This window comes from Pinus tabuliformis, chromosome 5_1 (genome assembly GCF_031772625.1).
Source record: "Pinus tabuliformis cultivar Carrire ecotype Pingquan chromosome 5_1, CPIR1, whole genome shotgun sequence".
NCBI classification, from domain to species: Eukaryota; Viridiplantae; Streptophyta; class Pinopsida; order Pinales; family Pinaceae; genus Pinus; species Pinus tabuliformis.
This window is the reverse complement of record NC_142305.1, coordinates 599,655,861-599,727,949: the sequence shown is the minus strand read 5'-3', so window position 1 is coordinate 599,727,949 and position 72,089 is coordinate 599,655,861. Positions and strand designations below refer to the sequence as shown.

General features: G+C 36.8%; 2 protein-coding genes across 2 annotated transcripts; both read left to right on the top strand.

The window, feature by feature from the left end:
• Positions 1-27,948: 27,948 nt before the first annotated feature.
• Positions 27,949-59,608, top strand: LOC149166306 (uncharacterized). The gene is made up of 6 exons (XM_089430129.1): positions 27,949-28,463; positions 28,626-28,773; positions 50,669-51,821; positions 52,937-53,053; positions 57,782-58,638; positions 59,546-59,608. Exons 1-6 carry the CDS (start codon positions 27,949-27,951, stop codon positions 59,606-59,608), a joined length of 2,853 nt encoding a protein of 950 aa, XP_089286255.1.
• LOC149166307 (auxin-responsive protein IAA14-like) lies at positions 29,573-30,865 on the top strand. The gene is made up of 5 exons (XM_089432560.1): positions 29,573-30,057; positions 30,146-30,339; positions 30,443-30,566; positions 30,674-30,735; positions 30,843-30,865. Exons 1-5 carry the CDS (start codon positions 29,765-29,767, stop codon positions 30,863-30,865), a joined length of 696 nt encoding a protein of 231 aa, XP_089288686.1. The 5' UTR covers positions 29,573-29,764.
• Positions 59,609-72,089: the final 12,481 nt, after the last annotated feature.

The following is a 72,089-nucleotide window of genomic DNA, read 5'->3' as shown; positions in this document are numbered from 1 at the left end:
TTCTTTGAACTTAGAAGTAACAATATCTTTAATGTTATTTATGTTTTGCAATGCATCATTCTCATTGATCTCCCAATAGTTTAATCAGGCCCTTGTGTCTTTATGCCACCCCCAATTGAGCCTTAGGTGGTTTTGGTTAGAATTTAAAGCTAGCTTAGGAAGTCTATGATCGTCTATGTTATTGAGTTTGTGCTTGTACAACAGAAACCTAATCATAGCTAGGTTCTCAATAGGGGAAATACCTTCTTCTATAAGGAGAATAGGATAGGGTGTATTAATTTTAGTTTTCAGGTTATAAGTTATAAAACGCTTCTGGATTTGCTCAATCTTTCTCCATGATTCTCTAGAGATGCTGCAACCCCAAACCTGACAGCCATATAAGATAACAGGAGTGACTAAAGTTTCAAAGAGGAACTTCTTTTTATCCCACATTACAAGGTTTGCTATTTTACAATTATTTTCAAGACCAAAATAAGCTTTCCACCCCCCATTAATCCTTTTCTCAATGATATGGTTCCAGTTGAGCTTGTGATGAATATCAGTTCCTAGGTACTTGTAAGAATACACTTCCTCCAAGTTATTATTTTCATACATAAAATTAGCATAAGTGTCCTTCTTGGATTTGATAATCATAACTTTTGTTTTGTCAGTGTTAACAGTCATACCCATGGTAGAGCAGAAATCCTTAAGAAGCCTGAGTTGCTTATCAAGATCAGGTGGGTACCTTTCCAAAAGAACAATATCATCAACATAGAGAAGAAGGATGACAACTATCCCAGCTAAGATCATGCCATCACATCCTGCTTCCTCTAAATAGCCTTCGAGCTTATCGATGTAAATGCCAAATAAGGTAGGGGAGAGGGGGCAACCTTGTTTAACTCCGATGTTACACTTAATATCTTTCAACCACCCCTCATTGCTCTTTAGCTTGGCAATTACATTCTCGTATAACCTTATAGCAGTAGCTCTAAAATGTTATATATATTTAATGTTATAAATATTTAATGTTAATAATAATAAAATTTATTAGTTACTATTAATATTAATATTAATAAATTAAAATAATATTAATATTCAAATTAAAATTAATATTTATATTAATATCAATAAATAATATTAAAACTTTATATTGAAATGTTATATATATTTAATGTTATTAATAATAAAATTTATTAGTTACGGTTAATATTAATAATAATAAAATATTGTAAATTAAAATTTATTAATATTATTGTTAATACTAAAGGTTGTTAATATTATTTATCAATAATAATCTTAATAATATTTATAGTAATAATGCCAATGTGATTATTAATATTAATATTATTAATTACATGTTATTAAATTTAATAATTAACATGAAAATTAATATAAATATTAATATGATTAAAAGTAATATTTTTTTTTGTACGCTGAAGAGCTTTTATTAATAAAAAGGCATATACAAGGACGTCAAAATTCATATGGTCTCACCCTGACCAGGTGTTTTGACTAATGCGATAAAAATACAACATACAAAAAGAAAAAACTCTAACTGAGAGGCCCAAAGCCTGAGTGGTCTAACATTCCAGAGAACTAGAAGAACAAGAGACACACCAGTGAACATAGTCAGTTGTCAGAGGTAATTGAAGGAGGGTGGTCTGGCCCAATACCTCAGGGAGGTAAAGGTGGTTAGATGTAGTTGACATGTTGCTCAAAGTGACCAAGCCAAGTTTCCAGTTTTTTAACCTTTTCCATCAGCAAATTTTGCCTGCGCTAGACCATTACCACCATTTTGTAAAGATGGCACTGAATGTATTGAAGCTACTCTAATTTGGCCATGACGGCCTCATTCTCCTCCATGCAAACTTGATTAAGGGTGTCCAGTTGAGAAGAGATAGATTGCATAATTTCGAGGATCGCCGAGGAGAAGCCTGGCCGCTTGGTAGGTGCCCAACTCGAAGTCCCCGAACGTCCTTGGTTTTTGCGGCCCCAAGGTGTCATAACATGTTGACATTCCTACCCATGGCCACCTATGCCTGTGCCATGACCAAGATGAGAAACCATCTAGTGACGGTTACCCACCATGGAAGTAATCGAAGAGCTTTGATTAACATAGATTACATGACCCCCATGACCAGAGCCTCTCAAAGGACCCATGCCTTGTCTGGAGCTCCCGCCTCAAACATATGCGGAACCACCCCAAGACCCAGTGAGGGTGGGAGAGCCTTCAGGCTTCATTAGGGAAAGGGAGTGTGAGTAGTGGGCGCTGGGATTCGTGATGGAGCTCAGAGGGAAGCCGCGGAGCCAGAAGAAAGAGCCACCCAGAATGCTACCACCTTCAACATAGAACCAAATAGGCCCTGCTGCAGACTTGAGGGAAGAGAATAACCAACACAAAAATTCCCACCATCGATACACTACTACATGTAGGGTGGTTTTAAGACAATATTTGTGTCAATTGTCTTAACTTAATACAAAAAGAATCTTGTGTATTGTCTTAAATATTGTCTTTAAGCGGGTGTCTCAAAATATAATGTCTCAAAAATTTGTCTCTATAAAGAGACTACAGAACACATATTATTATTGTCTCTATAAAGACAAGAATTATTGTCTATTAAGAGACAATTTCATTTGTCTTTCTAGAGACAATATAAAAAAATATTTAAAAATAAATAAATAAAATCATTTTGAATGTTCTTTCAAAGTAGTTTCACATTTAAAGTTCCCAAATAGTGATTTTAATTACCTTAAATCTTTGTTGTTTATGGATACCAACATAATAAAAAATAAATAAATCCATTATTTTTAATGCTAACAGCAAAGTAATTTTAAATCTAAATGAAAAAAACAATTCTGGAAAGCAACATTGAAAATAATAAGGCAACACACTTATATTTTCTGAAAATGCATTCTCATCATTTGAACATGCAGAATCCTCAGTTGGAACTTCATTTTAAGAAATTATGAGTCGAAAAAGAAATGTTCTAGATTTCTCCATCCTACAAGAGGGTTTACTCTCTAACATAGAAATTCAAAGCTTCAATCACATTAAATGGTGCAAATTAAATTCATATCCAGTTGTTAAACCATAATTTCAATACCCTTGTATAATTGGAATTGGCTTCCTGATAAAAAAGAATTGTAATAATGTATATGAATTTGAATTTACAATTGATTGGAAATTCTGTCTTCATGAAGGTTTTACAAAAGATGAAAAATTGACACAGTTCCTGCCAACATGATATAGGCCAATTCTTAATCTATTGGTGGCCTACATAATTATCTTCTCCACTATTGGCTTTCACAATTCGAGTTGGCTCCATCTCCTGTTGTAGCCCAAGAATTGCTAAAATTGGTATCCAAACTGGTGGTGATATAGTTCCCAAGGAAGCTTCATATCCAATGAATCTAATTCCGGTAATGAACTATTATGATCAACTTCATAACAAGCTGAAGTTGCAGAAATGTCTCTATCACTAGATTTTTTCTGGGCAGTTAATCATTTCTTGGAGGCACACCAAACCACCCATCCTTCTTCCTGTTAAGAGTAAAATAATAAATTCCTGTAAGGCAAGTTTTATACCATTGCTTAACCATTTCCAAGAGAGCTACTTACTGAAATAACATAAAATAAATGTAGTGCATACCTGAAATAGAAATGTGTGCACTCTTAGTATTTCTTCATTATCACTTGCCTTGTCGTGCCTTGCTTGATTCCCCGGAGCACCTGCAAATGCAATAGTAGAGTCATTTTATTTTTTTATAATAAAAACCCCTACCATATTTATAATAATTAATAATTGAAATAAAAATAAAATTCTGCAAACTTATTAAACTCTCAATATAAAAATGGCTCAAAAACAAAATCAATATACTCTTTAATATAAACATAAATTTTAATGATGATACCATCTCTATTTTTGGTTGGTAGCACTGTTTGTTCCCAATAAAAGCCCAAAATTATCATGAATACTAGTGAAAATACTAGATAAGTTTCAAACCCTTTTAAAATGAAAGTACATCACCTATTTTTCTCTACAATGGGATGGGAAGTATTTGAAAACTCTTATTAGAAGAGTGAACAGAATCTCTAACTAAAACTTGCAGAATCTCAATCAACATTAATACTCAACAATCATATGGGATTTTCCCTAAATGAGGAGATAGGGGAGAGAGAAGTGAAGTCTTCCACCTAGCCAGATGACGTGAGATCAAGTGGTGATTGAACTGGAAAACATCAAACAAAGAAGAGGCAAGTTGGTTCAAAACATAATAAATGTCCTCCTTCCCAGCGAACTACTCAACTGGATGGTACTCTGGCTATTGCAGTAAATCACAGAGAGAACTCTCCCACAAATGCCATTACTTATTACAATAATGAGTTGGGAAGCATGAGAAAATGAGTTCAATGAAGAGAGGTTGAGCAGAATGAATCTTCATTCAAAAGGGTTGGTGGTTTGCATTCCCTTGGAGTGTTGGTAGTGCTGAGTATCACCAATCTAGTCTACTAGCAATTGCCCCAAAAGGTGCAAAGATAGGCCGATAGATTTTTTAAATTGTTAAAATAATATGAGAATGCATTTGTAAATATGTATGCCATATATATTGACAAATTTAAATTTTAGTGGTGTATAACTGTTCAGTCTTATGTATTGTGGTCTTATGCATACAAGTGATGGCTTCAAGGTGGTTGCCCTGGGGTAACTAGTTTAGCATTCTACATGCCTCTTTTGAATGCAAATGCAATATAATATAAATATACACATAAATATAAAATAGATGCTCCTGTGACACTCTACTTATGAGTTTTTTTGGTAAATGACACTCCCACTCTGCTATGTGTTCTCGCAACTTATGTTGAAAGAAATTTAATAGAAGAGTGAATTAGAGATATATCATAAGATCTATACCTTCAAGTGACATAAATGATATGGGTATGCTGAAGGATAAATCCTTTAACCACAGTGAAGGAAAAACATGATGAAAAATTTCCCAATCAAGAATTTTAAGGAGCAGTTTGCAGCAATTAATAAATCTATCATATAGGAAGATGCATCTTCGAAGCTACAAATATCCAAAAATAGCATATGGTGGGAACAACAGTAGTAGTTACAAACCCAAACAAAGTAGAAATATTTTCAGGAAATTAAGGAGACATTAATACACAAGGGTGTATATGCAAGGACTCAGATTTTAGGCCTCGTAAATGAATGCTATGGAGAAAAATGAGTCTTTTTTCGGAAGTACCTATCCTTATCGGCCAACAGTTAAAATTTGAAATGGTTATTGAGGAATAATAGAGGCAACAGTTAATATTTGAAATGGCTATTGAAGAATAATAGATGAAGAGTTTCTCACACTCTATCACTACCTCTGAACAGAAAAATTATGTGGAAAGGCATTGTGAAAGCAACCAAGGTGAGGAAATCTTGATGGTAGTGATTCGTGCAACAACGAATAGATTGGTTATAAAGATGGGCAGTGAGCACCATGAACGTCTGTGTCGGTAACAGTTGGATAAAGAGAATGGCAGGGCGAATTAAAGCTATATATCATATGAATATCTGGCTTCGAGTGGCATGAAGAGTTGGTTATGCTGCCAACAAATATTGACAAATTTCCAACCCAAAATTCAAGGAGCAGTTTGTAGCAATTAATCATTCTATCACAGATGACGGATAAAGTAAAAAAAATAGACAAATTGTAGACTCAGAGTTCAAGGAGCAATTGGGAGCAATTAATCAGTCTATCACAGATGATGATACATCTTTTAACCTGTGAGTATCCCAAAGGAGTAACCAGTGAGAAGAACAGTAGCAAATGCAAAAACAGACGGAGCAGATGCGTTTTCAGCAAACTTGGGAGAAATTAATACATAAGAGTTATATGAAAGGACTCAGTTGTTGGCCCTCCCCAGTAAATGTTGTGTAGAAAAATCATTAGAGCGGACTTGCTTCATTTCTTGGTTGTTATATTGATCACGTTGCAATGATCTTACCCACAATAATACTCTATCTGCAGCTATGGAATCTGGAACCGTATTTTGATGTAAGGATGTAGATTTTTGGGTTGTTTAATGGAGCAACAAATAGTACATAGATTTTTTGGGTTGTTTTCTGATTGGTTTGTGACGTCATTTTCACTTCTGAAGCAATAGATCCATAATTCCAGCATTAACTTATAGATTATGGAAAAATGTAACATTGAAAAGAGTTGAGAATACATACACAGTTTCCTTCTCAGGTGGGGTTGCCAAAGGTGGTTCTGGGTACTTTTCCTCCAATATCTGGGTTATAACATCGGAGTCTGGAATCCACTTATAATCAATCTTGATGACAAGAACTTTTCCTTGAGGGTTCATCATATGCAAAAACCTGTGCACCAACATCTTCAACTTAGCTCCCCCTAATTTCCCACATAAACATAAGCAGAGTCTCACACTCGTAATCGGTTTTAACCATAGCCATAAAGAAATGGCCTACAATGAAAATGAAAAATAATATATGGGCCTCAAAACCAGAAAGTTACCAGTCAGGTTTGTTACTGGTATCAATGAACTTCATGTTGCATGGGACCTGTTTTTCCTCGAGAGTAAGCAAAACCATCTGGCTGAAGGGACCTCCTCAAATATGTGTTCAATACATCAAGCTTTACTTCATACATTAAAATGCCTAAAATGAACTGATAGATGACAAATTGTCTGACAAATAAATATGAAATAAAAGCCAGGAAATGCAACATTGAATCGTTCTGCTAAAAAAGGTGAAAATGATAGGAAAATTACTTACCAATCTACTGAAGCCTTGGAAATTTAACGAAGCCTTGGCATTCTGCAATTTTAACTTGACACACTCTCCTCCCATGACTCATAGTTTACTGCTTGTACATTAATTTTTCTGAAGATGTTAACATGATGTAACCTCTTACAACTGTAACACTATGCTTCTTTCCAGAGCTTGGATTCCAGTGGACAAGGATCTCTAGTGAGAAATGGTATGCAGCGATGGAAGAAGCAACCTAAGGTCACTGCTGCAAAACCTTTCAAGCTCCAAATGGAGGTAAAATGCAAACACAAAACTTAGCCAATTTGTTCAGTTTTTGTGGGTAATTCATTTCTCACACATGTAGTTTTATGTAGCGTTCCTTGATCACTTCTTGTTTAGGAACATTTACATTTATTTATAATGTAGGCATGTACTGTACCAGAGGAGATCATTAAGAATACAACGTTCATTTCCTTCTCTTTGATTTCAACTCTGTCTAGGGTTAGAACTTGCTTGACTTCCTTATAATTGTTTCTATGATTTCCTTGTAAATGGTTCCCTAGAACTAACTTTGCACTTTTGATCAATTTCCTTTTGTAAACAGTTGGACGTATCCTAATTCTTGTCTATGAATAACATCTATTTTCTTCCTTTTGTTAATTTTTTGACACAAGTTCCATAATTGATCCTAACCGTAATCTTAAAAATATGCTTCTCATAGTGTGAATCATATTATGTAAGGTAATATGAAGGGAACTATAGTAATTTGAGTACCCCAGTCAAATTAACAATCCCCTCAAATTGGGTTGATTGTTGCATGTTGGAGTGTCCTAGTTTAATAGGGGCGTGACAAAATATCTTAAACAAACATACTAATAACCAGATTAACATTCTAGAAATGTTTTAATTTAGTGGTATTTTTAGTAATGTTCATGTTTCATACTCTTGCTCTTATCCCGTAATGCATGCTATGCAGCCTTCCTCATAATGTTGTCATTGATTTCTCTCCGCTTGGAAATAAATGCATTTGCCTATCCATCTTTGGATTTATCCAAAATGGAAACAAATTTCCATGATGTAATGAGTTCTAACAACTTGCAGCAAAGATACCTCATGAAAGAGAGAGAGTTCATGAAGAAGCTCCTGGAGATGCTTGATGAGGAGGAAAAACTTCGAATTCCACTTGCACAAGGGTTGCCATGGACAACAGATGAGACAGAGGTTACTGTTGAATTAAAGTTATATGTTTATTGGAGCCCAAATTTTGTATATTTGTATCGATAAAAGATCTATGGGCATCATCTGAATATTTTGCATACATGTTGGAATGACAGTGTTTGATAAAGCCCCCTGTGAAAGAAAGCACTAAACCATTGGATGTGAAGCTTCACACTGAAATAACGACAGTTGACCATGTTGAATTTGACTGCATTGTAAGGCATACTTTTTTTCTCTCTATGATTTTGAATGCCCTTTAAATGTACACAGCCTTTAATCATCTTCTTCTGTGGTGAATCAAGTAGATTTCAGAAAGACTCAAAGCCATAGAGAAAGAAAGGCTAGAACAGGAGAGATTGCAGAAGGTATGTATTCCTGGGTCGTTTTGTTATCTTGTTTTTCTGAAACCTATAAATTAGCATAGTGAGGCATGCACTTGACAACTGAATTCAACAATTAGCTGAAGAAGAGGAGATCAAGAGGTTGAGAAAAGAGTTGGTTCCGCGTGCTCAACCAATGCCCTTCTTTGACCGACATTTCATTCCCAAAAGGTATGGTTTCTTATTGTAATAAGCAACATTTTTATGTTTCTGTAAACAAGATGTCTAAACAAGCTAAGACCTTCTTGTGATTACAAATTGAACAGATCATCAAAGCTTCCAACCATCCCCAAGGAGCCCAGGTTCCATATTCCTAATCACAAAAGGGCAAAGTCCATATCGTGGAATGATTTCAATGCTTATCAATAAGAAATTCCAGAATGATGGAAGATATCTGTGTACAACTACATTATTTAGTCTGGAGAAAAATAAATTTTCTTTGAGATTCAAGTTGATGGCTCATCAAAGATTGAGATTTTTTGAATCTTTGGTCACTCTGTGTTTTGGTTTGTCAAGACCAAGCAATATAGTGTTATTTTTGCAGTTACAGGTGAAGAGAAGATACAGAGCATTGTATTTAGTATATTAAGGAATGCTGCTTATTTTGTCTGCTCATACATACAAAATTGACAATGAAGTTTTTAGTTTATTTATATTTTTAGGCATTTGTTTCTTAACAATGTAAAGTTAATATATTTCATCTTTCTTCAAGCAGTATTTTCTTATAATTCTGGCCTGATAAAATGATCAAGCTTGTGGGTCAATTAAAAATGATTACATGGATCAAGATAACTTTTCAAGGGACTATTGTTATAAGAGTGTGAATGTTTAAGTATAAACAATCTAGCATTTATAATTCTATTGCAAACTTATATCCAACCAAACTAACTTAATGTTTTCCCTGCAAACTGACATCTTTGGAATATTATATATCTCTTACACCATAATTTTTTCAAGCATTGGGAAATATACAAACTTTCCATGGTTCTATATCCATATTCATGTTACATATGTAGCAGGACATGGATTTTAATCTGGGAGCATGTATTATATTTGAACCAACTATTGAGTTTGATTCCATTATACAGATATAACTGGTCCACTCGAGTACTCTACACACTATCAAGAGATTGAAACTTCATTGGAACATGACCGTTGAAAACCGAGGCTTTCCTCTAGACAAGACACTTGGACATACTCAAAAGAGATTGAAACTTCATTGGAACATGACCATTGAAAACTGAGGCTTCCTCTAGACAAGTGTAATGACCCCAGAAGAAATGTAAATATTTTATTTACCGCTGTAAGAAAACGAAACTGAACAATATTGTTATTTTCTATTTATTAAAGTAATATTATTAATTTTCTGGAAATTAGAAAGTGTTTAGGAAACAACAGATTTTGTAACTTCTCATGGGAGATGTGGAAAGAAGGTGGTTTCCTGTAGAACCCTAACTACCTCCCCTAACTGGGGAATGCTCCTAAGAAAGAGGGGATGGGAGGAAAAACTGTGCTGAAAGGTCAGACAGTAAAGGGAAAGAAATGATAAGTCTGGTGGTGACCAGATAGCATGTGCACAGTGTGTGACTGACTTGCAAAAGACAATGATCTTGCAAGCAAGCTCGGGGGGAGATGGGGTCCTGATGGACGAATCTCATGGTTGGGTGGAAAAAGGAAGCAGACAATGAAGGTGAAACTTAACCCAGGAGCCTATTTAACTTTCTTGGAAAGTACAGGTATGTAGAAATTCTCCTGGAACTAATCTGTTGGCCTGAAATTTAGTCATGTGTTATGAATCAAGCATGCGTTATGCAATACAATAATGTACTATAATAGAATAGGGAAAAGAGGAAATATTGACCCTATTTTGAAAGATTAGTTGCAAATAATATAGAAGGCTAGAATAAGAATTAGAGGTGTTTCCTATTGTTAGAAACAGAATTATTGTTTGATCTGCAATAACTAAAATTATACTGGAACTTATGTACTGTGGTGTTTTCTGTTGTTAGAAACAGAATTATTGTTTGATCTGTAATAACTAAAAATTATACTAGAACTTATGTACTGTTGAAGTGACAACTAGGAAGAAACAGAGAGAGCATTATTATTTCAAATAATCGACCCAAAATACGGTCTGGTAGGGAGCTGAGTAGACTGACCTGGAAATTCAAAATTAACTAGACAGTGCTTACCCTAGCCCAAATATGGGATTCCTGAGAATCTATGCGAATCAAAATGTCATAGCATGAAGAATCAAGCCATAGAGCTGGTGAACCAGAAAATAGATCAATACTCAGGAAAACTGGTAGTACTCCTAGTAGGATAACTAGCCAGGAAGCTCTGCTCATAAATAATAAACCCTAACCTCATCTTTAATGTGAAAACGCACAGAGTAGTGAAGCGAAAAATCTTCGAAAACAATAAAATCATTGTGATAAGAAAAAAACGATATAGTTACTTATCTATACACAAAATATTCAGTCAGAAGGCTTTCATTAAATATTTCTAAGGCAGTACATACCCACAGAGTCAAAGAAAACACTGAACATGCCAAATTCATGGTAGTCAAGAAGACCTGTGCGCATTTTCCGAAAATGAACTTTCATAGTATATATATCATGATAACAGGACGGCATCAAGAAACCCAAATTTATAATAACAGTAAATCTATGAATAGAACCTTATATGACCAGCTTCCAAATTACATTAAATAGGGAAACAAGATAGCATACACAGGAGGGTATCAAGGCCTCGACCCAAGGAAGGTATTCCAAGAAACAGTACAACATAATCTTACAAGAAAACTCGTCATGGTCGTGGCCGCATATCATGTTCTATGATAAGAAAATATAATGCATACTATTACTTCTGTAAAATTACAAGGCACCCAGCCATAATAGCAACAGAACAACAAAACAGTCTGGAGATCCAGTAGCCCCTACCGAAAACAGAGAGTGGCATAACCTAGAAGGTAGGTCCGCTCGAGGAGATATCAAGAGGCATAAGGGGATTATTTCCCTCTGAATAGCAACATACAACTGGGCAGATAACACCCACAACTACAATCAAAGCGGAGTTCAAGATCTCGTTGGATGCCAAACCCTTCGTATAACCCAAAACACAAATACTTCAAGACGAAGATTACCCAGAAAGCTTAACCGCACTAGTATCTGCTAGAATGAACCAAATCCACAAGGGTGGATAGTTGGGGAAGCTCAAGCCCGTACCCGCCATTTTTGTATTCAGAAGGTAGTAACAATTAATAAGAAGAATTATGTAGATGACATAAAGCAACAAATCAAAGGAATTTATGAGCTCAGTGTTGTTAATCGGAAGGATTTCAGAAGCTTACCTTTCCAAAAGACAACCCAGAAATTCTTGTCTAATCCTCAGTGACAAAGTATCCACCATATTCGAAGAACTGGATGGAGGAAGGAAGAGCAGAGCGCGAGCAAGCGCCAAAAACTTAGGAACCAAATGAACCACAATCCAGCAACCAAGAATGTGTATCATCGCCGAATAGGTCGTAGCCGTCGGATCCGAGATCTGAACTCTCCACCATTGATGGGGTAGGAATCCCGAGACATCCAGCTATGGAGGGACGGCTTGCTCGTGCCATGGAGCTATGGCAGAGCCGTAGAGATCATCAAGCCGGGATCGAACGATCCACAGATAAACACGCAAGGGATGAGTTAAATTCACCGTATTTGACAGGTCTCGGCATGAAGTGCTGAATACTGTGCATAAGACTATGCGTACCATAATGCACGGGCTATTTAAGGTCTTTTCAAGTAAATTCATAGATTCAATTACATATTATAATTTTTATTATTTTCAAGTAATTAAGGTATCAAAACCAATGAGTTATGTTCTTATCTATATGTATTGCAAAACTAAGTCAATACTACCTAATTTAACTAACATTTATTTTCAAATAATCAATGTATCAAAACCAATGAGTTATGATGATATCTATGTGAATTGTAAAAGTAAGTCAATAGTATCCAATTTAGCTAGCATTATAAATATTATTCAAAGACACAATGATAAGAATTAAAATAGTGTTGAATACATCTAGTTACTTGTCATGTCTTCACTGCTATGTTTTGGTACAATTATAGAGTATCACATTGTGATGTAAATGTAGTCTAAATTAAAATTTTTAAATTACACCATCTATTACTATATCCACTAAACATAATACAATGACCACAAGGTACCACTACTCATACTAACATGACAAATAATTGAGCTATCATACTAGTATGACAAATAATTGAGCTACCACTATAACAAAGAGATTTTCACTACCATGGACATAGATAAATTAGGGATTACCTTTTCACATGTTTAAAAAAATATATAGATATAGTTTCCCATTGTTACTTCTATCACACTACTTATGACAACACTTACTTTAAGACAATCTCCCCTTAACAAGAAGGACATGGTTATTGAAGCAACCTAATTTAATAATATAAAAGAGAAACACATTTATTATATTGGGACAAATATACTAACCTTGGATCTATCAAGGGAGGAATGGGGTCATATTACTATAAGTGAAAACCTCTTTTACAATGTGAACTTTTGAATAAATTTTTGCATCATATTTATCATCTCAGCACTTATAGATCTATGTGAGTTCTCTTAAACATTTTTATCTTAATTGTTTTAAAACTAACATCGGACATTAAGTCAAGCTGACTATTCACTTTCCAAGGCAGAGAATATGTCAACTTGGCAGTTACCTACATTATAACTTAATATTAAATATTATTCTTATTTTTTCTATTAATATGAATGCTTCTAATATTTAATATATTGTTAAGTAGATTACCCATCGACTAATTAGTGAAGTATCTAATATTGGATGAGAGAGTTGTAAGGCTGAAATTTTGGCTACCATGGGTTAAATTTGGTGTTTGTATCATGTCAATGAAAAATTAGATTTCACACCTCTCCAGGAATCAATCGAAATAATTTACACATACCAATCAAAGGAATTCAATAGATGGTTAAAGTAGTGGTTGGGAGGAGTTCATTGTCAGAAACATCCAAGGGTTTCCAAACTAGAGAAACAAGGGCATGTGTTTGATTTATGGGCTAACGTTTGAAAATTTTCTACGAGAAGAGGAGTTGGTGGGAGTCCTTATGGCAAGGGCTTGCACCTCTTCCTTTATTTCTTAAAGTAGGCTTGAAATAAGTGATTATAGATATATGATACATATAATATGCAAACCACTCACAACACAACAATATTGAACATTTGCATGAGACATAACTTGATTTATTTTCAATATATTTTTGCTTTAAAAAAGGCAATATATGCTACCATGATGCAATACAATGATTCACCAACATTGGGCACCAAACAAATGAATTGGACCACGGATGTTATGTATGATGACAATCATCCACGATAAACTATGATTATTAACCACTCTGACAACCCTCATTTATGGTCACTCATTGAACATGCTCATGAAATCTGAGATCACTAGACATGGTTAACATGCTTTGGTTAACACAATCTAGTATGGTGTGAGGGTGTTGCCTACAATGCCAGCTTTCTAACACCCTTTACAACAACATTGCTTCATAATTTTTCCTTTGTATATGAGAAAGAAGATAAATGTTACTTCTCCCTTATCCAATACAATTCTCTTAATTACAAATTTAACAATGTATCATGACATTGCCTTTCTCTCTTTGTGTGAACTTGCTCAATTAGCATCTAGATACCTTGTGAGATAAAACTCAATGTATGTATTGTATTTGGTATTGTGTCAATTATTCATTTTTTATGTCTTAATATTGTGTTAATGGCCTTCCAATGCATGGTCAATCTTGAATTAAAATTTTGACATGGAAAATCCCAATTTTGCAATTTTGGCAGTCAAATGCACAGTGCAGGGACAACATGTATTCATCTTGGAGGACAGTGGGGCAACCCAAAATTTTATTAATGCACAGTTGGTGGAGTGTAGGGGCATTCGTAGATTGATATATATCCTGAACAACGTGGGCAAGAGAGGATGCCCATGCTTCACCTCAGTTGTCTTCTTGATTGTTGGTTCGATATGTTGAGGATATGGTTGATGGTTTGATATTGAAGTCAAAATCCTCCCTTAACCCTTTAGCCAAAAAGATGTCTCCTCAAGTATCTCCAATAATATCCTATGAAGAGTCATAATATTTTACTTGGAATTATGGCCCACCATGATCATCTAATAATTAATTTAAATAGTAGTAGACACCAATTTAGGGATTGGGTGGATCATATGGTGGGACTATGCTAGTGGGAACCCTAAATAAATGACTTGAAACCCCCTTGATTTTCTACCTTGATGGCATTCATCTCCCAAATTTCTTGTTGGATACACAAGTCCTGAAAACATGACAAGGAGGATGAGAGGAAGTTGACAAGGACATTAGGTTGTTGTAGAACATCATAAAGTGCGTCCACATGGATGAACATGGAATGGGAATTAAGGTCACAAAGGTGCATCAAAATATTTTTGGAGTGTCCCAAAGGGAAATATACAATTCTTGTCTCCTCTAAAATAAAATATACATTTATTGTGGTGATAGTATCCACAAGATTCTTAGAACTAGTGGTATAGTGTTTGGCAATGAATGAATAAGCAAGAAAAGGGGGAAAGTATCTAACAAATATGGTTAGAGTACGCATCAAAATCCCCATCCTTGAATGAAATGGTGGTTTACACAGGGCTCATGAGAGAATATGGGATGGAGGGTAGATTGGCATGGCCAGAAAATGATAGAAGGGTTCTATCTACTAAAGGAATATGGGATGGAGGTTATGTCTAAGTTCAGGGAGGCTTTTAGCTTTTTTGACAAGGATGGCAGTGGATGTATCACAACAAATGAGCTCAGGACAATAATGCATCCTTTGGGTCGAAACCCCAATGTATATTGGAAGTGGTCCAAATGTTTTATATTCAATAATCCAGTCTTGAATACAATCAACCACAAAAGAGTAGTTATAATCTGCCTGTAAATGCAACATATTAAATACACCATTCCAAAATGATTTTTCTAAGGAGAATCAAAGAAATAGATGAGTTTGGCTATCCATCGCCTCCATACATAGTAAACAACAACCAGGCCCACTTTGTCCTTTACGACACATTGTCCCATGCCAAGATGAAGCCAGAAAGATACATTTAATGATATTCTTAAGCAGAGAAAAAATATGAAGCCAAGAGACAGAGATTCTCTGAAGGACTGCTCGAACTAGAGGCAAATTTCCTCCTAGGGAGAGCCACCTATGTGCCCATGATAAAAGTTTATAATGGATTTTTTCTATAAGTCAACTCCAATACTTAATTCCATAACAATTAGGTTGGAGCATAAATCTAAGATTTTCAAAATCTGCATCCAATGCAGTGGAGATAACACCAAAAATATGATAAATCTCTAGTACCAATGCTTCATCTGGGTAAGAAGAAAATATATGAGATTTATTATTATTCATAAGGAGTGCAGAGACCGATCAAAAGAGGTCAATCTACCAAATAGTAACACATCATCGAAAAATATCAAAGGAGTAACTGTGACTTGTCTACCTACACAATTACATTTAATCCATTTACCCCCACATATGCAAACAAAATTACCGCCCTTGTGAATTTTGTGAGTAATTCTTCCACAATCCAATATTTTATCCTCAACATCTTCTTCTCGCAAAATTTGACATAGATACTTTGAAGTAGGGATATTGTCTACTTCTGTAATTTGCCTCCAGCATCCTTGTAGAAATTATGGTGTAGAGTTGCAACTATTTATGAAGTTTTAATCAAAATCACAAGACATAAACCTACTTTATTGTTGTCTCGAAGTTAATTCACAATTTAGAAAAAAAGTTTCATACATGCAATAAGAAATAACACACATGCACACATAATTTTTCCCGAGGAAAGAAATATGCTAAAAAACCCAATCTCTGCTTGCATTAATATGATGAATAGAAATGTATTGCAATTTATTTTCTCAACTGAGCACAACCTGCAAGTGAATAACCAGTCTCTCGTCTCACTGAGAAGCTATAACCCAGACTTAGTAAATTTCTACCTCTGTTTGAGCCCATATTTCCTTGCGCAATTCCTTGAGAAATTAGGCCCCTATTATTTAGGAATTTTTACAAAATGGATTGTGAAATTCCCAAGGTTGATCATGTGACTACATGCAACACTTGTACACTCAAGGATAGTCTACAATTGATGTTACATTGCCTTGGAATCTCCACCATAGTTGGGTAACTCGAATTCTCCATGCACTAGCTATTTTGGGTTGATTGATCAATTAACTGGATGATCATTGAGTTTGACTAAAGTCCCACTGCACAATTGGCCTTCCACTAGTGTGGGCTCTGAAATGTTCCATGATAATTGCTTATTCTTGGCGCTTGGTTTTCAAGGAAAAGTCCAACATTCACTCTAGACTAACTATGATCATCAATAACCACTTGGTGAATGCTAGTAGTCAACTAGTAAACCAACCACACAAGAATTTGAAACCGAATAGGTCAAAATGAAGATTAAGTATGTTAACGCAAGAGTTCAATAAGAACTTGAATTTGGTTACTCGTGCCTACTAGGGAGATATTTCCATTAAAAGAAATCATAACACAAGAAACTACACAACAAAGTATAAGTGATCTGAATGATGATGTTTCCAAATATGTAAGTGAAGGACTCCGAAATTTATAGTGATCATGGGAATGATAGATCTCGAACACAACATTATGATGTTGTTGGGGAGGGACATACCATTGTGGAGGGATGGATTTAGTTTCTAAAAGGGTCTCAACTCAATCTACCCAGTTGGATGGATTGTTTATCTCAGATACATTGAGATTGGTTAAATTCATCTTATCAGGTTCATCGGGGTAGGAGAGGGAGGCGAAATAGAGATGGGAAGCTTAACAGTCATCCACAAGGAAAATATATGCCTGCATGTAAAGGTAAAGGGAATGCTAGGGGGGTAATTTGATTCAAAGAAAGGGTGAATTATGCTTCCTTGAATGGACATCATGAGACTGTGTTTAAGATTCACCATTCTGAAGCTGCAAGAAGACTAGAGTGTAAGCACAAGAGAGAAGCTAAACATATTGTGGGTTGTGAAGAGGGCCAAGAAGGCCCTTTTTGGTTCTTCCTATTTTAGATTGGAGACACAAGATTTAAGAGTGTTTAAAAGGTAGCAGTAAAGTTGAGATGGATTGTCAAGCATATGCTAGCAGGGGTGTTGTTGGACTGTCACAGTGGAAAAAATGATCTAATGGATAAAATGAATGTCTACTGAAAAAGAAAATTTCAATGTTGAGGAGCAACTTGGGAGGGTTAGCTGATGGTTCCCTAAGCTAGGTCAAGTGCTTGCAATGGATTAAAGATCAAATTCTACTGCAAAGTCTCATGAGGAATATGATTATGCAATAACTGCACTTGAAAAATTGGAAGTCAAAGTCTAGGACTCATTACAAAGAAGTGGTTCAAACAATCACCACTAAGTTTTGAATAGGATCTAAAATTGGATCTAAAATTTGACTTTTTCAAAATTGAATGAGGTTGGAACGACACTGAAACAACCTGGAACAATTAATGTTAATATTAAAAATTTAAGTAAAAGTTGACATTATCCTTATCTTTCCTTTTCAAAAAGGAAAGATAAGGACAATGTCAACTTTTACTTTAACTTTAAAAGTTAAATGTTGCCATTAATTACTAGGCTTAGGTTTTGTAGGGCCCTCGAGTTAAGAAACTTTTTTTCCCTTTAAGTATTTTCTATTAAAAAATTATTATTTCGTGGTCATTAGCTATGTTGCACTACATTCTTTAGAATTGGTCAGTTTATTAGAGAACTAGTGACTTTGGTGTTTTAAGGTCAGTTCAATACAAGACCAACCTTAGCCAATCTAAACCACCAAACTAGACTAGTACAACTCTAAAACCATTGGGAGCAACCAATTCCACTAGTTCTAGGCTAGTTCCAATAAGAGTTTGCCCTTCTCATCTTCCTCTGAAGTCGTTTTGTTGGATCCTTTCAGGAATGGTGATTTGGAAAGTGCCATAAACTGTTGAATTGTTGTGAGCACCTAAGATCATAAGTAGTTAAGCCTTGGCAAACATAAATTTTCAAGTACCTAGTATAGACATCCCAAAACATATTTAGTGAGGATGTGCATGCAAGCAACTATTACAGACCTCCCAAGATACTTAGTGAGGACGTGCATGACCAAAAAGCATAAAAAAAAAATTATCCACCCTCAAAAACCCTACCCAAAACGTTGGAGTGTGGTGCAAAACAAATTGCTGGTAGGCTATTAATGCTAACAAAAATCATTCTCTCTCCAATTTCACAAGAAGCTCCTACTCAAGCTACCTCCTCCACTATGGTTATAGCAAGTTCTTGCAACTGTGTGAGCTACAAGAAATTAAAACTGCCTTCAAATATCCACCAATCTTAGGGAACTTGACTTCTCTTCATGCCCCAACTATTTTGGGTTGATTGATGAGTTAACTAGATGATCACCGAGTTTGACTAAAGTCCCACTTCTTAAATGACCTTCCACTAGTTCCTCCAAAAGTTAGAACTAGTTTAACTGACAACAACCTGAGATAATTGACCTTTATTGCTACAAATTAGCAATCACATATGCAGAACTAAACTCTAACTCCTCCAACTCAAATTTATTGAGTAAACTAGGTGACAAAAGCCATGTCACACAAGTTAACGTCATCCAAGTTGTTTGTTGATGTGGAAATTCAAATTTTTTCAATTTAATCAAGGAAAAATCAAATTGAGAATTTCTTGCTGCATTTTTCAACACATAGTTCATTGGAATGTATTACTTTCACTATGAACTTGGCATAGTTCACATGTTAAGTTCATAAGGTTTTGGGTTGATGTGGTTCGATGTGTTGTGTATATAAATAATAGGTGTCCATCTATTGCTATTAGAAACAAGACTCTCTATGAAATGTGGTATGGCCACATTCCTTCGGTGAGGCATCTTAGGGTTTTTAGTTCCTCCTATTATGCCTTCATACCTAAGGAATAGATAAAAAAACTCAGTGAAAGGAGTCACAAATATATCTTCTTTGGGTACTCATACCTCCAAAGCATACCATCTCTATGATGAAGCGAATAAGATGTTTATAATATCTAGAGATGTGATCTTTCTTGAGACTTCCAAGATTGACAATGTTGTTGAGTGGCAGCTTAATCGTTTAGATATAGTCAAACATGCAAAGTATTTTGAAGAGTTTGATAGTGAGATTCCACATCTCCTTCTCTTAGCTCTATAATTTCTATGAAGATCCTTGAAGAAATCAAGGTGAAGGAAATTCCTTCACCTGCTTTGTCAGGAAAGAGCTAAGAGACTACTTGCAGCAGGTAGCCAAATCTGACAAGCGGTGAGGGTATATGCAAGATACAAAGCAAGGATTAATGAAAAGGAGTGTACTAACTACATACATATCATCAAACATCTTTCATCCCACTTAGGATGCCTTGCATCATGCCTTGTTAGTCATAAGATCATGTTGGTCACAACCTTTGTAGCTTAAATAAACAAGTGGTAATACTCTTCATCTTCTAAGCTATGTAATAAACAAGTGAAAGGGAGCAAGACACATAGAGGAAACACATGGAATGACTTTCAGTTCTTGCAACCATGAATGTCATTGAAGACAGAATGATACGACAATGATAAGCAAACTTTTAAGCTACATTAAGAGGTGTATTTCAAAAGATGTTCTTTGTTTTCCATACCTAGCCTCCAAAGGGTTATGCATCAGATGGAGTCTTCATGTGGTCCTGATATTCTATCATACCTTGGGTTTCTTGGTCTGCTTATTTTTCTCCTCGTCTCCTTGAGAGTCATCTATCATGTCATCTTTCTTCGTGGCCCATGAGAGACATAATTGTGTAGTTTCAACGGGCAGTGACTGTTGCGGGATGAGGCCCTGGGAGGACACATTTACATAGTTTTAGGATGCAAGGCACTACTATGGGATGAGGCCCTAGGAGGACACATCTATGCAATTTCAGGATGCAAGGGAGACTAGGTAGTCAAGGCACAAACCAGCACAGTTTTTGGAGACAGTGGGTTCTGGCTGAGGGAAGGACACTGGAGGAAACCATTGCGCATTTTTGAATGGTAAAGGAGGTTGGGATTTCTGCGCATTGCATGGTTCGAACAAGCAATGGAAAAGCTTGAGGGTTACATATGTGAAGTGTGTAGTTTAGGAAAGTTGGATGAGGCTAGGTTGCTAAGGAAACTCTGAAATTTAGCTAAGTGTGGGATCAGTGGAAATTATGTGAATAGTGATAAAACTTGAATACGATCACACACTTGAAAAATTATCGATACAACATAGACCATCCAAAACATATAACACATACTTCACTTAATGCAACAACCTTTGTGGCAGCTTACGGCAAGTGCGGCTCCGATTATATACTTTGGGAGGATAAAGGCGACACTTGTGTAAGAGTGTGTGAAATGAGTGTTAAACATGTCTATGTGGTGAGGACAACCCATTCTCATAAAGATTTCCCCTTGAAGAAAAACAAACCTCCCTTTGCATGTCAAGTGATTACCCCCATGCCCAAAGATGACACATTCTATGTAAAGATAAAAGCATGAACGACTCTTAAGATCGAAAAGGGGAGCTTGAGATCATCAACTTACCAATAAGTGACTAAGGAACGATCGATCACAATATCCATAGTAGGCTCTGAAATTTAAGTGTAGGCCAAAATTTTGGAGGGTGTTGCAGCCTCTACAACAGAGGCTTCACCTTCTTGCTAGCTTCTTTTTCAACTAGTATCTTGAATTCTACGAACTCAAAGAATGTCTCATATTTATTCCACATGAATAAGATCCAACACTTCCTTGAGAAGTCATCAATAAAAGTGACAAAATATTTCTGTCTGACAGTGTAGGTTGTCGAGAAAGGTCCATAAACATCATAGTGGATCCTTTCTAGGACTGCATGTTCTTTGTTGTCCTGATCATGGAATGTGGATTTTATGTACTTCTCCAATGTACATTCTTTGCATATATCCTACTGCTTAAGTGCTCCTCTAGAGAGGCGAGTGGTTATTTGTTCTATAATATTCGAGGTACCATGATACAAATGACCAAGTATTTTGTGCCAAAGTTCATCGACATTGCAACCTTCACTTTCTCCGCCTTAATGCTTAATGTAGCACAATCTTCCACATCTAGCTTATACAAGTGCTTCACACGAACCCCAATCTGCTTCACTGCCCCATGGCTATGTGTCTCAGGAATGCTTTTCCTTTGTTGAATATCAATTCACAACCCTTGGTGTAGTACTAATAATTCGTTACCCGAATAGAGACAAGCTTGACCAGAGTGGAAGTAAAAGACTCGAGAGGAGAGAGCCGGATATAAAATATCAGATGCCCAAGAAGAAATTGAAAGGCAATGCCTTCAATTTAATATCGACACCAGAGCTGTAGCAAAGAATTGGAGGGTGAATTGAGATCAGAGACGTCGGAAAGGAAGAGCCACGATGCGATAAGACCTGTAGCCCAATGTCACCCTAAAACTGAAAACACCACCCCAAGAGCTACAACACCACATGTGGCCACAGAACTAGGAAGAAAGGAACCTGAAGCCCGACACAAAGCACTCGAGAATCCGCCCCTAAGAGTCCAATGTGAGAAACCTCGGGAGCAGAAGGATATTGAAGTTAAATCCATCCATAACCAAAGAAGATGCGTCCTCTAGAGAGGAGCTGAGAGGGAAAGTTTATTAATTGGCAAGAGCAAGCAGGAGAATGTCTCTAGAAGCACGTTTGAGGTGCACAGGAAGGACCACCACCCTAAAATAGGATCCAGAGAAGATTCAAGCAGGGATGGATGCGCGTTACATAGAGAGACATTAGAAAACTAGAGAGTTTCACAATGGACATAATATAACCAGAGGAGGAGTGGCTCCATCACATCAAAAAGATTGCATACAGGTGAAGTTGAACGGTTCGTACACGCGAGGGCATTGATATTAACTTTGGCGTGGTGGAGGGGTTGATGTCCTACCCTGTCCAGCCTTAAACAATGCACAACTAGCATCTGTCACGTGATAGGTGGCTTCCACAGCCCGACACCCCATGAGGGAATGATTAAAAGTAATATTAACATTTGCCTTCATATTAATTAATATTGATATTAATAATGAATATTTAAATTAATAGTAATTTTAATCTTAATATTAAGATTAAAATTAAAATTAAATTAACTTAAAGTTATATTATATATACTAACCTATAATAAATTTTCCAATAAATAATAATAATTAATATTCAAATTAATATAATATTAAAATGTTATTAATATTTAATGTAGTTAATATTAATACTAAAACTTATTAATTTATATTAATATTAATCATATTAACAAAATAATACAAACAATCAGGAATTTCATGATTAAATGCGGGGATAATTGTATGTGCCATGTTTCACAGGTTCGGGAAAACAATCGGTTCATTTTTTATTATCTCATCCACTTTTTTTTTTCTTTTAATTTCATTTTCTTTGATCCTCATACGTGGAGATAAATAAGAGGTGCAATAAACTTTTAATTATCATTTGGTAAAAAAATAATTTAAGTAGGGTTTAACCACTTGATTTAGATATGCAAGGAAGTTATCACTTTTAAGTTCATTCATTGATGGAGTGGTGACGAGAATATACTGGCATCTTTTATTTTAAACCATCGGATCAAATGTATTGCTTAGAAAAAGGATTAAAGTAGTCAATTCCAATAGGGGGAACGCTTATCAACGTAACAAGGTTCTTCATACAATCTTTATCTACTACCTATAGATTGTGTGGTGTGATTTTAGCTGACCATAAAAGCTCTAGCACATTGCCTTCTTTACACCAGCCTTGTAAATGAGCATGCACATTGCCTTTTTCCATCTCAAATTGAAGAGCGTAGTAGACTCTGTTTAATGGTTGTTTCGAAGGCACCTTCAAAGAATGATTGCATGTTTAGACAAGTGGAAAACATGGGCATCTTAGCGTGACACATCGAGGAGTACATGCGTATAACTTGAAAAGTGGCTAAAATTCATTACACGTTAGCCCATTTTCCAATGTGATTTAGAATGATTAAGTAGGAAATTTCAATGTAATGATGTGGTGGCAAACAATTAATTTCCTATTAGTACTCGCCATCAATGGCATGGTACTATTGTAATTGATTTTTGAGTCATGGCATTAATCTGTCTCGAGACTAACCGTCTCAACCTAAAGTTTAGGTGCTTATTTCATACAGTAAGTTCGCCAAAGCTATCAAATAAATGCATAAGAATTTTGATCATCTTATTTTACCTCTTCCCTAGGCAAAGAGGCTATATTAGTCGTATAATTTCTATATTGTCCATATAATTTTTGGAAATCGAAACTTATTCTAGTATTAGTTTACTCGGATTAATTGTTTGGCTCATGTTTGGTTCGTTTCCACATAGGAATGGTTTATATATATATATATATATATATATATATCATATCGATTCCTAGTGAGGTAACCAACACACCACAACACATATCAACATCGATTCCTTGTCAGGTAACCGACACGCCACAACACATACCACCAGGCCACGAGGCCACATGGCCATGTGCATGTGAACATGTAGACGGTTCTTTAAGCGTGATAGAGGAAGAATCGAATTCAAGTTCTTTCTCTTCCAACCTAGTGCAAAATTTCTATTTCCTTTCATAAATTCCCTGAGCGATGAGTTGCTGCAGCTGCGCTATAGGTACGAGGAGTCGTTGCAGGTGTAGCTATGTTAGATATGCAAGGTTTGTTGACTCTATTAGATATGATATCACAACAGCCCCAACACTACCGCAATCTCATTACCTCATACCCATTCAAGATGTATCCAGTTTGCTTGTCAAGTACACATCAGCTATAAAGGTACAGTACACTATGAAAAACCAATCACAATTATTGTAAAGAAGCTCTACTTATTGTAACTACTCAAATAATTGGTTTTACATACTTCTATTCCTATTCTTATACATGCACACTCCTGTACCTATAGACAACATAATGATGGAAAACATAGATAGCCTATAAGTGTGTAACTTGGGATTCTAGGCTCCTTAAACTATGAGAACTGGCTTACTACGATTCTCACAAGGCAAAGAACTATGAGACTATCGAAGTTGTGTGACTGGACGAATGGGAACCATCACTTGCTCTATTCAAACCATGCTTGGTATGGAGAATTAATGCCCTTTTCAAACCATGCTTGGTATGCACAATTATCTTTCCAACAAGCTGATTGATAATTGTAGCAAATGCTTTTGTTAAGAGCACTGTAAAAGTCATTTCATATAACGATTTGAATATTGTCTTCCTTGGCAAACACATGTATTGTATGCAACCCTTCTAGACAGTATGATAGTGGTACACACACGCACATGGCTAGCATGTAAACACTACATGCATACCCGACAATTAACTCGTATATCGTTGTTCCGCATTTAAACACACGGGAAACATGCTATAGTTCAAACATGTAGTGTTGACACATATACTATATTATCACGGAGCTCCACCAAGGAACCCAAGCATGTGGCTTTGTATCATATGATTTGAACCCAAGCATGTGGTTTTGTATTATATGATTTGTCATAGTCCATTAGTTGTGTTTAGGAAAAAGAGAAAACCAAAATACAGAAGCCAAAAGCCTACTATTGGAATTATTTTGGGAACAAAGCTATTGCTGGGGCACTTTTTGAAGACTATTCCTTGCACGTAGTTGGGGGATGTGCGCAAAGCACCATACAAAGCTACATGAAAGGGCAGTGAATATTCAATATTGTTTTCCATCCCAAAAATCGTTCATGTGGAGAAAACGTTGAAGCTTTATGAGTACTATATCTATTTAGATATGCAATAAGGTCGTTCTACTTTGTATCGAAACGTATACGTTCTTGTAGCCATATTAATGTATATATTGTCTTGATATATTATTGTGGCTACAAGATTTAATACATGTACGTAGTAGTTTTCTGTCACATTTCTATGGCGGTGTATTAATGTACTTACATTTGGTTAATGGATTTATAGTTAATAATAACTTCTTACCTCCTTTGGGCACACTACTATGAGGCTCACACTCAAGTTAGGCCTATTTTCTTTGAGGAGCTATTGCTATGTAGTTAATAATTTACGATTTTCTTTATAGACAATGCTTTTGTCCTATCCAAAGTAAGTTTCACTCCATGGGTGGAAACATACATACCTCCCCTCCTATTCTTAATACTCAAAGATAATACCTATTTATGGGTGAGACCCTAAGAATCTAGGTGGAAGCATTTCTAAACCTAATCAGAGTGTGTTGGGGCCCTTTCTACCTTTTTATTGCGTGACGATTTCATTCGGTGGCGTGAGAGTGCCCTAAGAGTCATCATATGGATATATATGAGACTATGACAACTATTAGTATGAAGAGGTAGGCAGAGTTTTATCTCGTTTCTACCTTTAAGGATCCAGCGGAATCTAGGCATTCTTGTTCGAGAAGAAAACCCGTGAAAAGTTGTAGTCTTCTTGAATCGTATGACACTAGTCTCTAGTTTTCTTCAATCCTTGCTCCCTGCAATTTCCTTCTTTAACTTTATTTGGAAAATTTCTTACTAACCTTGAGTGGGCTTAATGCGAACGGGCTAAACAGCAAATCGAATCGCCACAGTGAACAATTGGGGTTGAGGCATGCGAGCCTTGCTTGCACTATATTCCTTTTGGACTAAACAACGAATCGAATCTCCACAATGAACAATTGGGTTTGAGGCATGCGAGCCTTGCTTGCACTATATTCCTTTTGGGCTAATAGCCTGCAACTCCATCTATTCTATTTGTGGCGCAAAAATTACGGGTTCCTGCTCGCTATCTTCTTATATGCTCATATGTAACGCAATCACTGTATAAAATTACGGGTTCCTGCTCGCTATCTTCTTATATGCTCATATGTAATGCAATCACTGTATTTGAACCATTTGTTTCAGTACTGAAAAGCCCCGCAATCACTGTATAAAATTATGGGTTCCTGCTCGCTATCTTCTTATATGCTCATATGTAACGCAATCACTGACCATTTGTTTCAGTACTTAAAAGCCCCGCAATAACTATATAAAATGACAGGTTCTTGCTCGCTATCTTCTTGTATACTCATATGTAATGCAATCACTGTATTTGAACCATTTGTTTCAGTACTGCAAAGCCCCGCAATCACTGTATTTGAACCATTTGTTACAATGCTGAAAAGCCCTTGGTACATAAAATATTTTTTAGGATTCTTTTCAACCTACTCATCATGTCTCGTGAATAGAACCACACACATTAAACCCTCCCAACCATCCACACTATACATCATTTGACAGTCCATCCAATACGGCTAGCAAAATATTAAGTTTAATTAAACCCTCTTTACCATCCAGGCAGTACATCATTTGACAGTCCATCCAATACGGCCATCAAAATGTTATGTTTAATAGGACCCCGCCGATCAATGAGTGCGAACGTATATTTATACTTCAAGAGTCATCCCTCTGATACTCATTTCGTCCATAATGGGCAAGATATTCTCGTACCGCTAGGCCTTCGTCTTCAAGTGTCCAAAGCTCGTAGACTTTAGACATCACTTCCGGAAGAAAAGCACTTTATCAAAATTAAATAATATTTTTATATGACTTTAAAGCACTATCTCAAAATTAACTAATATATTTATGTGACCTTAAATATAGACGCGATTGCAGTCTGCTAAAATATTTTTATATGACTTTAGTCGTACATTAAATAATATTTTATAAAAATTAAATAATATTTGATGTGACTTTAAAGCACTATCTCAAAATTAAATTAAATAATATTTTTATGTGACTTAAAAGATAGACGGGACTGCAGATTCTCTGATAAATCTGATAAATTAAAAACGCCTAATGATTTCTATATCTAACCATCGACGTTATTTAGTAACCCTTACATTACACGTCGCCTTAAACTATAATTACGCTAAAATAAATATTATATATATTTATGGGCAATTTGTCGGGATCTGCAAAATAAAGAACCCACCATTATCGGGCTGATTTCAATAGTGCACCAGGTGACTAGTCAAATTTAACCCCTGAGGGCAGCTTGACATGAAGAACCCACAATTATCGCGGTGATTTCAATAGTACACCATGTGACTAGTCAAATTTAACCCCTTAGGGCAGCTTGACAAGTTTACTACAAATCTGTGGAAATTCACCCTAACTAATAACTGGGGTTCGAACTCGAGTTAAGAGTATGGACCAATGTAATAAAGCTCAATCCCAGGTGTGTTCGCTCTGCCATCGCAAGAATTTTTTTTTATGTACTCCAGGCTATCCACACAATTTTTTTTAATGTCCTCTCTCTGCCATGCACACGATCCTTTTGCTTTTTTTTATCAATGTCTTCTCTGCAATCCACACGCACCAATCCCTTTTTTTGGTTTTCCTAGGTGTATCCATCCTGATAATATCCCAATCACCAAAACAGGCGGAATGCAATCCCTAAAACAAGAAGCGTTGCTGACTCGTAATACCATGCAAAAGAGTTTATTAAGTTTTGCCATGCGGATATTCATATTTTGCATAGTTTTCTTTGGTACATTCACGTCTGTGTCTTCTGAGACGGGTTGTTTGGATAAAGAAAAGAAATCTCTCTTGACCTTTAAAAGTGGTTTGCATGATCGTGCCGGGCGTTTGTCTTCCTGGAATGTTTCGTCAAGTTGTTGTGAATGGGAACATGTCTCTTGCGACACATGGACCGGTCATGTTGTTACGTTGGATTTGCGTAATTGCAGTTTGAGTGGTGCCTTCAGCCCTGCTGCACTGTGTGACCTGATGGCTTTGGAGAGTTTCGACATCAGTTTCAATAATTTTACTGGGCAACCTATTCCTGCAGAGATGGGTCTTTTGAAAAACTTGAAATACCTCAGCCTGTCCACAGTAGAATTTGCAGGTCCCATTCCATGGCAGCTTGGAAATCTGTCGAGCCTGACAGTACTCGATCTTTCCTCCTTGGAGCCTTCTGTGTTGACAAGTCCTGACCTTTCATGGCTTGCAAACCTCACAGCGTTGACAAATCTTTCTCTCAATGGAGTCGATCTCTCCGCAACGTCGTCCTCATGGGGACAATCAGTAAGTCATCTTTCTCACCTCAGAAAACTTTCGATGGTAAATTGCGGACTGACGGGTTCCATTCCCCCTTCCCTGCATAAACTTGCCTCCCTACAATTCCTCCATCTTGATCACAACAAATTTGACACTGAATTTCCTAGTTGGTTAGGGAATGTGTCTAATTTGGTCTCTCTGCAGTTGAACAGTGCAAATCTCAGTGGATATCTCCCGTTTGAGCCTCTTTCTGGGCTTCCTCACCTGCAAAGTATTTATTTGGGAGATAACAAAATATCTGCCGACATTTCTCAGGTTTTTAAGGGCCAATGGAAGAGCCTGACCATTTTCCGGATGAACAATAATAGTTTGTACGGCTCGTTACCATATTCTATAGGAAATCTATGGCAAGTGCTATTTCATGGACTATAGCATAGTAAATGCTCTCTTAACAGAGTCTAAGGACAGTCTTGGGAGACAGGTTCTGACATCGCCTCCATTCTCCGGCTAACAGATTCCGATTGCATAGTCATGGAGATATGCATGATGCCATCGTTGTTTGTATTGATGCCCATCGAAACGACATAGGGTATGAAATAGCACTTGCCTTCATCCCATACCATACATGTGATGTTGTCAGTCGTCCGTGTGACCCCTTCATCCCATACCATACATGCATCAAGGATTTGAATTTTAAATTTTGAAATTATACATGCATCAAAGATTTGAATTTTAAATTTTGAAATTGGGCGCGCTGGTTATTCCATTACTTGACCACCGCTCGTAATTCTCCCACAGACGGGAGTGAGACGTTCGCACCTACGGCACCCAGCTTCGAACCGCTTGTCCTTGGTCATGGGTTCCAGTCTCGAATCACATGGGAAGGAGATGCTGGGACTGTGAACGAACTGCAGACCATGTAGTGATTAGAGAAAGGGGAGCCTGCTATTGATCGGCTTTAAGATATGCCAACGACTCCCACTCATCTCTCCTCTCCTTTCTCGGACAAAAAGAACAATCCATCCATCCGTCTCTCTTACTGTCCAAATTTTGCACCATACATATATCTCAAATCAACTTCCTTTTCTCTTCCATTCTTCTTTCTGTGTTGATTCAATCGTCAAGACTCTCATCCCTTCACTTCACTTCATTCATTCATACAGAGGAAGGACTTTTCATTACAATAGAGCTGCGCAGATTAATCATGTCTTGCAGTGTTGGAGGCATGGAGAAATCTGGTACGCGCGCACAGCAGGAGAATAACCGCATTTTGGATTTTGCAGAGACTGAGCTCAAGCTTGGGCTCCCAGGGGTAGCTGCGGGGGAACGCCAGAGGATCTGTGGAAAAAGAAGCTTTTCGGAGGCCATGGAATCCAGAAATTTTAGCATTCCACATGAGGAGGCTCATAAATTCCATGAACCCAATTTAGGCACAGAAAAACAAATGGTCCGTCCTGCCAATGATCCTCCAAAAATGGGACCTCCTCCTCCTCCCAAGTGAGTATTCCTTTCCTAAAGGATATTAATGTTTGTACTGTTGAGGGCTTGTTTAGGGCGTCTATATTAACCAGAAAATATATGTCAGGGCACAGATTGTTGGCTGGCCACCTGTCAAAGATTTCAGGAAAGTCAGAACAATTGCTGCATCCAGCTCTTTGTATGTGAAAGTGAGCATGGATGGAGCTCCCTATCTCAGAAAGGTGGACCTCAAAATGTGCAGCACCTATCATGACCTCTCCTCTGCACTCGAGAACATGTTCGACTGCTTAATTACCATGGGTATGATCGAATTCCCATCTCATTCCATTCCCTTAATATTTTGTCTATTCGCCCTGCCGTAAATCACGGAATGAATGATATTGAAATGTTCAAATGTTTGTAGGCAAGTGTGGATCCAATGGGATGAAGGAGAGCAATTTGATGGATGTGGTGAATGGATCAGAATATGTGGCCACTTATGAAGATAAAGATGGAGATTGGATGCTTGTAGGCGATGTCCCATGGCAGTAAGTGCTTTGAAGCTGCCCTTAATTTTCTTATCATTTTTCCTTTATAAGACTTAATAGTTTCTCTGTAATAGCCAGAAATTGATGATGTGGAATATTGGTTGCAGGATGTTGGTTGATTCCTGCCAAAAAGTGCGGATCATGAAGGCTTCAGAAGCTATTGGTTTAGGTATTTCACCAACCCATCATGTCTTTCTTTATACTTTAGATATGTAATGATTGAGTCGTCAAATTGTTAGTCTTATAAACCTCCATGTTTTGATTGGTGTTTTGCAGCTCCTGGGGCCATGGGAAAATGAAAAAACCAGGAATTAACAGGAATTACAGACCACCCCAGTTATTGATTTTTGGGAGGCTAAATTGTTCTCAAACTAATTGTAACGTGGTGCAATATGCACGTGGTGAGCTGGCTGCTCTTAGGTTATTGATTGAGATTGAATATGATTGTTCATCCACGATGGCTCAAGATCCGCTGTATTAGAAAACTATTTTCAATTATCTTTTATAAATGGTCCGATTGTTTTAAATGCTTTCATATAATCCTTTGACATAGCGATAAAGAAAAAATTCTACATGCAGTTTCCGGGTTTTGATAATTCTCCTCAAATATTAATTTTTGAAAGGTCTTACCCCTCTCTGTATATATGATTTGTGTGATGAGAAAAATGTTTGACACCCAAAAGAATTTTAAATTATATAATGTAGATGACTGTGAAAAAAATTCGAATTGACGAGCCGGAAATTTTGTGACTCCACAAAATTGAAGTACTGTTTTCAAAGAAAATGTGTAAAGCTTTGTTAAGAAAATTCTAAGTAAATCTGGCATCTGTCAAAAGACTTAGGTAAATATTGACAAAGTATAATTTTATATGTTAATGAATAAAGACATAAATGTCAAATCATAAGAATTGGTTATGTCTTAATTAACAAGAGCTATGTGGCGCATGTCAGTGTATTTTAGCATAGGTGATTTTTTTGCATATACTTTTGTGCATAAAATAACGGTAAAATGCTTATTACGGAATTATTACTGAATTTTAAGAAGGTAGAATCTATTATATTAATATAAGTATTCAACCTAACATTTTCTTCATAATATGATGCTTTATATTAATATGATGAGTTATTATTACAATGATCTTTTCAGTCAAAAAAATCCATTTATGACTTAGGCTGGTTAAAAAACGAGTTAAGAACTGGTCAAAGTAAAATTCATAAAAGATTTGTTATTCAAGCACAAGTCAAAGTAAAAATAAGTAAATTGCCTAAATTGTTGTTTCCTTCCGACTTTATTAAATTCTTCTTGTTTTACTAGTGAATGTGGAGCTCCATCTCACATGTCCAAAAAGGATTTAGAACTAGGCAAATATGTAACAAAGACACAAAACATTACTAGAATATCAACAACACAAAGAAAGCTTTCCTAAGATTAAGAGTATCATTTGAGTCCGGGAAAATGCTATTTGATTTCATTTTTGGGAATGTGTGATCTTTCAAACTTAAAACAGGTGAATGAATGAATGAATGCATATCTGTCTTAAATTCAAACTAAAGAAATTCCTTCCCGCTGAACTTGTGAAATAGGTGATAAAATTTGTAAAAGAAGAAAATTATTGAAACTGTGATAGAGACCTAGAAAGAATTGGTTTATTGCCTTCATGGTCGAAATTAAGGAAATATAGGAGTTCTTGGTTCTAATGTGACCTGTAAAGTAGAAGATTTTGAGTCCTTTGTTTCTACCACATGATAGTACCAGGATTCTTTATTCTGAGGCAGTGGATCTCAAACCCGTGAGCATCTATAAACACAGAAAATCATCACTGATGTCACAACAGTTGTTGCACATAAACCTAACATCTCTGCCAAGATGTATATCAGTGATAATTTATTACTCACTATCGTTATGCAAGACAAAGACTCTATGGATATACGCGGTAGTATCCATGCATAGAGAAAATTTCCCTTATTACGGTTCTCACTAATATTAAACTAATTTTATTAACCGAACTCTATGGATATATGCTGTAATATCCATGTATAGAGAAAATTTCCCTTATTATAGTTTTCACTAATATTAAACTAATTTTATTAACCGAAATAGAAAACATTATGTATGCATTTATACCAAATTATACTAATAGTATCATCATAGTCCAAGAAAATACTATCTGATTTCATTTTTGGAAATGGATGGTCTTTCAAACTTAAAAAAAGTGAATGAATGAATATCGGTCTTATATTCAAAATGGAGGAATTCCTAAAAAAGTGAATGAGTGAATGAATATTTGTCTTATGGGATAGCAGAGGCTCTGCAACTTGATCTAGGGTTGGCGTTAGGGTTTGACGTTGGGTACCATGGCGGGAGGCGCAAGGGGGAGTGCAGCTCCCTCCTATAGTCAAGTAGTCACGGATAGAAGCAAGGACGTTAGAAAGCAGCGTTTCAAGAAACCTCTGGAGAAGACAACATAGGCAAGTAACACAGAAATATTGGGAAGAAACAGACCTCATGAACAAGAAGGGGATGAGCAGGAAGCTAGTAAGGAGAAGGAGAAACGGGGTAGCAGTCAAAAAACTACTTCTATAAGGACAAATAGGGTATGCAAACCCAAGTCAAACATCACTCCTCGGGTCATTTTAAGCAACCCAGTGCTACAAACGCATAGGAATCATATGGCAAAATATGCGGTTATATCCAAATTCATGGGGATATGGACGACGGGGAGGGTGCTGCACGTATGGATAAGGAGCCACTGGAAACCAAAGGGGGAAATAAACCTTCATCTGGGATCTAAGGGCTTCTTCACAGTAGTGTTCACAAGCCTAGAGGATAAAGATAGAGTGTTTGAAGGAGGACCATATTTCTACGCTACTTCCAGCCTCTACATGCGGCCATGGATGATGAACTTTGTCCTAGAAGGCGAAACATTCACATCGGTACCGGTATGGATTAGACTATACTCTCTTCCTCTAGATTATTGGCTACCGAAATCTCTGAAAACAATAGGCAATAAACTGGGGCATTTTCTAAAGATCTTAGATGTGACTCTGAAAGGAAAATACACCTCCTTCGCCCAGATATGTGTGGAAATGGAATTATCTGGAGGACTTCTGGACGCAATAATTTTAGAAGTATATGATGAAGAATGGGTGTAGGCGATGGACTATGAGCACATCCCATTTAGATGCTACAAATTCCATGAACATGGGCATCTATACAGAGACTGCCCAACAAACAATATGGAGATAAATGTGAAAACTAGAGCGGATAAAATTCCTGAGGGTTTCACCAAGGTTGGGGGCAAAAGGAAAGGTGGGAAGCGGCCACAAGAAAAGATCAATGAAGAAAGACAATTGAGCACAATAGCTTTAAGATCCTAGAAGAAGAAGATGGAAATAAAGAAACAAACCAGGAAACGAAGAACATTATCACTGAGAAAGAAAGGGATGCTTGCATGGAAGATATCATAGAAAACAACCAGCAAAAGGATGATCTACCAAGCATTATGGAGATAAGTAGGTACCATGAGATGACTCCAATTGAGGCGAGAACGGAGGACCATGAACTGCAGGATATTCTAGAAAGGAAAAATCTAGATCTAAAGAAATTTCTGGAACAAGGGATGACTAAAGGAGTGGACTCTCTGCCAAAAGAGGAATATGATAGGGTTCAACAGCTCTTCCTATGGAGATCACAACCAAAGGGCTCTGGAGTCAAAAGAAATCATGAAAGCCAGGAGCATAGAGGGGTCAAAATGATGGAGGAGACACAGATACAATCTCCAAAGAACCCTAGGCACGTTTGGGAGTTGATACCCCCAGGCAAAATGTTAGAGGATTGTCTCTGTCAGGCTGCTAAAGATAGGGATCGATGGATCAATGAGACTCAGGAGACAGGTGAGAGTACATGGATGCTTAAACTGTTTGCTTTTTTATTGGCAGCAGTTCGCAGATTGTATTGGCATCAGTATTCCAACAGATTTGAGCAGATGGTCGAGATCAGCAGAGGAAGACGAAGGACGCAGTGGCATGGAGATTGATTTTGGACTGATAGATCTCAGTTGAGATAGATATATGGTGTTTGGGTGAGGAAGTTACCCGATAGTTAATGAGAAGAAGTGGGTTGGAGAAACCCACAAGTGGATTTTTGGCGGAGGAAAGGCCATAAGCGGTAATTCCCCGTTGGCTCTGATTCCATACACACAGTGACACGTAATAGCAAGGGGAGAGAGGGAAACCACTTTTTGGGCAAATTTGGAGTGCACAAGTTAACCAATCGAAATACGTGTAAGCCATTAGATCTGGTGGAGCGAGATCAACAGTTGACAGACAAGGAGAAAGTTTCGAAGTCGGGAAGTGTTGTGACTGTTGGATCTTGAATAGATCAACGGTGAAGAAGTGTTGACGCATCTTTAGAAGGTTGGATTTCAAACTTTTTTAAACTATGGTTTGAGTTACCGTCGGGTCTGGATTAGTAGAAATGGGTTGGAGAAAACCACAAGTGGATTTCGGGTGGAGGAAAAGCCGTAAATGGTTTTTCCCAGTTGGCTCCAATTCCACTCACTCAATGACACATAACATTGAGGTGATAGAGGGAAACTGCTTTCCGAGAGGATTTGAAGTGTGCAAGTTGACCGGCCGAAATACGTGTAAGCCGTTAGATCTGGTGGAGCGAGATCGACGGTTGATAGACGAGGAGCATGTTTCGAAGTCGGGAAGTGTTGTGACCATTCGATCTTGAATAGATCAACGATGAAGAATTGTCGACGTATCTTTAAAGGGGCAGATTTCAAACATTTTTAAACTGTGGTTTGTGTTACCGTCGGGTCTAGATTAGTGGAAGTCTAGCGGAACTCTACAACTTTTGGAAGGGTCTGTTAGCTTAGCGGAAGCTCTAAAGTTGTCAGTGGATGACAAAGAGCCCTTGGGAGTTTAACACTCCTTCCTGTTTAAAAGGTTTTGGAAATCTATGAGAATTGGTTTGATCCTAGGTTTTGTTTTTCCTGTTGATGGCATTCCCACAACAGGTTGGTTCTTGTTTGGGTCTTTGCACTCACAAAGACGTGTAACATATGTAATGTAATTGTACGGTTAATAGAAGGCTTCATTCTTACTTGACCAAAAAAAAGAATGAATATCTGTCTTATATTCAAAATGGAGGAATTCCTAGGACATGCAAGCTTGTGTAGCGGAGGGTAATGCACTTAGATTTTCTTAAATTTTTGGGTTCCATTGTTCAAGACCTTGTTTTATTTAGAAGCAAAATGACGAGATAATCAGGCCATTCTGTGAGGGTCGACATGAGAAGCATACGGGTAGTTGTTTAATGTGGTGTTTGTTGTGTATCCGGTCTCAAAGAGGGCTTGTCATTTCAGCATTTCCAGCAGAACCAGGAAACAAAGTTGCACAGGGCTAATATATTTGGCAATTGTAAAGGACTTGTAAGCTTGTGCAATGGAGGTTGATGCATTTAATGTAAATAATTTGGCATTCGTTGTGCGTCCTGTCTCACATAGGGCCATTCATTTCAACACTTCCAACACAACCAGCTAATAGGGCTCTGCAGTGATCGTATCTTTGTCGGTTGTAAAGGATGTGCAAGCCTGTGTAACAGAGGGTAATGCATTTATTCTGAAAATTGTGGGTTCCATTGTTCAATTGTTTAAGACCTCGTTGTACTTGGAAGGAAAAGGGTGAGATAGCTTGGAGCCTATTTTGGCCCCTTTTCTCTGTGCCCTAATTGAAATTTCACTAGGATTTTAGGCTTGTAGGTTTGAATGTTTTGTAACACCTCCAAAATTCCAGAGGTTCCTGGTGGCCTGTGGTCTCTAGGTAGTTTCAAACGCACCAATGTTTTTTTAGTCGGGGTTTTGTGAGACGAGAGGGGTTTTTCTTGGTTCTAGGGTTTTAATTTTAGAGCAATGTTAAAACTGGTTTTTTGCGTGATCATTGAAGAAATAATAGTGTAAAAAGGAAAAAATCGAATATTAAATACAAATTAATAACATTATTTTAACTCTATTGTGAATATATTTTTTGAATCACATAAGACCAAAAAAGGATACATTGTAGTGCTTCTTAACCACTATGTAAGATGAGGATTATTGGAGCTTGAATATAGCCATTAGACTATTTAATGTAAAATTTGAATGCAAAAGTAAACTGATATACAAAAGGCACGGAAATGAGATAAAATGACATGTAAATGCAATGTAATGCTCATTTGTAAGGGAGGGAAAAAATGTTACGATTTATTTTTGGTTAAATATTATAATATTCCATCTTGGTCTTAGGGTTAGGTGTTTTTATGTAGATTTAAGTTGAAGGAGACTCACTCTTTCTCTGAGGTTTTTGGGGGTGCTGCATAGTTTTTAGAGTGTGAGCGAAGAGGTTGTGCAACCTCTCTATTGGTATTTTATGTACATTCTGGTTGTGTCTCAATAATCAATAATGACACTATCCAATATAATTAATCTTGAATATATATATATATATATATATATATATATATATATATATATATATATCCAATGGGGTTTCTAAACTATAATGGTTATAACAATGACATAAACTATTAGCAGTTATTTGGATGTGATATATACATCCTCTTTATATTTCATATTTGGATAGTGATGTCCTCAATTTTTGTTGGCCGCCAATTATATTCTAAATTTAATTCATCCTTAATCGTCTAAGAAAGGAAGTAAAATTTCTTAATATATTTCTTACACTAATCAATTAATAGCAAACCATTACATAACATTTTCTTGGGAACACACTTTTTGGTTTAAAAAACCCACACTCTAAAGCATGCCCAATGTATCATTTAACAACTAAATTGTTACAATACATTACAAAGTCATGATCTCAACAAGACTGTTCAAAAACAACATAAAGATTCCACAAAATTTGAAAACATAATATAAAATTAAAACTCATACACATTGTTTTCCACCAATCCTAGCACACAATAAATAAGCATAACAGAAACCTTGTAGGGTTTTCCAATCTACATGCAATAAACCACTAGCAATTAACTGGTCATTTGTTATTGCTTAAGATTCATTGCCTCCTATTGACATGCATTTATTCCCTACCGCTACTTGATATTTATTCTTTGTAATTGAGGATTTATCCCCTATCGGTAATCAATGCTTACTCCACTTAAGGATTGCAAGGTGTATAGCGCACCTACCCCAACGTTCTGACACTTATATCTTACAAGAATATAAGGGAAATTGTGAGCTAAACGCTAAGGACTATAAGGCCTATAGACTCACAACACCCCTTGAACTTGTGCTCACTGGTTTCATCAATGCATCTACAACATTATGCAAAGTGTCACATTTCTCTAGTGTCTATATATACACATACATGCTTTATCCTTGAATGAAAGGTCAAGTTCTTTTCTAGACAAATGACATTGTTGTTATCATTGAGCTACATAGTTATCTGATTTACCCTACTTTTGAACACCATTTCATAAGATAAATGGTGTCCTTACATGCATGCGTAGTTATCATATACTCTATCCATATAGTGGAAAAAGAGACCATTTCTTGTTTCTTGTTCATCGAACTTATTGTTGCACCAAATAATGAAAATGCATAAATGCTTATAGATCTACATCCCCTACCCAATAAGAATCCACATAACCATGTATATAAGCTAAGTGTGGTTTCCTTGAAACATCACTATGATTAAAAATGGAATATCTAAAAGTATCTTGCAAATACTTGAAGACCCTTTTCGTTGCGGCTTAATGTTAGTATCTAATAATAGTCATGAATGGAATCAAAGCTTCCACTACACAGACAATGTGTAGTCTATTACAAACCACAATGTATGACAAACTACCATTTTCACTAACACAAGGTATAGAATGCATATCCTCCGCATCTATAGGTGTTGAAGGACATTGCTCTACTGAAAGTTTAGTTCCTACAAAAATAGGAGCATTTAATGGTATGCATTATGCCATGTGAAAATGTTGTAGCACATAGTTTACATACTTATATTTATATTTATAAATTATATATCTATTCAACATTAAAATAGAAATATATATAAATCAACCATTGAAATGGCTCGATAAAAACTATATTCTTTATTGTGTATAATATTCCCCACAAAAATGATACGTAATCGAATTTCATATATAGCTATTAGTCTCTGCATTCTGGACCATGATGCATTTCCAACTCGAATTCATCATTGTTGCTACTGCTCATCATACGAAAGATAAAATACCCTCTCCATGGATACCTACGCAGCATACCTTTCTGCCACATCGACAGTTACTCCGTTCTACATGCCTAATGCACCTATTTTGCCTGATTTCATTGACTTGTGGATCATATATTTCCATCTCTGTCTGGTATTCTTTAGGAGGCTGTGAAACCGAATCAACCAAAATGAGAGACTTAATGGAGATTGCAACGTGCAAACTGGGTGGCGGCTGGGAACCTCCACTGATAATAGTATTGAAGGGTATCAAGGGAAACCAATCGTTGATTGATAATGTGGGAAAAGCCAACAAATCTTTCCATGCTATTTCAACCCATACCACCAATTTGGACGCTCTAAACATATTTCCCGGGGATATTATATTAAATAAATTGTTGTTGTAGTGGTACATGGGGCTAACAGACCATATCCATCGTCTCAGTTTGAGCATTCATCCATTGCTGCAACAGTCAAGAAGTTATTCAATCTACAGTTCGATTTCCTGAGCAAGAAAGATGCTTCGATTAAAAAAAAAAAAAAATGTATCTAATAAACTATATTTCACCTCGTAAAAATTAAAATAATTTTATTTCTTTCTTTTCTCTTCCGTGCTTTTATGCATTATGCCTTCAAAATTCATCCATCCTACACGAATTTTTGCACCGAACATGAATTTTACACGTTAAAGTGGGTTGCGGCCAGTTATGCCTGCCCTCTTTTCTTTCAAGATATGCGTTATTGAGAACAACATTAATTTAAAACCACTAACCCTAATTTTGGCTAAGATTTATACGTTAAACGTTATTTTCATAAATAGTGTCATTGAAGGAAGGGAATGGGAATGAAATAGCGAATTTTATTAATTAAATTTATATCAAAGGAATAGGAATAGGAATAGGAATTATGCCCAGTTTCCGTATACGCCCAGTTTCCGTATATGCACACATCTTCCGTATATGCCCAGTTTCTGTATATGTGCACATCTTCCGTATATGCCCAGTTTCCGTATATGCGCACATCTTCCGTATATGCCCAGTTTCCGTATATCCGCACATCTTCCGTATATGTCTAGTTTCCGTATATGCCCAGTTTCCGTATATGCCCAGATCTTCCGTATATGCCCAAATCTTCCGTATATGCCCAGTTTCCGTATATGCGGACATCTCCCGTATATGCCCAGTTTCCGTATATGCGGACATCTTCCGTATATGCCTAGTTTCCGTATATGCGGACATCTTCCGTATATGCCCAGTTTCCGTATATGCACACATCTTCCGTATATGCCCAGTTTCCGTATATGCCCACATCTTCCGTATATGCCAGTTTCCGTATGCCCACATCTTCCGTATATGCCCAGTTTCCGTATATGCGGACATCTTCCGTATATGCCCAGTTTCCGTATATGCGGACATCTTCCGTATATGCCCAGTGTCCGTATATGCGCACATCTTCCGTATATGCCCAGTTTCCGTATATGCACACATCTTCCGTATATGCCCAGTTTCCGTATATGCGCGCATCTTCCGTATATGCCACATCTTCCGTATATGCCCAGTTTCCGTATATGCGCACATCTTCCGTATATGCCCAGTTTCCGTATATGCGCACATCTTCCGTATATGCGCACATCTTCCGTATATGCCCAGTTTCCGTATATGCACACATCTTCCGTATATGCCCAGTTTCCGTATATGCGCACATCTTCCGTATATGCCCAGTTTCCGTATATGCCCACATCTTCTGGGCAGCCCAGTTTCCGTATATGCACACATCTTCCGTATATGCCCAGTTTCCGTATATACACACATCTTCCGTATATGCCCAGTTTCCGTATATGCGCACATCTTCCATATATGCCCAGTTTCCGTATATGCACACATCTTCCGTATATGCCCAGTTTCCGTATATGCGCACATCTTCCGTATATGCCCAGTTTCCGTATATGCACACACCTTCCGTATATGCCCAGTTTCCGTACATATGGGTTGATTCATATATTTCTTTACATATGAATTATAGTTTATAGTTTATGTTCATATTCCATAGATTTTACATGTGAGAATCAACCCATTTAATAAACATGTACTTGTTATTTAACCTCTTTAACCTTTATTGATTTTTTTTTGTTTTATGGGGTTAAGGGTGTGATTGGAGAAGAGGGAATATTAAGATTACCAAAATAAAACTATAATTGAAATAGTAAGGAAGTGCAAAGTTATGGAAACTGTGCATATACAGAAGATATGCGCATGTTTTCCGTATATGCCCAAATTCCGTATATGCGCAATTTCTGTATATGAAATTGGGCATATACGGAATATGTGCGCATATCTTCCGTATATGCACAGTTTCCATATACAGAAATTGCGCATATACGGAAACTGGGCATATACGGAAATTGGGCATATACGGAAGACATGTGCATATCTTCCATATATGCACAGATTCCATATACAGAAATTGCGCATATACGGAAACTGGGCATATACGGAAGATGTGCGCATATACTGAAGCTGTGCATATACGAAAGATATGCGCATATACGGAAATTGGGCATATACGGAAACTGGGCATATACGGAAGACATGCGCATGTCTTCCGTATATGCACAGTTTCAGTATATGCGCACATCTTCCGTATATGCCCAGTTTCCGTAAATGCGCAATTTCTGTATATGGAATCTGTGCATATACGGAAGATATGCGCAAGATGTGTGCATATACGGAAACTGGGCAGATACGGAAGATGTGCGCATATACGGAAACTAGGCATATACGGAAGATGTGCGCATATACGGAAACTGGGCATATACAGAAGATGTGCGCATATACGGAAACTGGGCATATACGGAAGATGTGTGCATATACGGAAGATGTGTGCATATACGAAAACTGGGCATATACGGAAGATGTGCATATACGGAAGATGTGTGCATATACGGAAACTGAGCATATATGGAAGATGTGTGCATATACGGAAACTGGGCATATACGGAAGATGTGCGCATATACGGAAACTGGGCATATACGGAAGATGTGCGCATATACGGAAACTGGGCATATACGGAAGATGTGTGCATATACGGAAACTGGGCATATACGGAAGATGTGCATATACAGAAACTGGGCATATACGGAACATGTGGGCATATACGGAAACTGGGCATATACGGAAGATGTGGGCATATACGGAAGATGTGCGCATATACGGAAACTTGGCATATACGGAAGATGTGCATATGGAAACTGGGCATATACGGAAGATGTGTGCATATACGGAAACTGGGCATATACGGAAGATGTGCGCATATACGGAAACTGGGCATATACGGAAGATGTGTGCATATACGGAAACTGGGCATATACGGAAGATGTGTGCATATACAGAAACTGGGCATATACGGAAGATGTGTGCATATACAGAAACTGGGCATATACGGAAACTAGGCATATACGGAAGATGTGCGCATATACGGAAACTTGGCATTTACGGAAGATGTGCGCATATACGGAAACTGGGCATATACGGAAGATGTGCGCATATACAGAAACTGGGCATATACGGAAGATGTGCGCATATACGGAAACTGGGCATATACGGAAGATGTATGCATATACAGAAACTGGTCATATACGGAAGATGTGCGCATATACGGAAACTGGGCATATACGACAGATGTGCGCATATACGAAAGATGGGCATATACGACAGATGTGCGCATATACAGAAACTGGGCATATACGGAAGATGTGTGCATATACGGAAGATGTGTGCATATAAGGAAACTGGGCATATACGGAAGATGTACGCATATACGGAAACTGGGCATATACGGAAGATGTGCGCATATACGGAAGATGTGCGCATATACGGAAACTGGGCATATACGGAAGATGTGCGCATATACGGAAACTGGGCATATACGGAAGATGTGTGCATATACGGAAACTAGGCATATACGGAAGATGTGCGCATATGCCCAGTTTCTGTATATGCACACATCTTCCGTATATGCCCACATCTTCCGTATATGCCCAGTTTTCGTATATGCGCACATCTTCCGTATATGCCCAGTTTCCGTATATGCGCACATCTTCCGTATATGTCCAGTTTTCGTATATGCCCAATTTCCGTATATGCGCAAATCTTCCGTATATGCCCAGTTTCCGTATATGGAAACTGGGCATATACGGAAGATGTGTGCATATACGGAAACTGGGCATATAGGGAAGATGTGCGCATATACGGAAACTGGGCATATACGGAAGATGTGTGCATATACGGAAACTGGGCATATGCGCACATCTTCCGTATATGCCCAGTTTCCGTATATGCACACATCTTCCGTATATGCCCAGTTTCCGTATATGCACACATCTTCCGTATATATTAAAAAAAAGAGTTTTTTCCACTAAAAATGAGACCTGTACAAATGGAAAAGCAAGCACTGCAAGAGTTATCTAGACTGTTGTGTCCCAGTTAATGTTCAGAACTGTATATGCCCACTTTTAAATGATCTACTTACTTAAATCCAACAATAACCATATACAATCCCAGCCTTGCGCATTAACTGTGGCACAACAAACTGAATAAACCAAAACTACATTATTTGCCATTCACTACTTTCCACAATCTTGCGATGTAACGCTTGTTAACCTCCGCAATGATGAGACTCGTACTCAAAACGGATCTGCGCCTCAACTACTTTAACGCAACTGTGACTTCGCCATCACTGCCTAAAGGCCCCCTGGTGCGGCGGTGCTCATTGTGAATATGTGAAACACACAAAGAAAGTGATCAAAGATAAGAGGAGACATTAGAAAATTCATTCATATAAAAAATAAAGTTACAAAACCACATTAGGGGAAATCACAATTTCATTGTTTATAAGATGAGATAGAAGCCATTTCATTGGTCCTTTGAGACAACCTTTTTGGTTGTCACTCAATACCAATCCAACTCTATATTCCCAGCAATGTGTGTTAACCTTTTCGTACTAAATCTATTAGAATAATCTAATGAAAATATTGAAATAAAGTGATGCATATGTAGCCACATGCATGAAATCTTATTGTGAAAGAATGGATGGATGGAACGCATGGATCCTTTGTGAAATTTTAGGGCTTTGAAGTGGAGACTCAAATCATCCTCACTCAAGAAGAAAAATGGAAGAGGAATAAATGGATCCTTTGTGAAATTTTAGGGTTTTGAAGTGGAGACTCAAATCATCCTCACACAAGAAGAAAAATAGAAGAGGAGCATGTGAGAATGACATGGATGAGATGTTTCCTTCATTACTACATTTTATATTTCTATTCTTATATTGGATATACAATTTATTGAATCTATTGAAGGATTCAATTACAACGCTATCTGCATGCTTGGATTTGGATAATAAGGATGTGAAAACATCATTTATGGTTGACTCACAATGGTTGAATTTAGTTCTTGTCTCAAAAAACATTTAAAATTCATTCATATAAAAAATAAAGTTACAAAACAACATTAGGGGATCACAATTTCATTGTTTATAAGATGAGATGGAAGCCATTTCATTGGTCCTTTGAGACAACCTTTTTGGTTGTCACTCAATACCAATCCAACTCTATATTCCCAGCAATGTGTGTTAACTTTTTCTTACTAAATCTATTATAATAATCTAATGAGAATATTGAAATAAAGTGATGCATATGAAGCCACATGCATGAAATCTTGTTGTGAAAGAATGGATGGATGGAACACATGGATCCTTTGTGAAATTTTAGGGCTTTGAAGTGGAGACACAAATCATCCTCACTCAAGAAGAAAAATGGAAGAGGAATAAATAGATCCTTTGTGAAATTTTAGGGTTTTGAAGTGGAGACTCAAATCATTCTCACACAAGAAGAAAAATGGAAGAGGAGCATGTGACAATGACATGGATGAGATGTTTCCTTCATTACTACATTTTATATTTCTATTTTTATGTTGGATATACAATTTATTGAATCTACTGAAGGATTCAATTACAACACTATCTGCATGGTTGGCTTTCGATAATAAGGATGTGAAAACATCATTTATGGTTGACTCACAATGGTTGCATTTAGTTCTTGTCTCAAATAACATTTAAAATTCATTCATATAAAAAATAATGTTACAAAACTACATTAGGGGAAATCACAATTTCATTGTTTATAATATGCGATGGAAGCCATTTCATTGGTCCTTTGAGACAACCTTTTCGATTTTCACTCAATACCAATCCAACTCTATATTCCCAGCAATGTGTGTTAACTTTTTCTTACTAAATCTATTATAATAATCTAATGAAAATATTCAAATAAAGTGATGCATATGTAGCCACATGCATGAAATCTTGTTGTGAAAGAATGGATGGATGGAACGCATGGATCCTTTGTGAAATTTTAGGGCTTTGAAGTGGAGACTCAAATCATGCTCACTCAAGAAGAAAAATGGAAGAGGAATAAATGGATCCTTTGTGAAATTTTAGGGTTTTGAAGTGGAGACTTAAATCATCCTCACACAAGAAGAAAAATGGAAGAGGAGCATGTGACAATGACATGGATGAGATGTTTCCTTCATTACTACATTTTATATTTCTATTCTTATATTGGATATACAATTTATTGAATCTATTGAAGGATTCAATTACAACGCTATTTGCATGGTTGGCTTTAGATAATAAGGATATGAAAACATCATTTATGGTTGACTCACAATGGTTGCATTTAGTTCTTGTCTCAAAGAACATTTAAAAGTTGGTTTCCTTAACTATATAAAGTTATTTTTCAATGACATTAATGGGGTTAACAATATATGCATTGGTGGGCACCAATATATGACACCATAAACAATTTGTAAAAGGTCATAGCATTATTGTAACAATTGGAAATTTACATATTGTTCAAATTATCACAAAAATTGTAAAAATAATTTATTCCATGGATATTAGTGTTCATCTATGGGTTGTTTATCATCAAAAGGATTTAATTACAGGCTTTAATGATTCTATTTGAATAATAAGGATGTGACAACATCATTTATGGTTGTCTTACAATGGTTGCATTTAGTTATTGTCTCAAAGAATATTCAAAATTTTATTTAGATAACTATATAGTGCGTCTTTTTAATGACATTGATGGGGTTAGAAATATATGCATTGGTGGGAACCAATATATGACATCATAACCAATTTGCAAAAGGTTGTAAAATTTTGTAACCAGGGAAAATTCACATATTGTTCAAATTATCATAATAACTTTAATCATAACTTATTCCATGGATATTCGTGTTCATCTATGTGTTTCTTATCGTCAAAAATAACCTTGTGCCAATTTCATTAACATGTATTTTAACCTCTTATCTATATTGAAAAGTAGTTTGTATTATGTTCACACAATTGTTTTTGAGAGGTTTTACAGTGGGTTGATAACTCAATTTGTCATATGATTTCAAGAGATGCACTTCTTTTCTTTTAAAGTGAAGTTGTTGGCACTAGGCCAACCCATAGGCATACTCACTTAAGAGTTCATAGGGTTGAAGGCAATACATCAATATTCATAGGCAGAAAGTCATTACAACAACATTTATCAAGGCCTTATAGCTCATCATGTCAAGTGGAAAAGATCCCAATTGACATCTCCCTCTCTCACACAAATTTTTTGGAGACACATTATGCCCTAGAAAAATGACTTTATGCCAAGTGAGGAAGACCGCAATTGACCTCCACTCTCTCTCTCCTACTCTCACACAAACTTTTTGGAGACACATTATACCCTAGAAAAATGATTTCAACATAAAATTTGTTGTCTTTAAATTTATTATAATAGTATTAATCTTATTCTCATTATATTTTTTATTCATTTAAGTTAAGAAAATTTATATGTGATTCAAATTTAAACATTTGATCTTATTTTATTTCTTCTCACTCTCAACTACTCTCACACAAAATATTTAGAGACACAGTATACCCTATAAAAATGACTTCAACTTGAAATTTGTTGTATCTAAATTTATTTCGATAAAATTAACCTTATTCTCATTATATTTTTGATTCATTTAAGTTAAGAAAATTTATATGTGATCCAACTTTAATCAATTGATCTTATTTTATTTCTTTTCACTATCCAATGAATATTAAATAACAAAGAAGCAACAAAGACATGTCCTTACATTCAATATCTAAATGCTTATATTTATACAGAATTAAAATTTCATGATAATATAAATCCATTTCAATTTTAAGTATATTAAATAACTTATTGAAACTTTTATTTAAATAGGATATTGTCAATGTGGTTAAATATTTTACTAGTAGTTGATCTTATTTTATTTCTTCTCACTATCCAATGAATTTTAAATAACAAGGAATTTACAAAGACATGTCCTTACATTTAATATCTAAATGCTTATATTCATACAAAATTAAATTTTCATGATAATATAAATCCATTTCAACTTTAAGTATATTAAATAACTTAATGAAACTCTTATTTCAATAGGATATTGTCAATGTGGTTAAATATTTGACTAGTTTTGTGTTGGAAAGGATTACATTATAACCCACTTGGAAGAAGAATTATATTCCAAGTTTACAAATTTACTAATGGTAGCATCAATAAATATGGGGAACCATATCACAAATGTGGGAAACCATATCTTAATTTCCCCTAACATATTTTCTTGGGTTGAAAAATATCAACAAGTACCTTACATATAGATGACATATATACTATAGATGACATAAATGTAAAGTACTATCGATGTCATCTATAGATGACATAATGTGAACATCGATGTCATCTATTTATATATGTGCGGGGAAGAACTTTTAAAAGTTACTAAGAAATTTTATTTGGAAAAAAAATTATTAATCACAAAAAAAAAACTAGAAAATTAAATTTTGAAAAGGCTTATCAAACATAAAATACTTTTTTTAATATATTAAAAAAAAATTAATATAATCTTATAGTAATTTCATTTTTAATCATTATAAGTATATATCTAGCATATCTAATTCATAGTAATAAGAAGTTCTTGGGGTTGTAAATGCAAAGATAAAAGCATGTTCTTATTTTAGCAATGTTGATTTTGTTTTTCACATTAGTCAAAATATTTAGATATTTTTTATCTTCTAGAATAGGGTTGACCACTTTCTTTATCACATCATAATTTTTTTTAGATTTAGTTGTAATTACATTTTTAATATTATCATCATTTTGTGGAATAACTTTTTTTATTGCTCAATTACTTAGCCATGTCTTAGCATAATTATGTCAATGTGTTGTTTTCTTTGGAGTTTGAAGCTATTTTGTGAAGCTTCTTGTTGTTAGTGGTATTTACCTTGCTCTTGTTATTAGATACCTAGTGAGAACAATTATGATTGGCACAAATGTGGGAAACCATATCTTAATTCCCCTTACAAGGGTTTTCTTGGGTAAATAAATCTCAAGGAGTTAATTCACCCTACAAGGGTTTTCTTGGGTAAATAAATCTCAAGGAATTATTTACCTATTGTCATGAATGTTAATTAACATTATGTCGTAGAATGCCTTCTTTTTATTCTTCGATAACTTAGCCATGTCTTGGCATAATTATGTCAATGTGTTGTTTTGGTTGGAGTTTGAAACTATTTTCGGAAGCTTCTTTTTGTCCATGTTATTTACCTTATTCATGTTATTAGATACTTCGTAAGCACAATTATGATTGACACAAATGTGGGAAACCATATCTTAATTTCCCCTACAAAGTTTTTCTTGAGTAAAAAATATCTTAAGGACTTATTTACCTATTGTCATGATGTATTTAAGGTGCTACATTAGTTTACAAAAAAAATGTTTCCCATATGTCATTTATCTATATATATAGAAAATAACTTTTAATATTTACCAGAAACATTATTAGAAAAAAAAAAAAAATTATTAATAGCAACAAAAAAAATTCAAACAACACATAAAAAAGACTTTTAATATATTTTAAAAAATAAATTAAAAAAAAATTGATAATATTTTATTTTTTATTATTATAAATATATATAAATTCATAATAATAAAAAGTGTTATTATTAATTCAAGTGCATATTTTATAATATTAAAATAAAATAAATATATTAATAAATAAATTAAATATTATTAAATTAAATAAATTATTTTCTTATTTTATAATTAAAAGTTAATTTGGAAAATTGTTTAATTCAAAATCATTAATATGTAGTTTAATTCAAATTATTAATTAATATATATAATTATTTCCTTACTCAAACTTACCTACCCATAATACAAATGATATGAGCTATTGTTTTTAATATTAAAAAATAAAACTAAAATGAAATGCAGATGATTAACTAAATTTTTGTTTTCAAAAAGCTTTTTTGAACTTGTGAAAAAAATATATATAGGTAAAAATAAAATTAAAATAACTTTCTATCTTATGCCTTTAAAAATGAGCTTAAAACTAAGCCTAAACTCACTGCACTTAGAAATAAATAGCTCCCTCACCAAGATAGTAAGTCCCACACACGCTGCAAATGAAATTAACCTAAATAGCTTCCTCACCAAGATAGTAAGTCCCGCAACGACGGCCAATAAAATTAACATAAATAGCTTCCTCATCAAGATAGTAAGCCCTGCACCTGCTACCAATGAAATTAACATTCCCTGATGTATCCATGAATGCTTAATTTTTTTTAAATGATAAACAATGTTATTAAAACATAATAACTTTGTCAACCTCACCGAACTTTTCACGACAAAAATAGAAAAATGATTCTCCAAATACCAAAATAGCGATAAGGACCAAATGATTTTTTCAGATTCATGCAGCTTAGTTCATTTCCTGGAAACGATGAACAAAATACTTAGAAAACCTTCGTTCATCTCAGGGAAACAGTGAACAAAATACTTACAAAACTGTCCGGCTTCTACGTATCCTTTTGCACCTACGATTTGCGCCCTCAAACTACCCATGTAACTTGTACTGGTCAGAAGGAGCGCCTGCTGTGTTTCAAACCAATTCATTAATGAAAATCACAAATTTATGATGCACTGATTTACTTATAAAATAACATAAGGTAAAATCAAACTTGAGGTAAAATCAAACTTGAGGTACTTTTCTCCCGGCCAGACCATATTTGTGACGACGTACTCTATTTATTCGACGAGTGAAAGCTCTGATCTACTTGAGTTTCTAAAAAATTAAGAGGGCAACCTTAGGGGTGCTTTTCTCATTCTACAACGAGTCGTCCTGGTCGAGAGAGCAATCATGCGAGCTGGCTCTTGGCTTGGAGGTAAGCAGGCTCCCCTTTCTCTAATCACTACATGGTCTGCAGTTCGTTCACAGTCCCAGCATCTCCTTCCCATGTGATTCGAGACTGGAACCCATGACCAAGGACAAGCGGTTCGAAGCTGAGTGCCGTAGGTGCGAACGTCTCACTCCCGTCTGTGGGAGAATTATGAGCGGTGGTCAAGTAATGGAATAACCAGCGCGCCCAATTTCAAAATTTAAAATTCAAATCCTTGATGCATGTATGGTATGGGATGAAGGGGTCACACGGACGACTGACAACATCACATGTATGGTATGGGATGAAGGGGTCACACGGACGACTGACAACATCACATGTATGGTATGGGATGAAGGCAAGTGCTATTTCATACCCTATGTCATTTCGATGGGCATCAATACAAACAACGATGGCATCATGCATATCTCCATCACTATGCAATCGGAATCTGTTAGCCGGAGAACGGATGCGATGTCAGAACCCGTCTCCCAAGACTGTCCTTAGACTCTGTTAAGAGAGCATTTACTATGCTATAGTCCATGAAATAGCACTTGCCGGAAATCTATCATGTCTGGCTGTTCTAGAACTGCGACAGAACAAATTGAAGGGAAGGATTCCAGAGTCACTAGGTCACCTCTCCTCGCTTGTTGTACTAGACCTGGGCTACAACCTTTTGACGGGGCCCATCCCTACATCCCTAGGATCCTTGTCTAAACTGACCAATATCAGTCTTACTGACAACGCTTTGAGCGGAGCAATTTCAGATTCACACTTTAGCGGCCTCAGCAGTCTAAAATATATTGACCTCTCCAGTAACAAATTAGCCTTCAATATCACCTCCATGTGGACTCCGCCATTCTCTTTAGATGTGTTGAGGTTATATAATTGTAAAATAGAGCGGACGTTTCCTGTTTTTCTGAAGACTCAACCTTCTCTTACTTGGCTGAATCTCGCATCTAATAAAATCAGGGGAGAAATTCCTTCATGGCTGTGGAATCTTCCAAAGCTTGAGACGTTGGTTCTATCGTACAACCAGCTGGAGGGGCAAATACCACCTCAACTGTATAACTCATTGACTTCTGTAAAGCAAGTGGTGTTACGAGGGAATCAGTTCCATGGTAGCCTTCCACATTCACCAAGCTCTGCCGCAGGCTTCCCTGTGAAACTGGATCTGTCAACTAATAATATTACAGGTCCAATCCCCTCAGAAATGTGCACGATGTTGAAGTCTTCTCGTTTTTTGTTCTTAGCATCGAATCAACTGGACGGGGATATTCCTTCTTGCATTTGTGAGCAAACAAAGTATCTAGAAGCTCTGGATCTTTCAGACAATAAGCTGGCTGGCCAACTGCCTTCATATCTAGGTAATTGTTCTTCTCTCACTATATTGAATCTAGCAAATAATGGTTTTCAAGGGCAGATGCCGGATGAGTTGGGAAAACTGAACAATCTTAAAGTATTGCACATCAATAACAACATGTTGAGTGGAAGGATTCCCATGTCTCTGCAAAATTGCAAGAACTTAGAAATTTTGGATCTAAGTAGAAACAACTTATTAGGGAAAGTGCCTGAATGGATTGGGTATCTTTCAAAGCTCCGCATACTTGTTCTCAGATCAAATAATTTTGAAGGTGAGATACCGATCCAGATTCGCTACCTTCAGAATCTGCAAATTCTTGACCTGGCAATGAACCATCTGTCAGGCTCAATACCGATACAGCTTTCAAACTTATCGATAATGGTGTTGGGTATTTTTCAATGGGGAAATACCAAAACCAAACAAACATTAACACCACAGAGGCAATGCTCTGTTTCCACTGTTCCAAGATCTTTTTGCACAGGGAACCTCTTAAAACAAAATGACTCATAACAGAGTATTACACAGCCATAAAAAACATTTCTATTGATTAAAATATAAAGCCTGAAACAACATTCATCCTCTTTGCTGAGAGGGATTTACCAAAACTTACATTCACCCATCAAAAACAAAAACTCTGTCTTTTCTCTCCACCTGAGAGTTCACTGTGCTGGGTTTACTGCTGTAAAACCCATTTTTACATTTACTGTGTAAAACTTATTTTTACACATACTGCTGTAAAAATAAATTTACATATGCAGTGAAATTCTACATTACAAAAACAATCTCATGGTATCTCTTGCTTTTGCGATGAGCAAGCAATACAATACATCCCTGTTTTCAAATTCCTTTCGCACTGCTGTGCGTTCAACATTTACCACAAAATTACATACTCCACTGTTCAGTTTTTACCACACTGCTGTGCGTTCATTACAACAAAAATTCACCACCGCCACCGTGCGCAGGCACAACATTGCTCTTTGTTCTCTGAACAATTACACCCGTGCAGCACACCACACTTTTGCCTATATTCTCTTTACCGCACTGCTGTGCGTTCAATATATGGCACAAAACAAAAACATGCACATCCTCGGTGCGCAGTCACCATACCCAAAAGACTTATTTCATTTTTGACAACCACACACGCGGGCTTACATAACATATAAAAAAAACATACATAAAAAACGTGGCCCATACTAATATTAAAGGCCCACACCTAAACTACGTACATGCATATATAAAAATATATGATAATGTGCCCATAACCATTTAAAGGACTTCACCAAATCTACGTAAAGACATTTAACTCCATTAACTTCATCACCTATGGCGGTCAACCTATGAGTCGTTTACTCCACGCAAAAATTGATTTGACGTAGGCCCGTATGCACCTTCAGAGATCGACGGCTAACAACACGCAACCAGATCGGACGACTGTGATGAATATCGGAAGCCACTTTAATGCTGAGCTTTAGCACCCGAGAAAATTACGTTGGCTGATGTCAGGTGAGAAACACGTGGCGCCACCACAGTCCATCGGGTTCAATTGCCGGATTATTCCTTCGTCGGAAAGCTGGTCCGAGAAGTTTCAGGCGGGTATGCTGAACGGTTTCAGGCGCTGTGGTATGGGCGTTGTATTCCTGATGCCGCCGTTGTCCACGCTGCATCCACGAACTTTGCTGCAGTTGGAATTAATATTCCAACACTCCCCTTTAATTTCAACTGCTGGGCATTCAATCTTACCCAAACACTTCCTCACATAGAGGGATTCACTAACTGCTTCTGATGCAGTTCCACAAACAATCAAAGTTGTCTTCCTCTTAATAGAGGGATTAACCTGAAACTGTGCTTAAGAGCACCTTCCTCATGACAGAGGGGTTCACCATTACAATGTGCTGAAGAGCACCTTCCTCATGACAGAGGGATTCACCATTACAATGTGCTGAAGAGCACCTTCCTCATGACAGAGGGATTCACCTGTTATAAAAAAACATCTTCCTCTTAACAGAGGGATTTACCAAACAATGCTAAAGAGCATCTTCCTCTCAACAGAGGGATTCACCAAATGACTGCTTCAAATGCAGTTCCAAAACAAACAATCATTGCACTGCTGTGTGTGCAAACTCATTACAATGTTCTTTTATGCTGCTGCATATTCTCTGCTGCACTGTTGTGCCATCTTCTTTACTGCGTCTACCCCACACTGCTGTGTCTACACTTGTTGTTGTGTTGCTGCACTTCACTTACATTTCTTTGCAAACTCTGCATTGCTGTGCATTCTTCAAAGACAGAATACTCTGTCTTTTCTGGAGCAATTACACTGTCCCAACTTACAAATTTACACTGTTGTGTGTAAACATTTCTTACATTCACTGCTTTCATTTCTTCAACAAAACTTCATGCTGCTGCATTTTCTTATTTGCATTATTGTGTGCTTCTCCTTCTTGCCATCATGCTGCTGTCCATAACTTCTTGCTGTTGCATTTTTCATATTCACTGTTGTCCATACCCATAACCATAGACTGTCATCCTTGGGTTTTTATTTGTTGCTGCGTTGCCTCTGCAATTTGCACTATCGCTGCCTTTTGTTTAATCATACTGCTGTGCCCATACTCTTGGCACTTCATTCTCCACACAAAAAATAACACGGGCTGTTGCTTTTTACACCCTTGCTTCACACAATCTCCAGTTTCATTTTTTTAATTACACAATGCACTGCTGTGCAATTTCTTTCATTTTTCTGCTGCCACACATTATCATTCACCCATGTACATTAAAAATATACGCTGCCCCTGTTTTCTTTAGGCATTTATGTGCATGTTGCATTGCATACAAAAAACAAACATTACATTTTTCACTGCTGTGTGAAAAATTTCATTGCATTCTCAGCCACTGGGCATTTACGCTCTGCTGCGTTTTGCCTTCTTCTCATTTTCTTCTCACTGCTTTGCATTTTCATTCCCAATACAAAACATTTCCATCTGCTGTGTATTATACTCACTCTGCTGTGAGTATATTCTCTCACTTTACATAAAAGGAAAACTACATTCCATTGCTATGCATTTCAATGCATGTGCACCACAAAAAAAATTTAAACTGCTGTTCATTCTAATCCATGTGCTCCAAAAAAAATTTCCAAACTGCTGTCTTATGTTCTATCTTCCCACTGCTGTGAGGGTCTCCATGCTTTGCATTTTTCTCTTATCTCGCTGCTGCTCTTTACATTTCAGCGCTGCCATCTTTTCTTCTTTATGCATTTCTGTGCATATTGCATAAAAACAAAGCAAAAACATTGCTGATTTCATCACTGCTGCATATTACCTTTCAGAGGGATTAACAAAGATTTCATTTGCAACTGCTGCGCTGCAATACATCCTCCATCAACAAATGACTGTTAATACAGTTCAGCAAACAAAAAAAAATTCAAGCTCCCCTTTAGTGTATGCTTGTCTTCTTTTGGCAGACTCTTCTCAAAACAAATTTAGATCCACTGGGGAGTTCAAGGGGCTTTCAGATTGCCTTTCCTTCCTTCTCCATACTTGTGTAACTTTCTTCTTTTGCATGGGTCTAGCTTGCATAGGAGCCCATGTTAAGTTACAGTCTCGTGCCATATGCCCAATGTTATGACACTTGAAACATTCAACATTGTTCATGAATAACATTTCATGATTTCTTCTAAAATTGTTTCTTGGAGATTTTCAGAGACCACAACATTTATCTCCATGAAATGCTCTACAGTCTTTTTCCATATGACCAAAGTTTGAACAAGCATAACAATAACCAAAAAATGAACTTTGGTACCTGAGAGATGGAGGTTTTCTTGATGTACTTCTGAAGCCTTGCTGCCTTGAGATTCTTTGTTGATAATCATTGCATCTTGCTTCTTTGACATCAACTACATTTCTTCTTGGAGCTGATTTTCTACTTGGAGTAGGATTTCTTCTATTGCAGCCTTCATTTTTCTCCTTGCCTTTGCTGGAACTAGGAGCATCACAATCTCTTTCTTGCTTCTTCACATCTCCTTTGCTTAAAGCATCTTCATCCTTGTTTGAGGGTTCACCTACATACCCAAGTCCTGATTTATCAAATGGAGATCTGTGATAGTTGAGCATATCATCCAAGGCTTGAGAACTCTTCATGATCTTGTTCATCCCTTCAACCTTCTTCCCGAGGAGGACAATCTCTTCTTCCAACTTTTCACATACATTATTTTTCTTTGCTAGTTGTCCCTCAGTTTCTTCCTTGCTACGAGTAGCTTCAGCTGCTACTATTTTGAAGGAGATAATATCTGACTTCATTTTGGAGATTTCTTCATCTTCTGCTTGACTGCTCTTTATTTTCTTTTCAGCTCCTTGTGCCTGCTTCCTGGCTTCTTGTAGTTCGGACTTAAGGGAGGAGACCTCTGCCTTGTACTGTCCAATCTCTTCCACAAGCTTATTCACTCTCTTGTGTCTTTGTTCAAGTTGACTTAACAAGTCATCTTCCTGCTTCTTTGCTTTATTTAGCTGATTTGTCATTGATATGACTTCTTCATGATGCTTCCTCTTGCATTGGTCAAGCTCCTTCTTCAGCTTGGTAAGCTCTTCATCCCTTTCTTTTACCTGAAGCTTGATGAGGTCAAGCTTTTCATTCTCAGCTTCTATGATGGGTTCTTCTTGACTCATTGTCATGGTCAGTACTCCCTTTGCATGAAGGTCATGCAGTCTATCCCATATATCCTTTGCTGATGAGTATTTTCCTAGATTCTTCTTCACAGAATCAGGCAGTCCATCCAAGATAGTCTTTGCTGCTTGTGCATCATACTCCATGGATTCTTTATCCATCTTGCTGTCATCAATCGCTGACTCCCAGACTTCAATCCCCTCAGACATTAGGAAAGCCCTCATCATTATTTCCCATACATCAAAGTTTCCATCAAACTTTGGAACCTCAAATACAATGCTTTCAAACAGATTGCCTTCTAGTTTAGTAGAGAAGGGAGACACATTTTTAGCAGGCTTGGATGCTTTCTTCTTTGACCTCGCCATTCTTATCTAGGCTTTAAATACTTGACTGTGTTTTTTTTAAATCACTGACTGTTTCTTTTAACAGTAACAGAAAGGAAAGCTTTGAAAAATACCATAACTGTTTTGGCTGAGTCTTCACACTGCTGGAGAAGTTTGACTGCTGCAACCACACCTTCCTTCAGCTTCTTTGAGTCTTCAAAGAGCCTAGACTAGCTCTGATACCACTGTTGGGTATTTTTCAATGGGGAAATACCAAAACCAAACAAACATTAACACCACAGAGGCAATGCTCTGTTTCCACTGTTCCAGGATCTTTGCACAGGGAACCTCTTAAAACAAAATGACTCATAACAGAGTATTACACAGCCATAAAAAACATTTCTATTGATTAAAATATAAAGCCTGAAACAACATTCATCCTCTTTGCTGAGAGGGATTTACCAAAACTTACATTCACCCATCAAAAACAAAAACTCTGTCTTTTCTCTCCACCTGAGAGTTCACTGTGCTGGGTTTACTGCTGTAAAACCCATTTTTACATTTACTGTGTAAAACTTATTTTTACACATACTGCTGTAAAAATAAATTTACATATGCAGTGAAATTCTACATTACAAAAACAATCTCATGGTATCTCTTGCTTTTGCGATGAGCAAGCAATACAATACATCCCTGTTTTCAAATTCCTTTCGCACTGCTGTGCGTTCAACATTTACCACAAAATTACATACTCCACTGTTCAGTTTTTACCGCACTGTTGTGCGTTCATTACAACAAAAATTCACCACCGCCACCGTGCGCAGGCACAACATTGCTCTTTGTTCTCTGAACAATTACACCCGTGCAGCACACCACACTTTTGCCTATATTCTCTTTACCGCACTGCTGTGCGTTCAATATATGGCACAAAACAAAAACATGCACATCCTCGGTGCGCAGTCACCATACCCAAAAGACTTATTTCATTTTTGACAACCACACACGCAGGCTTACATAACATATAAAAAAAACATACATAAAAAACGTGGCCCATACTAATATTAAAGGCCCACACCTAAACTACGTACATGCATATATAAAAATATATGATAATGTGCCCATAACCATTTAAAGGACTTCACCAAATCTACGTAAAGACATTTAACTCCATTAACTTCATCACCTACGGCGGTCAACCTATGAGTCGTTTACTCCACGCAAAAATTGATTTGACGCAGGCCCGTATGCACCTTCAAGAGATCGACGGCTGACAACACGCAACCAGATCGGACGACTGTGATGAATATCGGAAGCCACTTTAATGCTGAGCTTTAGCACCCGAGAAAATTACGTTGGCTGATGTCAGGTGAGAAACACGTGGCGCCACCACAGTCCATCGGTTTCAATTGCCGGATTATTCCTTCGTCGGAAAGCTGGTCCGAGAAGTTTCAGGCGTGTATGCTGAACGGTTTCAGGCGCTGTGGTATGGGCGTTGTATTCCTAATGCCGCCGTTGTCCACGCTGCATCCACGAACTTTGCTGCAGTTGGAATTAATATTCCAACAAATGGCGGATGAATATTTCACGAGGTCAATCTCCAAATCTGCCCAACTTGTATATGGAATGTACGATAAAGAAGAAGTTAATTTGATGGACAAGGGTCAGGAAATGGCCTATAATTTCAAAGACCTCTGGACTGATACTTCTATGGATCTCTTAGGAAACAACCTTACGGGTGAGATACCCCAAGAGATTGGATACCTGAAGGGTCTGCGGACATTGAATCTGTCACATAACCATTTTTCTGGACAGATTCTCGGAGAATTTGGTAACATGGTCGATTTAGAAGCTTTAGATATGTCATGCAACCAGTTAGAAGGGAAAATACCTGTAACACTTCAAGATCTGAACTCTCTGGGCTGGTTAAACCTATCGAATAACAATCTATCAGGGAGGATTCCAAATGGGCGGCACTTCGACACATTTGGGGCATCTTCATTCCGGGGTAATCCAGAGTTGTGTGGGCTCCCACTTGCAAGAAATTGCAGTAAGCACATTCCAGAGGAGGACGGTGACGATAGTGACAAGTCTGTGCATTTGTGGGAATCATGGGTAGTTGGGATGGGATTTGGATGGGTAACAGGATTTGGAAGTGTGATAGGAGCATTGGCTCTCAGCAGGCAGTTGGGGAGGAAATACTTTCAGTTAGCCGATAGGTTTATGGCATGTTTTGAATAAAAGTGGGGTATATTTGGAAGTGAAGGGCATACTTCCGAAATTTAGTGAATGGACCATATTCGATTTCCACCAAAAATCACTGTATAAATAGTATGTCCATAACTAAATAAATGTGTCACATAGTCCATCCTATGGGTGTTACATTATAAATGTGTCACATAGTCCATCCAATGGGTGTTACGTTATTTTATGTAATTTCTATGTTTCTAATGAATATCTTATTCTGTTTTCAAAATTAATCATAGTCTTGCCTGACCTGATTCACCTTTGCGAATTATGTACAAGCAAGAAACATCACTTCTCTTTTAAAAGCAATTTCACACTGTTAAATAATTTCAAATTACCTCAATCCAGTACGGTTGTGGATAATATTAAACTTAAAATCTAGTATCATTTTTTTTCTATTTTATTATTTTATTCGAATAACATGTTTCTATGTTATTCTTATAGTCAATGTTATTATTATTATTAGAGGTCCTGTTGTTATTACGGTAAATGCATCCCCTTTCACAACGTTCTTTTATTTTTAAAAAATATAAGTGGATGGTGATAATTTCAGTTTTACCAAATATGCTTCATTACCATTCGAGATTTAGTTTTTAGAGTTATTTCAAACCTTAGTATTCTGTGTTATCTTTTTTATTTTTAAAGACAACTTGTAGCCGAATGTTTCAATCTCCATGAATCATCTCAATTTGAACAATGGCCAAAAAATCGCGGCTTATAATGATAATCGCTCAGTGTTTCAGTTTCACTGAATATCAAATTGATTCCGTATTATCCTCCAAATGTTGTTAAATGCTCAATGGTCGCAACATCGTTTTTTTATTTAATGTTTACCATATTATTTGGTTTTATCGTACTGTTTTGGGCTGATCGCTTTATTTTGCAGGTTTTGGTTTGCAAGTTCATGCCAACATCACTTATGTTCAGCGTCATGCGCAAGTTCGCCTAGATTCATGAGGTTTATGCCGAGGTTCGGTCTTGATGGTGCCATGCACAACCTATCTAGTGATTAGGGTTTTGCTAATACAGCGCGAAAATTCCAATTGATGCAGACTATGATGGGATGTAAATAGGACTCGTATTGACTTTAATGATGGAAATTAAATTCGCAAATGAATATTGTCCGTCTCGGATTAGAATACCAAGTATGCAACACAACGTTTGGAAACCAAAAAAAACCGTCTGTCGAATTAGTCCCTTTCAGAAGGGAATATTGGATGGAGCTGTTGACGCGCCCATCTGAAGGTGAGTATTAAATGGAGATGGTAAGCCTTCGTGTGTCACTAGTCATTATCTTGTGAGAATCTTTTAATAATAATTAATATATTATAATTCAGTTGTTAAATTAATAGTGGGGATAGTCATTATTGTGTTAGTGGTAAATATGGGTTAATTTATAACTGCTATTCAATGAAAATCATGTGACATATAATTACTTTTTCGTGGTCTTTAAGAGGGAACATTTCACTTCTCTCCATTAACATATCTCCTTAAATCCAAGAAAAAAAACTTAGATATTTAACCTATTTCCTTAAATCCCAAAAAAACAAACTAGTAACCAAAAAGAAATTTCAAGGTTAAATAAACTACTATACTTTCAAGTCAAACAATAAATTTGGTTTTACAAAAATGTTTCCATAAATATAAAAATGTCAAGAACCATCTTAACATATCATAAATATTTTAAATGTATTTTGATTTCAAAATTACAAAATTTATAATCATCATAAATATTTTAAAAACCAACTTAACAATATCATAAATATTTTAAATGTATTTTGATTTCAAAATTACCAAATTTATAATCATCTTAAACATTTTAAATGTATTTTGATTTCCAAATGACCAAATTTATAATAATCCGAAAGTTCTTTTCTGTAATAAAAAAACCTTATTAGTCCCTGCCATCTCGCAATGGCCAGGGATTATAGTAATCGGTTAGCGATGTTATTCCATTAATTCACTTGTTTGTTTTTAGTCCCTGCCACTTATAAATCAAAGTTTCGAGAGGCATATAGTTTCACCATCTTATTTGGCCTCTTCACGAGGCGGAGAGGCTAAATCCATATATTATGTGTACTTATTTCAAAAATATGTTTCACAATGTAAACTAATGCTAGCATTAGTTTCACAGTTTAACATATATTAAATGCTATAATAGTAAGCCAAAGCAAGTTCCCATAGTTGCCAGATGGTGCATTGAAGTTGCCATGTGGTGCATGTTGAGGTTGAGGTGCCAAGTGCAACAGCTGCCAGGTGCAACCGCTACCAACTGCCAGTGGTGGTGCATGTTGTTATCAGTTCCCGAGCATACCGGTGGTGATGCATGAAGGGGGAGTTCAATAATTCAATAACAAGACCACTTCCCACATGCCTTGAAGTTGATGGCTTCCCACATGCCCGGAAGTTGATGGCTCGCAGCTTCCGCCATGCATTAGCTTCCGTTCTTCGGAAGTCCAAACGAAAGCTGCTTCTTTGGAAGTTTGAAGAAAGTTGCAAGCACACACCTACATTGTCTATCCCTTTTATGTTGTAACTAAGGCACATAGCAACCTTGGAAAATGTGTCGACGCTGCTAGTTATATGATTTGATCTTGGGATCTTAGACAATTATTAAGGTATTACAGACTCATGTGCATGGATTTTCCTATGTTACTTTGTGCAATGGATCGATAAGATTGCAAAATACATAGACAATGAAGCAGTAAAAGAAACATAATAGATAGCACATAAACACAACAAGTTTAATAAGGAGTTTACCTAACACTCCTGGGCTACATCTCCTGGTCCAGCCTTCAGTGATGACCTCTCTATCATGTCTTCAAAACAGAGTTTTACAACAGTGTGAGCTCAATTTGAGTCTCCACAAACAACAGATACAACAACAAGAGTTTTGCTTGAACCCCTCAAGCTCCTCCGAGTACACAAACTCTCTCTATCACTCTCTATCTCTGTCTTTTCTCTGTCTCAACACTGCCTATCCTGTTTTTTCTCTATTTGTGGCTTTAAAGCCAATCTGTGCTGTCTATTCGTTTCTCTTTCTCGGGCTCTTTGGCTTCCCGACCTCTGTCTGCTCAGATCTCTTTCTGAGCATTAGCAATCATTGCTAAAAGCTTCCAGGGATGGTGGCCACCTGTTCTGTAACGGAATGGGTCGTTGGGCCTTTGAAATCCCAAAATTGGTCGTTTTCTATTTACATAGAGAAACGCTACAAAACACAGGAAAATTCACCAAATCACTGTTCATCGAATTTGAAATATTATAAGTTCTGCCTTATAACTCCTATTGGGTCCACCTTTATAGCACTTATCGCATCTCCATAGTTGGTCTAGGAGATCCAGATCCCGTGATTGTGGTTCATTTCGGGCGGCCCTTTCGTACGGGGGTTAACCTCTCGATAAGGGTGGTTTTCTCTCTCCTCAGCCTGGGCATGTGGCGGCCATTGTATGGGATCGGGCGATGCCCGGCCCAAACCATTTACTACCCTTGGCCTTCTCAAAATCCCGCTCATATCATGATTTCCCTTTGTATTAAAAATACATTAAAAATATTGAAAAACCTCATAAAAATGGCTTTATCGGACTTGAAATCATATATAAAAGTGTTAATAAACCCTTTCGGGTCCGTAATATCGCATCGGCGCATTTTCTTTGGTTTTTCGTTTATTTAGTGAAAATGTGATTTACAAAGGAAAACCCTGTTTTCTGGATCTCAAAATATATACAATACCATCTATATTTCCATTGGGTTTGATTATCGGTCCCACTCCATTGTAATGTTTCAATGCGATGTTGCGATGCGATCGATCACAATCACATGTTGCACATGCCCCGGGCCGATTGTAATCGCTCCTTTGTATTTGCTGATTGCGATATCGTGATTCAACTTAGGTCATCGATCTGCTCACTTGATCGACGGTCCTCATTGACCCCACTGACCGTTGTCGCATATTCCTTGTGGCCTTCGCCGATAGCCTCCCTTTGCCACTGCCAATTGCGATTTGCTGATCGGATCTAGACCGTTGATTGGCCAGATCCGACGGCTCTTATGCAAATTTGCTTTTAGCCTCCAATAAGCCTGTTTTCACTGATTTCTTCATGTTTTGCCTCCCGATAGTGTAATCTGACTTTTTAACAAGTTCTTCTTATGCGATAGTTTTGAATGTTTGAAGACTTAGAGGGTTTCTAGGATCCATTTGGATCATGCCTTCCCACTAAAAAAGCTTTTGGACCACCAAAAGTTGGTTTTTAAGTATCAATCAAGTGAGGATACAACTTCCTCACTTGCCCAATCTCTATCCATCTTGTACTACTTAGTTTTGAACCTTTGAATCCAATTCTGAGGTACTCAACTTCCCCTCTACGCGTAGTTCTCACCTCCCTGTCCAAAACTGTATCTTCCTAAAACTCATTGAGATATTCACGCAACAGATCATCAATAGAAGGCAACTGACTTTACTCTTCAGGATCTTCAATCGATGAAGGTGCAAATAGTGTCAAGTTCTCTGCATTAACTACTGAATAGATGTGGATGTAAGCTGGAAAATCAAGACGAAAATCATTCTCTCCAATTTTCTCAGGTATCTTGAAAGGCCCATACCTTATTGGCTTCAGCTTCTTACCTTCACCTTGCATTCTATCTTTTCTGATGTATAACTAGACTTGATCACCAACTTGGAAGCTATGCTCAATTCGATGCTTATCATGCCTTGCCTTGTACTTGCCTCAGCTCTTTACCAATTGTTCATGTACTGCCTGGTGAATTTCTTGGATCTGTTCAATGAACTTGGTTTCTTTGTCCACATCACTGTGTCCATCAACTACTATGTCTTTATTAAAGACAAAATCCAAGGGAGACCTTGGTATAAAACCAAAACAAGTCTCAAAAGGAGATCTCTATGTAGAAGAATGTTTAGCACGGTTGTAAGCATGTTGCACATAACATAAATGTTCATCCCAAAGCTTGGGATGCTTGCTGCAATAACCTCTGAGCAACTGGATCACTGTCCTGTTGACCACCTCTGTTTGGCCATCTATTTGTGGATGAAATGTTGTGCTCTTCTTCAATCTGGTGTCCATTAACTCCCATAGACTTGACAAAAACTTCCCAACAAATCGGGAATCTCAATCAGAGACAATAGAAGTGGGTAACCCAAAATGAACCCATACATGCTGAAAGAATAACTTTGTTGTTTATTCAGCTATAATCTACTTGTTACAAGGTATTAAAATACACATTTTGCTCAACCTGTCCACAATAACATATAAATAATCATGACCTTTTCTAGATTTTGGCATTCCCCCAACAAATTTCATGGAAACACTTTCTCAAGGATGAGAAGGAACTAGAAGTGGAGTGTACAGGCCTAGTTTTCTATTACTGAGCTTGCTTTTAGCACACATGGTACACCATTTAATATATCTAGAAACCTTTTTTTATGCATTCTTGGCCAATAACAGAATCTTTGCAGTTGTGCAACTGGTTTGCTTACACCAAAATGACCTGATATTAGAGAAGTATGTGCTTCTCGGACTATGTTAACTCTTTCGGTTTGAGGAATGCATAAATTTCCCAAATGATACAAGAGTTGGCACTTAACATGATAATCCAATTCTTCTACTTGTTTGGCATGAGTTAAAGTTCAATATACATCTTTAAAATCCACATCTTGAGCATATTGTTCAATGTAGCTTTCATGCAGTAGTAAATTATGCTTAAGTATAGTAGGTGCATTTATAATTGGTTTGGATAACATATCTGCAACCTTATTGTGTATGCCTTTCTTATATTTGATGACAAGATGAAATTGTTGTAGAAAACCCATCCACCTATAGTGTCTTGATTGCTACAATTTAGTTTGTGAGTGCAAATATTGAAGTGGCTGATGATCAGTATGTACAACTGTTTCTTTTCCCATTAGGTAATGTTTCTACTTTTTCACACTCTGTACTAATGCATACAATTCTTTATCATATGTGGGATAATTAACTACTGCAGAATTAAATGTCTCAGAATGATAACATATGGGTTTACCATGTTGCATTAACACTGCTCCCATGGCATAGTCACTGGCATCTATTTCAATCTCAAATGGTCTTTGAAGATCTAGCAATGCTAGTACTGGTGCGTTACTAATCTTTTCTTTCAAGGTGTCGAATCCTTTCTACTGTTTGCCTCCCCACTGAAACACCTTGTTCAATCCTGTTAAAGCATGCAAGGGAGCTGCAATCAAGGAAAAGTTAGCAATAAACTTTCTCCAATATTGTGCTACTCCTAGGAAGCTTCTAACTTCTATAGCAGATTTGGGTTTAGGCCAGTTCACAATGACTTCAACCTTAGAGGGATCTATCTTCAATTCATCGCCCCCTAAAATATGACCCAAATAATTCAAAGATGTTTTGCCAAATTCACATTTTGATAATTTAACATAGAGATTTTCTTTTTTCAAAACATCTAGAGTCTTCTTTACATGCTTTAAATGTTCTTCCCATGTTTTACTGAAAACAAGAATGTCATCTAAATACACAATTACAAAATCATCAATAAAAGGCCTGAGTACATCATTCATAACTCTCATGAAAGTGGGAGGAGCATTAGTTAAGCCAAAATGCATAACTAGCCATTCATATAACCCTTGCTTTGTTTTGAAAGCAGTCTTCCATGCATCTTGTTCTGCAACTCTGACTCGATGGTAGCCACTATGAAAGTCTAGCTTGGAAAAGTAAATAGCTTCTTTCAACTGATTTAATAGATCATCTATGCGAGGAAGAGGATAACAATTCTTGATCGTTATTTTATTCAATGCTCTGTAATCAATGCACATCCTCCATGAGCCATCTTTCTTTCTCATCAAGAGAATTGGAGATCCACATGGTGATGTTCTTGGCCTTATGAACCCTTTGTCAAGCAGCCCCTGTACCTACTTCTTGATCTCTACATTCTCTAAAGTGGATAACCTGTACATTCTAATGTTAGGCAATGGAGCATCTTGCTACAAATGAGTATCATGTACAATTTCCATTTTGGGTGGTAGACCTTTAGGTTCTTGAAATATGATATCATATTTTGAAACAACTTTTTCTAAATCAGCTTTCTGTTTAGCATCACATCCTTCAAATATATTGGTTTTATCAAGGATATTTTCCTTTACAACCATTAGTAAAAACTGCTTGCATGAATTTACAATTCTTTTCATCTACCCTGAGTTTATGAGAGTGTAGTTATTTTTGAGCTGATGAGCTCTTACAATATATTCTATTCCATCTTTTGTGATTCGATACTTATTTTCAGCTCTATAGAAAATGGCCTTTCTATCATACAAGTAAGGACTTCCTAAAACAATACCACATATATCCAAAGAAACTATATCTAACTCAACCTCATCTACAAAATTTGACCTAAAAGCAAACCTAAGTTTACCTTTTCTAGTCACTTATAGCTTTTCTTTATCACATACCCACCCTAATGGATATGGCTTCTTATGAGGTGTGGTTAGTAGTCCCAACTTCTTTACAATTGCTTCAGAAATCAAGTTTAATTATGAACCACAATCAAATAAAGTATCAATCTTTTGATGCTTGGAAATAACTCTAATATGAAAACGCTCATGTCTTTTCCTCTCATTTTCTTCATTATCAATAGATTGTGCTGAATTACTAGTAGATGCTTCAAAAGTTTTACCTTTTATACCTGTGGTTGTGATTGTTGTTTCATCACCTAAGACTAACCCCAAATTTTCCTGAATAGCAGCAGCAGTCTTCTTCTTCTTGCCATCGAACTTGTTGGGTTTCAGCTCCAGATGCAAAGACCAATAATGTTCATCATCATGTCCAACCTTCTTGCAGTGAGTGCATGAAGGTTTGTCTTTCTGTACAGTGTTTGCCTTCCTCTCTTTCCATTTCTGCTTCCTCTTTTCCTTGTTCTTGCTTGCAGTGGGTTTTGATGATCCCCCAATCTCTGGGTTCATATTCTTGCCTCTAGCCTCTAGATGTGTAGCCTGAACTGATACCTCATCTATGCTAGTAGGGTTAAACATGAGAATGGTGTGCCTCAAATAGCTGTGTAGACCACCTATATACTTCAAAAAAGTTTTAGGTGAGTCTAGAGAAATGCCTAGAATTAAAGCTCTTTTTCTAAATTCCTGGGCATAGCTTTGTACACTTTGCCCCTTTAATTAGCGAAGAGTTTGCCAACTCATCATTGCTTGCTGCATATAAGCTAGTCGATAGAATTCACTCCAGGTATAAAGAATTTTACCATGCTTCTTCAAATTAGCTTGGGTCCTGCCTTCCCACCACACTAGGGCAATTCCTCCAAGGCGAAGGCTGGCTAGTTGAATCTTTCTCCTTTCTAAATCGATGTTCTACACCCTGCAATATACATCAATCTGTCTAATCCAGTTATCTAGCTTTTCTGCATTTAATTCTCCATCATATATTGGCAAATCAAATTTTACATCTAATTTAATGAAAGGGCTAGAAGGAGGTGTTGATAGAGGGGGCTCTTTCCCTTTCCCTTTGCCTTCTAAATGGCCATCTAGAAGAGGTTCCTTTTTTCCTTTGTCTTGTTTAGAGGTTGAAGTATCTTCAACTTGATCTTTCTTAAATTCTCTATAAATCTCTTCTACCATGGCTCTCATGGTCATGAAACTGTCCATGAACTGAGAGTCTGATTCCAAGGGAATTTCTTCTACCATCTTCCTCCTAGGATATACTCTTCCTATTTTTGGGTTAGCCTCAACCAGTTCTCCTTCTCCTAATTTGATCTTTGACCTAGTTAGCATTCAACAATCTAGCACAAGCTTTTCTAACCTTAACAACCTAAAGCTCTGATACCACTTGATCTGATCTTGGGATCTTAGACAATTATTAAGGTATTACAGACTCATGTGCATGGATTTTCCTATGTTACTTTGTGCAATGGATCGATAAGATTGCGAAATACATAGACAATGAAGCAATAAAAGAAACATAATAGACAACTCATAAACACATGAAGTTTAATAAGGAGTTCACCCAACACTCCTAGGCTACATCTCCTGGTCCAGCCTTTAGTGGTGACCTCTTTATTATGTCTTCAAAACAGAGTTTTACAACAGTGTGAGCTCAATTTGAGTCTCCACACACAACATATACAACAACAAGAGTTTTGCTTGAACTCCTCAAGCCTCTCTGAGTACACAGACTCTCTCTATCACTCTCTGTCTCTGTCTTTTCTCTCTCACAGCACTGCCTGTCCTGTTTTCTCTCTGTATGTGGCTTTAAAGCTAATCTGCGTTGTCTGTTCATTTCCCCTTCTTGGGCTCTCTGGCTTCCTGGCCTCTCTCCGCTCAGATACCTTTCTAAGCATTAGAAATCATTGCTAAATGTTCCCATGGATGGTGGCCACCTATTCTGTAACGGAATGGGTCATTGGGCCTTTAATATCCCAAAATTGGTCATTTTCTGTTTACACAGAGAAACACTGCAAAACACGGGAAAGTCCGCCAAATCACTGTTCATCGGATTTGAAATATTATAAGTTCTGCCTTATAACTCCTATCAGGTCTGCCTTTATAGTGCTTATTGCATCTCCACCGTTGATCTGGGAGATCCAGATCCAATGGCTGTGGTTCATTTCAGGCGGCTCTTTCGTATGGGAGTTAACTGCTCAATAAGGGTGGTTTCCTCTCTCCTCAGCCTGGGCACGTGACAACCATTTTATGGGATTGGGCAGAGCTCGACCCAAACCATTTATCGCCATTGGCCTGCCTGAAATCCCGCTCATATCGTGATTTCCCTTTGTATTAAAAATACATTAAAAACATTGAAAAACCCCATAAAAATGGCTTTATTGGACTTGAACTCATATATAACAGTGTTAATAAACCCTTTTGGGTCCGTAATATCACATCGATGCATTTTCTTTGGCTTTTTGTTTATTCAACGAAAATGTGATTTACAAAGGAAAACCTTGTTTTCTGTATCTCAAAATATATATAATACCATCTATATTTCCACCAGGTCCAGCTATCGGCCTCACTCCATTGTAATGTTGCGATGTGATCGATCACAATCGCATATCGCACATGCCCTGGGATGATTGTAATCGCTCCTTTGTATTTTCCGATTGCAATATTGCGATTCAACTTGGGCCATCGATCTCCGTGCTTGATTGACGATCCTCATTGACCCCGCTGATCGCTATCGCGTATTCCTTGTGGCCTTCGCCGATAGCCTCCCTTTGCCACTGCTGATTGTGATTTTCCAATCAGATCTGGACCGTTGATCAGCCAGATTCGACGGCTTTTATGCAAAGTTGCTTTTAGGCTTCGATAAGCCTGTTTAAGCCTGTTTTCACTGATTTCTTCATGTTTTTGCCTCTCGATAATGTAATCTGACTTTTTAACAAGTTCTTCTTATGCGATAGTTTTGAATGTTTGAAGACCTAAAGGGTTTCTAGGATACATTTAGATCATTATAACTCCTATCACAGATGTGCCCCATCCCTATTGTGCTTGGTCTTCAAAAAATATGCATACAATGCCAGCACATTTCCTTATTTTGTACGAAGAAGGAACCTCCACCAGGTCCTAGTGGCAACTTACCTTCTTCTTACTAGCTCTATTGTGTTCAGCTCAGACCTACGAGAAACCTGAAGGCAAATTTGTGCCCTCGACTTGCATATTCCATGAAATTCTAAGGAGATGGTGGGTGACCGAAAGGGCTTTCAGGTCTTGCTTATAGTGTAGGCGATAATGGCAATGCCACGGGCAACTCGTTGGTCTTGCTGAAGCCAATACCTAGGCTTAACAATCACAAAGTTAAAGCGAATTTGACATGTTACACTATCCGTGCATGCAGCCAATGATTTATGTGCACGAGTGTTATGCTCTAGAAAAACATGCAGCCAATAGATTTCTCAATAAAGTGGAGTTCAATCATTCTCGAACTATGATTTGTGTAGCTGTTCTGTTCTTCTCCTTCCCAAAAAGTCAAAAGTATATGTTTATACAATATCAGATATCTCCCATCGTGGAAAAAAAACTAGTATTGTTCTTCTCCTTCCCATCAAGTCCAAAAGTATATGTTTATATAGTATCGGATATCTCTCATTATGAAAAAAATTAGTATTTACATAGGAAGTGCTTATATAGGTAGACTTCATATAATACCTGCAAACAAACAAACAGTGGAAAATACAACACAACCCACCAATGAACGTCGGTACCACTTCGACGCATGAGACCAGACCTCAAATAGAATTAAAACCACAATGATAACTTATCGGGTCCACTCAGGCCATTAACCCCGCGCACATTCCCGCGCTATTACCGTTCGATCCATCATCCAACGAATGGTCTGGATGGATGGATTTCAACGAGGGTTAAACCTTATTATATAAGCCGTCATCACGTCCAAAATCTAATTAAAGCCCATGCATTTCAACCACAGGATATGCATCCAATCACTTTTAAATGGACAGTCCGATTACTTCCTGACTTTAAACTGGATTAGAACTCAGTTCAAACCTCTCTCGGGTCCGGAATTGGAATACTACTTACAGATTTGAGACCGCGCGACAAACCACCTCCACCTACAAAAACCGCCTTGTCTTCTGATTAACACCTGTGTGTCTTCACCACGCTATGATTGTAGATTAGCATCGATCAACGATCACAACACTCTCACAATTGTTGACTTGCAAAGTGTTGACCGATTTACCATGCTATCGGCATTTTAATCTGAGTCATCCATCCTCCACGTTCAATGATGCAATTTAATCCTCATTGTTCTTTCGCCCTTAACTATTTCTTTACCATCCTTTAGGAATTTGGGAAAAAGTTTGCGTTCTCTGCTATGGAAGATATCCTCAATCTTCTTCTGCCTACTATAAAACCCAATTGCACTCGCTTCCAAATGATCCCTCTGTTCATTAAAAAAGGAATCATAATTTCTACATGCCTAAACATAGGGTTTATTAAATAATTAAATACTAATCCTGTAAGGGAAAATTCCATTAGAAAATCATGTTATTCAACATAGAATTCCACAATATTTCTCAGTTTCACAGTCAATGCGCCATAAAGCTATTAAGGCACATACAGATACAAATTCCCACACATGATATACACAAATCCACACTATTTTGGTATTTTTATATAATATTTACAAGGAAATAGTCACATTCGATTAGTTCGACTCTTTTCCATAAAATCCATCTACTGCTATTACTAACTCCTCACTCTTGCTCTTACTATCCTCTTAGCTCTGTAGCCCTAGCTAGGCTATAGCTAACCTCTAGCTAACCTTTCCAATTATTCAAAAGTTCATAATTTATACAAGAAAGGATTCATGAACCAATTTAGTTGAGATCCAACAATCTCTCACTTTCTCCTAAAGTATCTCTTTAGCACCACCCTGTATATCCTTCCATCTTTCCTTGACTCGTTGTCTTTGAAAATTCCTCATGCTCATCACCTTTGTAGTTTTCATCATCCACCTATCCATTAAATTTAGTAGAATCCTCCCAATATCAAAACAAGATTGGTTCTTATTTAGTACAATAACATATAACCTTTCAACCACACACTTTCCACTAGCTGCAAATATTTTAGTTATTGAACTTTGTTCAATTTCTCATCTTCTTGTATCCATAAGGAAAATTGACTTTCTGCATTTCTAGAACTTACATGCTCCTTCATGTTTACTTGTGCAAACATATCTCCAAGAGCAAATTGTCCTTCATCCTATAAACCACATTCAACAATTAATAATGCAAAATCAGAAAATACATTACATTTTCCATCTCTTTCCTCAGTAGCTCTACTCAAAGTTTTCTCTAATTTTCCATCCTCTTGATATGCATATGACATGACAAAATTGCCATGTTGTCTTGTATTGAAAAGTGCCAATCTCTGAGTTTAGAACCTAATGTTCTCTTTGTTTCTATACAGGAAACAAAATCGCCATATACAATAGATTTTCCATTCCACTGTAAAGCCCCTTTTACAACAGTAAATTACTATCAACACCATGAATATCACCTTCCACTGAACTCCTTTACTGCTTACCACAAATGCATAGTTCATGAAAGAATCCTTGTCTTCATCCTCTGAGTTTGCCTACCTCTTTCCAAGTTGTTGTTTACCTTCACCCTTACTCTTTTTACAATTTGTACAAATAATACTATCTTCAATTTTCTACTGTGCATCAGTCTCTACCAACCTCTCTTTAAGTTCTTGGTTGTCCTCTTTTCCTTTCTTCTCCATAGCCTTTAATGGATTAAATATATCTTCTTGGACTGAATTCTCTTTATAAATTTTTGTTCTACCATATTCCATAGTACACTCTTTAGTAAGATTCCTTTCCATTAATGTTCCACTATGTCCTTCCAAGACAGTTTCTTGTCCATTAACTATCAATACAGATTCATAATTCTTGTATAAAAAC

Bases quoted from the DNA above. Each gene is read 5' to 3' on its own strand.
- LOC149166306 (XM_089430129.1), top strand. From the start codon at position 27,949: ATGCAATCCCTAAAACAAGAAGCGTTGCTGACTCGTAATACCATGCAA. The intron at 28,464-28,625 runs CTCCTTGGAGCC...ACTTTCGATGGT, and splicing joins CTGACAGTACTCGATCTTTC to AAATTGCGGACTGACGGGTT. The intron at 58,639-59,545 runs GCATGTTTTGAA...TTTATTTTGCAG, and splicing joins AGTTAGCCGATAGGTTTATG to GTTTTGGTTTGCAAGTTCAT.
- LOC149166307 (XM_089432560.1), top strand. From the start codon at position 29,765: ATGTCTTGCAGTGTTGGAGGCATGGAGAAATCTGGTACGCGCGCACAG. The intron at 30,058-30,145 runs GTGAGTATTCCT...AATATATGTCAG, and splicing joins GGACCTCCTCCTCCTCCCAA to GGCACAGATTGTTGGCTGGC. The intron at 30,567-30,673 runs GTAAGTGCTTTG...TATTGGTTGCAG, and splicing joins GTAGGCGATGTCCCATGGCA to GATGTTGGTTGATTCCTGCC.